The following is a 72089-nucleotide window of genomic DNA, read 5'->3' on the forward strand; positions in this document are numbered from 1 at the left end:
TGTGGCCAAAGTCTGGGCACCGGCCCTTCTGGTACTCTGACATTGACACCTCAAAGCTCCCTTAGACCCCGGAGAAGGAACTGAAGGTGGGCCTCAATCACCTTCCTGCAAGGGACACTTAGTGCTGAGAGCGGAGTGGGGTCCTTTCTGACCCCACTTTGGGTTCATTTGGGTCCGCAGCCGTCAGTCAACCTCCTCACACTGGCTCCTTGTAAGGCTTGGCAGCACTCGCCTTTTGCTGACTCTAGCCTACATCTCAGACTCAGGATCCCACCTCCCTTAGTCCCGATAAAACCAGTGAGGGGGATGCTCAACCTGACAGCCGTTCCCCGAGATTTCTTGCGCTGATATCAAAGGGTTAGGATGGATGCTTTCATGTCCCCTCTTTTCAGAGTTGGTTGGTCCCTTGCGTCCTCCCTCGGGTTCCTCAATGTGTGTCCTGCTAGAGAATTCCTCATAGGAAGAGGCAGCCTCCCTGAGTCAAAGTGTGAGAGAGTGAAGTTGACCTTATCTGAACAAACGTGGTCCCCGGGGCGTGGAGCTATTGCAAGCAGGTGGAGTCCCGAGGTAGGTGGTCCCACATAGGATCTCAACTCGAGATCTAAATTTGACTCATGATGGGTTCTAAGATTTCTCCCTCTACTGACCGGGGTCCACTCCCCTCTGAGCAATACCCTCCACTCCCTGTGACACTTCTGTGAGGACTGAAGGGCACTCCTGTCAGACATGTATCCTTCAGGCCGGCCAGCCCTGACAATAGGGAGAATCGTTTGTGGCCCCACTGATACGGTGTGCGACATCCCCCCAGTCTTCAACCCGGCAAAACACGAAATTCTGCTGCTGCTGACCTAAGGCTGCCGCCATTGACCTGGTCTCTCACCTACCTGCATCTCCTGGGAAGAAGTGAGTGCAACTCGTCACGTCAACATGCCTCAGTCTCCCAGGTATGCAAGCAGAACTGGCGCTTTACGTGGCCCCCTCCTATCTCCTATCTGCGTAGGAGGGGTCCCCATCCCCACTCACTGTCACGGCCCTGAATCCTATCAGGGAGTGTGTTCCTTTGGCTAAACTGGACTCACTCCATTAGACCAAGGCCCTTGACACACTGATACCACCTCCAGAAGAAATGAGGGCCACCTCAACCTGCCAACTCTTCCCGGGACTTTGTCTGCTCAGCTGGGGAGCCGGCACGTATAGCCCTCACCTCCTAAGTTCCCGCCAGAGGGGAAATTAGTTGCTTTTTAAGCCTATAGTGTGCCTGGTAAATCCTAGAGCTGAGCTCAGCGGCGCTGCACTAGGTGTCCCCCTTTCATGTGTAGACGTTTGCTCATAAAACCTCCCGGTCCCCATCTTGACTGCAGTTCAGACTGAAAGTCCTCTCTCTGTAGAAGGGGGGCTCCTCCCGAAGAGGAAGCCCTTCTCCCTCACACATTCCAGGCCGACATCTCGGCGGGGGCCTCTGAGCGCCGTGGGCAGGGGAGGGATGGGGGGGCCCCCTCCTTCGTTATGCGAGGGACATGGTTTCTTATGTTCCCACTCGGGCCCTCATCTGGATCGTGTTGGGACGGACACGTCCTGCGTGTGTAGAAGGGGGGCTCCTCCCGAAGAGGAAGCCCTTCGCCCTCACACATTCCAGGCCGAATGTAGGCCGACATCTTGGCTGGGGCCTCTGAGCGCCGTCCGCAGGGGAGGCTTATGGGGCCCACCTTACTAATGGGATTCCCGTGGTCTGTTAAATTCCCACTCAGGTCCCTCACCGTGACTCCAGAGCAGTCCCGCGAATCGTCCGTCAGTGGAACCAACGCTGCGCGCAGCAGAACAAGGCCCTCGGCTCTGGCTCCGCCTCGGCTCGGGCTCGGGCTCGGGCTTCCGCTGCGCCTCGGGCTCCGAAGCGGAAGTCCACGAGTCACGTCGGCGTGGCTGCCCCGGATGTCCGACGGCTGACAGCCAGGGCGGGGCTCCGTGGGACTCCATTGTTGTGGAGTGGGTCGTCCCTAGTCCTCGCTGAGGGTCCTCATTTGTGTGTCTTCACAGCCTGCGACCCTGCCTCTGGCGACCTGTGTCCTCCAGGCCCCCAGCAGAGCCCTCGTCCCCTGAGTCCAGTGGGCAAGTCAGGGCGCACTGCTCTGCGGTCTGCTCGGCCTCGCAGGCCTGCCAAGAGGGGTGGGACCCTGCGAGCCTCCGTCTTTTGGAGAGCCATCCTGTCGTGAGCACCCAGGGCCGTCACCTGGACTCCGGTTAAGGCCGAGACTCCACCCTTTGCACAACTGGGGATCCACCCTGTTAGATAGGGGTCCTGGCTCCCGGCGTGCACACAGGTGGAAGCTCTTCTGGGTGTCCCAGGGCGAAAACCAGCACAGGACTCCATTTCATCCTCCCTGCTTTGGAGGACCACAATTGTATTCTGTGTGGGTGCGTCCCACATTCCTCATTCGGGGTCCTCACCTCCATCAGTGTCAGAGACTGGGACCCCTCCCTGTACTGACCTCGGGTCGTTCTCCTAGGGAACGAGACCCAAGCCCTTGAGAACCCTGAAGGGTAAGTGACGGGGCGCTCAGGCTGAGATCTTCACAAGCCAGATCTCCCACTTCTTGGAAGTTTGGTCACTGACTAATACCTTCCGTCCCGGCGGCCGTCCCTTCTAAGTCACCATTATCTTTGTTTCCTTTACCACCAGTGAAAATCCAGGCCCTGGCTACACTTCTCCAAATTACACACACCATGAGCCAAATGAGTGCCTTTTTTAATGGAGCCGTCTATGAGTCGCCAACGCAGGGTGTACAGTGCCAGTCCAGTGCATTCTGGGCATCCCACTCCAAGGGAGTATCACCCTTATTGCTCAGAAACTCCCAGGTGATGATGAGCATACAACATCTAGTCCGTGTTCTGTGTTCACCTGCACTGGCGCAGGAGGACAAGGCACCTTACTTCCCTACCTTAGGTGTAGATTTTCTGTGTTTTACGTACAATCCCAAAGTGAGCGTTCCGGACAATGTTTCTTTGCAGGCTGTCTTTCATCTCTGAGGCCCTCTGTCTGAGTGGGGTTCTGGCCCCTGCTCACTACTCGGAGTGTCATCTAGCCCACCCCGCAAGCTCCCTTAAAATCAACTCCCACTGAAGCATTTGCAGTTTTCTCAGACCCCAAACTACCTTGCCTCATGACATTTCCACTTAATTGCTTTCAACTCAAACCTCCTCCCCTCTTCACCCTTCCTTTGTACTTGTTCCTTATGTCGTAGTGTATATCGCAACAATTGTTTCACATGAGAGCAGCTGCCAGAGTCTGAAATTCAATCGGCAGGGCCTATGTACTCCTTTGAGGTTTTCACAGGTTTTTTTCTTTTTTTGGAGTGTTTTGGTTTTTCTTGGAAACCATCCCCAGTACTAGCATGAATCCTTTTAGAGTGCCTAGTTTAAATTAATGGTTGGGAAATAAACAATCCCCTGAGCATGAGGTGAAATTCATTAGGATTTCATTTTTCTTACGTTCCTTTAGTCTGAGCAAACCCAGGTATATCTTCGAATTTTACTAGAAGAAACACTGGAAGGAATTAGGCAAACCAAGAATTGGCCAATTTTTCCTCATATATAGTCCTTCTCTTTTTTGGGTTGCATTAATTAAATATTTATAAAGTGCCTGTTGTATCCTAGGCAGTATGCTGAGACTACAACTCCAAAGGAGACAAAACACCTTCCCCTTTTCGTGAAAAAAAGAAAACAAAACACTTTCATTGATGTATGATTGACACACATGGAGCTGCACATTTAACATATGCGACTTGGTGTGTTTGGACACAAGTATGCACCCTTAGGCCATCAGGACACTGTGTGCCATAAACATATCTCTTTCCTTCAAAAGTTTCTATTCTCTTATTATTTATGTATGTATGTATGTATGTATGTATGTATGTATGTATATATGTATGTATGTATCTATTTATTAATATCCTCCTTCCTTCATTCACTGCAAAAATTTAAGCATCCAATATCATACTATTGACTATAGGTTCTGTGATACACAGTACCCTTCTAGGACTTATTTGCCTTATGCAGCTGAAACTTGTATCCTATGACCGCTACCTCCCCATTACACCTCCTCCCAGCTCCTGGCAACCACCATTCTATTCTGCTTCTATCTGTTTGAGTATTTTAGATTCGTCATATGAGTGGTATCACATATTTGTTTTTCTGTGTGTGGCTTATTTTCACTTACCATAATGTCTTCTAGGTTCCCCTGCGCTGTTGCAAATGGCAAGATTTTCTTCTTTCTGAGGCTGAACAATACTCCATGTGTGTAATACCATATTTTCTTTATTTGTTTATCCATCAGTGGACAGTGACTTTTTTACCGTTTCCTGCCTGTTGTGAATAATGGTGCACGGAACATGGTCATTGAGGTTTCTCTTCAAGATCCTGACTTCTGTTCATTGGACGGGTATGTAGAAGTGGGATAGGTGAATTGCATGCTCGTTCTATTTTAATTTTTTCGGGAACCTCCATATTGCTTCTCATGGTGGCTGCTGCATTTATAGTCCCACTAAGATGAAAGAGTTATCATTTCCAAATGGTTGCACTTAATCAGATTACTCTCTACTTGGGGAGAGAGAAAGACAGTTAACTCTGTTCTTTTTGTTGTGATGAGAATGCTTAACGAGAGAACCACTCTCCTAACAGATTTTCAAGTGCACACTACAGTATTGTTAAATATGGGCTCCGTGTTTTACATCACATCTTTGGAACTTATTCATCTTGCATAACTGAAACAACACCAGTTGAAGAGCAACTCCTAGTTTCCCCCTACCCCCAGGCCCTGGCCACCACCATTCTACTCTGTTTCTATGTGTCAGACTGTTCTCCATACCTCATATGAGTGGGATCCTGCAGTATTTTTCACTGTTTGACTGGCTTACTCACTTACAATAATGTCCCCCATGTTCATCCATGTAGTCCCATATGACAGGATCTTTTATTTTTCAGGGTAAAGAATATTCCATTGTACGTATATATCACCTGTTCTAAAATCCATTTGTGTGTTGATGGATCTGTGGGTTTTTTTGTTTTTTACATAATTGGCTATTGTGAATCATGGTGCAATGAACATAGTTGTGTGCAGCTATCTTTTTGAGATATGATTTCGTATACAAACCGAAGTGGGATTGTTGAATCATGTGGTAGTTCCAGTTTAATAATGTTCGGAGGACTTTCCCAACTGTTTTCCTTGATGGGTTTACCAATTTACTTTCCCTCCAACAGTGTAGAACGTTTCTTTCTCTCATCAACCTCACTCACACTTGTTAAGGCTTGTCTGTATGATGGTAGCTATCCTAACAGGTATGAGGGGATATCTGATTGTGGTCCTGATTTCCATATCCTTGATGATTCGTGGTGCCGGTCACGTTTTCATATACCTCTTGTCCATTTGTATGTCATCTTGAGAAAAATATTCAGAGCATTTGCTCACGTTTTAGTGGAGTGAGTTTTTAAATGATTAATTGGCTAATGAAATATATGGGCTCCCTACATAATTTGATAGTAACCCTTTATCAGCTGTATGGTTTGCAGCTTTTTCCTCCCATTGCATAGATTGCTGTGTCATTTTGTTAATTGTTCCCATTGCTGGACAGAGTTATTTAGTTTACAGTCTTTCTTTTTCTCTTTTGTACTTCCTGTATTGTTTGTGGTGTCATATATGAAAAAAAGAAACACATTTCCGAATGAAAGGTGAGCCAGTTGTTCGTCTTGTGTTTATTTTCTTGGAATTTTATGGTTTCAGGTTTCATTTTTAAGTGTTTAACCCATGTTTCACTAATTTTTGAGTAGGATGTATGATAAACCTGCACTTCAACTCTTTTGCATGTAGGTATTCAATTTTCCCAATACCATATGTTGCATTTACCAATACCATATATTGCTCAGGGACCAAATTCAAGTCCTAAATTTGACTTCAGGGCAGGCCTCTCATCTCTCCCTCCGTTGACATGGGACCGCAACCCTCAGACCAAAACCCTCACCTCCCTGTTACTGCTCTGTGGGAACAAATGAGCCTCTCTGGCTGACATCTCTGCCTTTGTCCTACTGGCGCTAGCAGTGGGGAAGATTCTGTGTGGCCACGGATGATATGGGTCGCGTGTCTCCCCACTCTTTACTGTCCGCACTCTGACTCCTGGCACAACCTTTACACTGAGGCCCTCAATTCCCTGTGAAACCCTAGAAGGAGGTGAGGTTTGCCTCATCTGGCCTCAGCAGCCTCTGGTCTGCCAAGGCTAGCACTAGTGGACGGAATCTGTGCTGAAACCCACTCTTAGGACGTGGGTGGGCCTTTCAGTAGTCAGAATCCTTACCTTGGTTCCTGGCGCAATCTGGAAAACTTCCTTCTGCTCACCTGTGTCTGTCCACTTTGATGATGTTCCTCCCGGCCTTGAGGTGTTGTGGGAGAAACTGAGTATGACTCATCGTGTCACCATGACTACGTGACACGGTCTCAGTTGTGACTACAGGGACGGGGCTGCATGTGGCCCACTTCTTTCTGGGAGGGATCCTCTTATCATTATGTAGTGTCACCATGTTGACTGCTGTTAGGAACCAGGTACCGTTCCTCTGCTGAATGGGGTATGATCCATCAGTGCAAGGAGTTTAAGTCCCTGAGACCAGCCCCTTTCAGGAATTGAGGCCGGAAGACCCTGCCTGTGACCTCTCAGGGACATCTGCAGAAGCGGGCATTAGATGGACATATGTCTTACGGAACAGTTGGTTGCCTCACTCCTCATACAGGATTGTTATCTTGACACGGTCATGCCTGGGCTTCCATTCTCTGCTGAAAAGCCAGCCTGTACACGGAGGATCTCATTCCCTTGAGACCCTGCACGCAGATTCTAAGGGGGAATTGAGCTTGTCAGCGCCTAGTTGAGCCTCCCAGGCATAACAGCGGAGGAGGGGTTAGGTGTAGCCCTGTCCAGTGTGGATTGAGTGGTCCCCACGATGGTTCTCCACTCTGACTATTCAACTTTCCCGCCTGGGACTCCACTCTCTGCGGATCTGAGGCAATAGCGTTCTGGCGAAATGCTCACCTCCCAGGGTCCTGAACTGAAAGTCAGTGTTAGCCACGAGCAACCAGGACTGTTCTGAACCTCACAGGGCTGACAACTGGGAAGGGACTTCATTGGGTCCTATTGTTCTGGCTGGGTCACTCCGTCTATCTCATTCCTGTTTCTCACGTCCATTTCTGTGAGAACCTGACACTCCTTCCTCTACTGACCTGAGAACTGTGCCTTTAGATCAAGGCCTTTATGCCCCTAGGAAGTCTGAAGAATGAGGGAGGCTTTGCTCAGCCATGCAGATTTGTCTGGTTCCCCGTGTGTCTGAGAGCGGATGGGACCTGTGTCCCTCAGAACCCCTATATTCTGGGGTGTTGGTCTCCACAGGCCCCTTACGTGGGGCCCTCACCTTGCTTGCTATGTCTTGGATGAAAGGCTTCCTGGCAAATTCCACGTCTCTGCAAAGTCTTGAACAGTTACTGCTCTGCAAACATTGGAGACAATGTGTCCCTCTCCAGGAGTAATGTGAGGTAGGGACACTGTAGCACGTGGACGGGGACGCAGGACAGCTTATGTTCTGTCTGGGAAAAACATACATTGATCTATTTCTTGTCTTTATCAGTCAGATGAAGGTTCTCATGTAATTTCTGTTCTGGCACAGTTACTTTCCACAAATTAGAGATTGTCCCGGATGATTTTCAGAGCTCCTGACCTTTTCAGGTTATCTAACATTGCAAATGTAGGTGATCATAATGTCACAGAATATTGGCTCTCTGTTCCTACCTCTCAATCATTGTGGCATTCTTACTGTCCTGGCTATGTTTTCAATCCAGTAGTTAGTACACAAGGCCGTTCTTTTCACCACTCGATGTTTTGAGGTAATGAGAGGAAACCTGAAATAAGAGGCACAGGTTGTGTCTCAGGGTGTGAGGAGAACATTGTGGGCTCACCGTGGGTCAGACTAGCTGTCTAATTCTTCCAGGCTTGCCATTTCCTAGAGCCCCTTGAATGCTTGCACATTACCAGACTCTAACTCTATGAGATTCAGGCTCTCCACTTTACAGAGAGTCTGATAAACCCTGTCTTGTAGGACTGCTGGAATACGTGTAATGGACGGAAAGCATGGCACCATGCCTGTCTTCTATGGAGACATTAGGGAATGGCAGTTATTACTGATTATCTTGACCTCACGTTACCATCCATCCAGCTGGAATTTTTTTTTTTTTTAATATCTAAGAGAAGTCAGAAAATATGCAGTGATTTAGAAAAATGGAAAACCCCTTAAGTGGCCAAAATTCTGTTTATCGATGAAAACTAAGTAATATGTTGTGTGCAACCCCCCTTACTGCCCTTTTGCCTCTTGCCTCATGAAGTAGTGTATCTCGCCCTGTTTTCTAACGATAGGTTCTCTAGAATCTATAATTACATGGGCACGCGCTGGGTCTGCTTTGACTAAACATCCCCAGTGCAAGCATGAAGTCTTCCAAAGCGATGATGCTCAATTAACGATTGTGTGAAATAAAAGGCACGACCAACGAGAGGTAAATTCACTGTGATTTATATTGTCAAACATGCTTGGAAAACATAAGCAAATCCAGGTACATATCTTTTAAACTTACATAAGGACTAAATGAGTAAGGCTAACCAAGGACTGACCAACTTTTACTTGATGTATCTCTGTATGTCTTTTTATCTTCTTTTCCCTACTATTTTGGTGTAGAATTCTTCACATTTCCAAGGACACTCCTAGCCAAAAGACATGTTATCTTGTTTTGGATCACAAAGTAATTTAAGGAATTTCAAATTGTATTTCAAAACACCAAAGTCTGACTCCTAAACCTGACAAACAGCAATGAACGTATGATCCACGTCATTTCACAAACTTACATTCTGAATCTAAATGAACTCTTTGTTGAAAAGACCACCACACAAAAATGCAAAAACTAGGTTAGACAACAAGATATTTGTGCATATTAGGAACACTGCTTAACAGGCCTCACAAACCAGACGGTGAAGTATCCACCTCAGATCTCACTCAGGGGAGTTTAGCGGCTGGATGTGGCCCTGGGGACCCCACTGGACTTGGAGGTAGTGCCAGCCATGGTGGCAGCAGTGGCCCGGGCTCTCTGTTCCTCATCTCTCAAAGCCTCTGCATAAAGACATGGAAAGTCACTGGGGGTGCTACCATTGATCTTGGACAAAAACTCCAGCACTTTCATCTTGGTGATCTCAGCATGGGCTCTGGAACCCCAGAGGAATTCAAAGGATGGAGGATCACTGTTGGGCACCTGCCGGCACTCCAGGTACTTTTCCTTCACCAAATCTTCGATGAGCTTCCTGGGCTCCCCGAAGATGATGTGCCTCTTTCCGTCATAGATTCCCCACATATTCAGGATTTCCCAGATGTCCTCCTCAGAGGCGCAGTTGTGATGCAAAAAGATCACACCCAGGAGAGGCATCAGAATCCCTCTTAGAGGAAATTGCCAGGCCCTGCTCAGACTCCCACCGCCGTTATCATCTGTGTTGCAGACCAGGGTATAGGAGTGACTGTTGGGCTTGACTTCCTTCATTTCTAAGCCAAAGATCAGATCCAAGCTCACAGAGGCTTTCCAGAGGATCTCAGGGAATTGCTCCCTGTACCTTTTGTGGATAATCTTCAGCATATCTGCCTTTCTCATGGGCTCATTCATTTTATACTTATACAGCAAGAACTGCACCAACATACACGCTTTCCTATCTAGAAGATCTTGGCGAGAGCTCTCAGTGGAAGTAGAGGCCCGGGAGGAATTCTTACTTTTCGGAACACGGCTCCTGCCACATCCATCAGACCTTTTGCAGGAAACACCTGCAGCAGCACTGGTGGTGTCTGGGACATTCGGAGGCGCCGGGACCGTACCACCCACAGCGGAGGTGGAGGGACCATCCCAACAAGCAAGAGAGGAGGATGAAACGGCCTCTTCTTTCACTGCAGGAGATGCCTGCGCATCCTTAATACCTTGGGTCTGAGCTCTGCTTTGGCGGCGTTTCTCACGAGCACGGAGCTTACTATTGTGACCACGAGGCATGACGGCTGTGATCTCGGAGACAGACAGGAGAGTGGGTCAGTGGACAGGTGATTTCGTACCTGGTGGATGGGAAATGAGATGATATGAGCACGAGCAACAGGTCAATTTCACCGTGGCTGCAGTGAAGGCAGCCTCTGAAAGTTTCCCTGAGGGCACTGATGGAGAACCCACTAGGACTCTGTTCTCCTGGTCAGTCTGTCCCGAAAGAATCCATAGAAAAGCCATGACACCCTAAGAGTGAGTCAGTCTTCCCCTGCCTCCTAGCAGCTCCGCCCTGGGTTTACTCAAAAGTCAGCAGGTGCTGGCAGGGGGATCCCTGTGTTCTGCCATGTGGAGTCCTTCTAGTTCCCATTCAAAATTATCATGTCAACTGTGGCCAAAGTCTGGGCACCGGCCCTTCTGGTACTCTGACATTGACACCTCAAAGCTCCCTTAGACCCCGGAGAAGGAACTGAAGGTGGGCCTCAATCACCTTCCTGCAAGGGACACTTAGTGCTGAGAGCGGAGTGGGGTCCTTTCTGACCCCACTTTGGGTTCATTTGGGTCCGCAGCCGTCAGTCAACCTCCTCACACTGGCTCCTTGTAAGGCTTGGCAGCACTCGCCTTTTGCTGACTCTAGCCTACATCTCAGACTCAGGATCCCACCTCCCTTAGTCCCGATAAAACCAGTGAGGGGGATGCTCAACCTGACAGCCGTTCCCCGAGATTTCTTGCGCTGATATCAAAGGGTTAGGATGGATGCTTTCATGTCCCCTCTTTTCAGAGTTGGTTGGTCCCTTGCGTCCTCCCTCGGGTTCCTCAATGTGTGTCCTGCTAGAGAATTCCTCATAGGAAGAGGCAGCCTCCCTGAGTCAAAGTGTGAGAGAGTGAAGTTGACCTTATCTGAACAAACGTGGTCCCCGGGGCGTGGAGCTATTGCAAGCAGGTGGAGTCCCGAGGTAGGTGGTCCCACATAGGATCTCAACTCGAGATCTAAATTTGACTCATGATGGGTTCTAAGATTTCTCCCTCTACTGACCGGGGTCCACTCCCCTCTGAGCAATACCCTCCACTCCCTGTGACACTTCTGTGAGGACTGAAGGGCACTCCTGTCAGACATGTATCCTTCAGGCCGGCCAGCCCTGACAATAGGGAGAATCGTTTGTGGCCCCACTGATACGGTGTGCGACATCCCCCCAGTCTTCAACCCGGCAAAACACGAAATTCTGCTGCTGCTGACCTAAGGCTGCCGCCATTGACCTGGTCTCTCACCTCCCTGCATCTCCTGGGAAGAAGTGAGTGCAACTCGTCACGTCAACATGCCTCAGTCTCGCAGGTGTGCAAGCAGAACTGGCGCTTTACGTGGCACCCTCCTATCTCCTATCTGCGTAGGAGGGGTCCCCATCCCCACTCAGTGTCACGGCCCTGAATCCTATCAGGGAGTGGGTTCCTTTGGGTAAACTGGACTCACTCCATTAGACCAAGGCCCTTGCCTCCCTGATACCACCTCCAGAAGAAATGAGGGCCACCTCAACCTGCCAACTCTTCCCGGGACTTCCTCTGCTCAGCTGGGGAGCTGGCACTTCTAGCCCTCACCTCCTAAGTTCCAGCCAGAGGGGAAATTAGTTGCGTTTTAAGCCTATAGTGTGCCTGGTAAATCCTAGAGCTGAGCTCAGCAGCGCCACACTGGGTGTCCCCCTTTCATGTGTAGACGTTGGCTCATAAAACCTCCTGGTCCCCATCGTGACTGCAGTTCAGACTGAAAGTCCTCTCTCTGTAGAAGGGGGGCTCCTCCCGAAGAGGAAGCCCTTCTCCCTCACACATTCCAGGCCGACATCTCGGCGGGGGCCTCTGAGCGCCGTGGGCAGGGGAGGGATGGGGGGGCCCCCTCCTTCGTTATGCGAGGGACGTGGTTTCTTATGTTCCCACTCGGGCCCTCATCTGGATCGTGTTGGGACGGACACGTCCTGCGTGTGTAGAAGGGGGGCTCCTCCCGAAGAGGAAGCCCTTCGCCCTCACACATTCCAGGCCGAATGTAGGCCGACATCTTGGCTGGGGCCTCTGAGCGCCGTCCGCAGGGGAGGCTTATGGGGCCCACCTTACTAATGGGATTCCCGTGGTCTGTTAAATTCCCACTCAGGTCCCTCACCGTGACTCCAGAGCAGTCCCGCGAATCCTCAGTCAGTGGAACCGACGCCGCGCGCAGCAGTACAACGCCCTCAGCTCTGGCTCCGCCTCGGCTTGGGCTCGGGCTCGGGCTTCCGCTGCGCCTCGGGCTCCGAAGCGGAAGTCCACGAGTCACGTCGGCGTGGCTGCCCCGGATGTCCGACGGCTGACAGCCAGGGCGGGGCTCCGTGGGACTCCATTGTTGTGGAGTGGGTCGTCCCTAGTCCTCGCTGAGGGTCCTCATTTGTGTGTCTTCACAGCCTGCGACTCCTGCCTCTGGCGACCTGGGTCCTCCAGGCCCCCAGCAGAGCCCTCGTCCCCTGAGTCCAGTGGGCAAGTCAGGGCGCACTGCTCTGCTGTCTGCTCGGCCTCGCAGGCCTGCCAAGAGGGGTGGGACCCTGCGAGCCTCCGTCTTTTGGGGAGCCATCCTGTCGTGAGCACCCAGGGCCGTCACCTGGACTCCGGTTAAGGGCGAGACTCCACCCTTTGCACAACTGGGGATCCACCCTGTTAGATAGGGGTCCTGGCTCCCGGCGTGCACACAGGTGGAAGCTCTTCTGGGTGTCCCAGGGCGAAAACCAGCACAGGACTCCATTTCATCCTCCCTGCTTTGGAGGACCACAATTGTATTCTGTGTGGGTGCGTCCCTCATTCCTCATTCGGGGTCCTCACCTCCATCAGTGTCAGAGACTGGGACCCCTCCCTGTACTGACCTCGGGTCGTTCTCCTAGGGAATGAGACCCAAGTCCTTGAGAACCCTGAAGGGTAAGTGATGGGGCGCTCATGCTGACAACTGTGCATGGCATGCTGCTCACTCTAGTCCCCCGTGTAAGTCACTCTTCATCTTGTCCTGTGTTTCTTGTTTAAAATCCTCCTTGGAAAGGCTACATTTTTTCAAACTCTAGACTGCTTTCCTATTGCTGTGTTGTCAGTGAATTGGTCACTGTCCCAGGAATGATGTGAGATAGGGACACTCTAACAACAGGCAGAGCTGCAGGATGAATTTGCTGTCAATGAGAAAAGAAAAAAATACGTTGATGTAGTCTTTCTTTGTCACCCCACCCCCTGACTTAGCTTCTTTCTTTGTACACCTCGTTGATTCGGTTTAACTTTCTATGTGGAAGATGCTGTTGGGAATGATTTTCTGAGCCTCTGTACTTTGAGGTTTGCTTTCTTTAGATATGTACATGATCACATTATCACCAATTACTATCTCTTTCTCTCCTTTATGCCGAAGCCTCAATTATCTTGATACGGTTATTACTCTGTTTATGTATTTCATTGGAGTGTTTGGGGTACAGAATCCTTTTTATCATCTGATACACATTTTGGAGAAATGAGAGGAAAGGTGAATTAAGGATCACAGAGTTGTCTGTAGGCTGGCAACAGAGGACAAGTGTAAGCTTCAGACATATTCGGGCCAGGGGTCTGGTTCCAATCCTGTCACTTAACAGCCATGTGAAATTAGGCACATTACCAAACTCTGTGAACCTCAGTCTTTTCATCTGTGGCATGGGTTTCATAAGATGTATCTTGTGTACTGGGAGAACGAGTATCATGCATGCAAACTGCCTGTTTAGAGTTTAAAGAATGCTGGTCCTACAGTACTATGATTAACTTGTCCCCTGGAGTTTCAATGCACTACTCTGAGATTTAATTTTTAATCCAGGTGATGTGAGAGAATATCAGTGCTCTAGGAAAAAGAAATCCCTATCAGGCAAAATGCTGCTCAGCAAGGAGAATTAAGTACTATGTCCCCCATTAGAGTATGTTCTTCAGTGTCGATGTGAGGTAGAATTCCTCAGTAGATGGAATAGAAAGCTCCTAAAATATAATTTGAGGATCCAAGACTTACTTCCTTCTCAGCTGACCTTCTTCCTAAGCCACTTCCAATTAAAAAAAAATTACGAATTGAATTACCATATGACCCAGCAATCCCTCTCCTGGGTATCTACCCAAAAAATCTGAAAACATTTATCCATAAAGACACGTGTGCTCCAATGTTCATTGAAGCTTTGTTTACGGTGGCCAAGACATGGAAACAATCAAAATGTCCTTCGATAGATGAATGGATAAAGAAGTTGTGGTATATATACACAATGGAATACTATTCGGTGGTAAGAAAAGATGATATAGGAACATTTGTGACAACATGGATAGATCTTGAGAGTATAATGCTAAGCAAAATAAGTCAGACAGAAAAAGCAGAGAACCATATGATTTCACTGATGTATGGTATATAAACCAAAAACAACAAAAGAACAAGACAAACAAATGAGAAAGAAAAACTCATAGACACAGACAATAGTTTACTGGTTACCAGAGGGTAAGGGGGGTGGGGGGAGGGAGATGAGGGTAAGGGGGATCACATATATGGTGATGGAAGGAGAACTGACTCTGGGTGGTGAACACACAATGGGATTTGTAGATGATGTAATACAGAATTGTACACCTGAAATTTATGTAATTTTGCTAACAAATGTCACCCCAATAAGTTAAAAAAGAATCAACCTTCCACAATTAAAATAAAAAAAGGGGCAGAAAACGTGAACAGAAACTTCTGTCAAGAAGACATACAGTCAACAGATATATGAAAAAATGCTCTATGTGTCTGTATGCTATTATAGCACTGTTTTGATTAATATAGCTTTGTAATGTAGTTGAGAGTCAGTAAGTGTGATACGTATATCTTTGTTCCTCTCTCTCAAAATTACTTTGGCTATTTGAGGCGTTGTGTGGTTTCATATGAATTTTTCATTTTTTTCTATTTCTGTGAAAAATTCCATTGAAATTTTTATAGGGATTGCATTGAACGTGTAGACTGCTTTTGGTAGTATGGATATTTTAACAATATTAATTTCTTCAGTCCATGAATATGTAATGCCTTTTCATTTGTGTCATCTTTAATTTCTTCCATCAGTGTCTTATTGTTTTCCGTGTATAGGTATTTCACCTCCTTAGCTGTATTTATTTCTAAGTATATTATTCTATTTTGACACTATTTTCAATGGAATTGTTTTCTTACTTTCTTTTTCAAAAAGTTGGTTGAATAGCATGTAGAAACACAACTGATTTTTGCATGTTTATTTTGTATCCTGCAACTCTACTGAATAATTTATTTTTTCTAACCGATTTTGGGACACATGAAACATACACCCAACTCTCTGTCGCCCCACACCTGGAGGAGTCACTGTCTCTCTTGGTGCTGAGCTGGGCTGATGCCTGTAAAGTCAAGTTGCTCTTCTATCTCTTCCAACTGATCTTGGTTTCATGCTCACTAGTGGTATTGCAACTTTTGATTAGATTATTGATCTCTCATAAAAGTATTTTGCTACTAATATCATTGTTAGATCTGTGTTTCTATGGGAAAACCGGGCTAGGAATTCCTTGTGTACCATCTTGCTGATGATGCCACTCAGTCAAGACCTTTTAAAATTTTTTGATCCCAACAATTTTACTGCAGGTTCATTTACATTTGCAAGAAATTCCCTACCCACATGACATGTTACTTTGCTGTGGACCATGGAAAGAGAGGCAAGGATTTTCAATTTGTTGTACAAAATCCCAGAACTTTCATAGTTATACTGAAAAACAGCTATAAACGTGTGATACAACACAAAAGCAGATAAATTTCCCAGTTCCTCAAGCAGAGCAAGATCAAAAAAAGGACATACAAGGTGTTCCCTCCAGCTCCACCCTGGTGCTCAACTAGATTATATGTTGGGCTGTCCTTTCAAACATAACTGAAGACTCTCCCTGAGACCTCAGTGGATGTGGGAGGTGCTGCCAGACTTGGCCCTGGCACATGGCTTGGCCATGGCAGTAGTATCAGGGCTGGCTGCAACTATATCTCTGGCTCTGTCTTTCTCATCCATCAAAGTCTCTTTATACTTCATCCTGTAATGGAATTCAGGATCTGCAAGGACTGCCAGCAGGGACTGGACTCTATAGGACCCCAGTGTCTTGGTGTGTGCTTCCTTTATTCTTTTAGGAAGAATGTCACATTCGTATCTGACACCTCCCTCTGCTGACCTGAGATTGCCCTCCTTAGACCAAAACTCTCATGTCTCTGACAACTATGAAGAAAAAGTGAGGAGGTGCGCAGCCTGACAGCTCTGCCTGGAGTCTTGCAGGTCTCAGAACATGCAGGGCTAGACTCCTCATAACACCCAGTAATCTGGGATGTTGCTTTCCCCAGTCCTAATTCATGGGTGTCCTCGTATAGGTTCTCGTCATTTCAATTAAAAGCGTCTTGGGAACTCACACATCTTTGAAAACTGAGCACTACCCCTACTCCTACCCTTGCAGAGAATGTGTCCCTGTCTGGGGAGTGATGTGATATGGGAAATGCATAGTACAAACCAGGGGCCCCAGGCTGTAAGAAAAATTAAACATGGTAATCTAGTCTTTTTCTTCTCCAGCCAGACATAAAGGTCTTATGTAACTGGAATCTTCTGTACTAGTAGATTTACTTTTTATAAAGAAGAAGCTGAATTGGTCAATTTTTTTAAGTCTCTGATCTTTAAGGTTATCTGATATCACATACGTACGTGATCGTGTTGTCAGCAAATGTTATCTCTTTTCCCCCTTTATTCATATCTCACGTTTATTTTGGTATTATTGTTTCTCTGGCTATGTATTCCTATCCAGTGGTTTGGCCACAGAGTTCTACTTTTTATTGCTTGGAATACATTTTGCAGTAATGAGAAAAAAAGTGAATTGAAGAACACAAGGTCGGCCTCAGGCTTGGAGGAGTGTTCAGACTAACTTCAATCTAGGGCCTGTTTCCACCCTGTCACTATCCAGCCATGTGAACTTTGGCACATTATTAAAACCTGAGTGAAGCTCAGGCTCCTCATCTGTGAATTCAGTTTGATAAGCCCTATCTTGTTGCATTGGTGGAATGTGTGTAGTAAATGTAAAGCACCTGTTGCAGTGTCTGGCATGTATCATGTCCCTGCCTTCTGAGGCCGGGTGGCCACACTTTCAAATGAAAGATTTTACCTCCTTTTGACCTGATATAAAGATGTGAAGTAGTAGGCATCATCTGATAGCCCTAACCTGAGCCTTCTACAGCTGATATAAAGGGTGGGACATGACTCTCATGTCTCCCATATTCAGACTTGTGTGGACCCCTCAATCTTCTCTCAGGCTCCTGGATTTGACTCCTGGCAGGGCCTGTAGCTCAGCTCCTCCTTTACTTGACACTAATCCCTCATAATAAGGTTCACACCTCCCTGTGATCCAGCAGGAGGGGGTAAGGGTGGCCTTATCTGGTCATACCTATCTATGGTCTCACGACATTGAAAGCTGTGCCAGGCAGGTTCAGGCTGTATGAGAGATAGTCCCACTCAGGGACCCAACTCAAGTCCTAAATTTGATCCTGGACTGGCCTAACATCCCTCCCTCTGTTGACATGGGACCGCCCCCCTCAGACCAAAACCCTGACTTGCCTGTTACTCCTCTGTGGGAACAAATGAGCCCCTCTGGCTGACATCTCTGCCTTTGTCCTACTGGCGCTAACAAAGGGGAAGATTCTGTGTGGCCACGGATGATATGGGTCGTGTGTCTCCTCACTCTTTACTGTCCGCACTCTGACTCCTGGCACAACCTTTATACCGAGGCTCTCAATTCCCTGTGAAACCCTAGGAGGAGGTGAGGTTTGCCTCATCTGGCCTCAGCAGCCTCTGTTCTGCCAAGGCTAGCACTACTGGAAAGAATCTGTGCTGAATCCGACTCTTAGGACGTGGGTGGGCCTTTCAGTATTCAGGATCCTTACCTTGGTTCCTGGCGCAATCTGGAAACCTTCCTTCTGCTAACCTGTGGCTGTCCACATTGATGATGTTCCTCCCAGCCTTGAGGTGTTGTGGGAGAAACTGAGTATGACTCTTTATGTCACCCTGATTATGTGACATGGTCTCAGTTGTGACTACAGGGATGGGGCTGTATGTGGCCCCTTTCTTTCTGGCAGAGATCCTCTTATCATTATGTAGTGTCACCATGTTGACTGCTGTTAGGAACCAGGTACCGTTCCTCTGCTTAATGGGGTATCACCCATCAGTGCAAGGAGTTTAAGTCCCTGAGACCAGCGCCTTTCAGGAAATGAGGCCGGAAGACCCTGCCTGTGACCTCTCAGGGACATCTGCAGAAGCGGGCATTAGATGGACATATGTCTTACGGAACAGTTGGTTGCCTCACTCCTCATACAGGATTGTTATCTTGACACGGTCATGCCTGGGCTTCCACTCTCTGCTGAAAAGCCAGCCTGTACACCGAATATCTCATTCCCTTGAGACCCTGCATGCAGAATCTAAGGGGGAATTGAGCTTGTCAGCGCCTAGTTGAGTCTCCCAGGGATAACAGCAGAGGAGGGGCTAGGTGTAGCCTTGTCAAGTGTGGGTTGAGTGGTCCCCATGCTGGGTCTCCACTCTGACTATTCAAGTTTCCCTCCTGGGACTCCACTCTCTCCTGTGGTGAGGCAATAGCGTTCTGGTGAAATCCTCACCTCCTAGGGACCTGAACTGAAAGTCAGTGTTAGCCACGAGCAACTAGGACTGTTCTGAACTTCACAGGGCTAACAATTGGGATGGGAGACTTCATTGGATCCTATTGTTCTGGCGGTCACTCCGTCTATCCCATTCCGGTTTCTCATGTCCTTTTCCATGTGAACCTGATACTCCTTCCTCTATTGACCTGAGAACTCTGCCCTTAGATCAAGGCTTTTATGCTCCTTAAAAGTCTGAAGAATGAGGGAAGGTTTGCTCAGCCATACAGATTTGTCTGGTTCCCTTTGTATCTGAGAGCAGACAGGACTGTTGTCCCTCAGAACCCCTGTACTCTTGGGTGTTGGTCTCCACTGTTTCCTTATGTTGGGCCCTCATCTTTCTTGCTATCTCTTAGATGAAAAGCTTCCTGTTACATAAACTGTAAAGGTTACCTAACATTGCAAATATACATGATCATAAAGTCACAGAATGTCTTTCATTTATTTGTTCATACCTCTCAATTATTTTGGCATTCTTAGTGTTCTGGCTATGTTTTCCAATCCAGTAGTTTGTCACAAGGCCATTCCTTTCACCACTTGTTATGTTTGAAGTAATGAGAGGAAATCTGAAATAAGAGGCACAGGTTGTGTCTAGGGTGTGAGAAGAACAGTATGGGCTCACCATGACTTAGACCAGCTGTTTACTTCCAGCCTTGCCTTTTACTAGCCCCGTGAATCCTTGCACATTACCAGACTCTAACTCTGTGAGATTCAGGCTCTCCACTGTACAGAGAGTCTGATAAATCCTGTCTGGTAGGACTGCTGGAATATGTGTAATGTATGGAAAGCATGGCACCATGCCTGTCTTCTATGGAGACATTAGGGAATGACAGCTATTACTGATTATCTTGACCTCACATGTTACCATCGATCCAACTGGAATTATTTTTTTTAAATCTAAGAGAGATGTTAGAAAATATGCAGTGTTCTAGAAAAAAGCAAACCCCTTAAGTGTCCAAAATTCTGCTTATCAATGAAAACTGAGTAATATGCTGTCAGCACCCCTCCTTTACTGCCCCTTGACTTGTTCCTCATGAAGCAGTGTATCTCATCATCTTTTGTTATGATAGCTTCTCCTGGAATCCATAATTGTGTAGGCACGTGCTGGGTCTTCTTTGACTAACATCCCCAGTGCAAGCATGAAGACTTCCAAAGTGGTGATGCTCAATTATCATTTCACTCGATTGTGTGAAATAAAACCCAAGAACAGTGAGATAGATTATGATTTACATTCTCGAACATTCTTGAAGATCATAAGCAATTTCAGGTACACATCTTTATAAAGTTACAAAAAGAAAGCCTAAATGGAGTAAGGCAAACCAAGAATTGACCAACTTTTACTTGATCTATCTTTACATATACCTTCTAATTTTCTGATCCTGGCTATTTTAGTGTAGAGTTCTTTATTTCCCAGGATATTCCTCTCCTAAGGCCATGTTATCTTGTTTTGGATCATAAAGTGATTTAAGAATTTTCAACGTGTATTTCAAAAAAACCAAAATCTTACTCCTAAATCTGACACACAGCAATGAAAGTATGACCCATGTCATTCATAAACTTACATTCTGAATCTAAATGGACTTTCTTTTGAAAACAAAGCACCTGAAAATGCAAAACAACAAAACAAGATAAGAAAAGAATATATTTGTGCATATTAGGAACACTGCTTAACAGGCCTTTCAAAGCAGATAGTGAAGTATCCACCTCACATCTCACTCAGGGTGAGAACTGCGGCTGGATGTGGACTTGGAATGCCCACTAGCCTTGGAAGTTTTGCTAGCCTTGGTTGCAGAAACAGCCCGGGCTCTCTCTTCTTCGTCCCTGAAAGCCTCCTCATAGTGGGATTGGAAGTCACTGGGGTTGGTACCATTGATCTTGGAAAAAAACTCCAGAATTTTCATTTTAGTGGTTTCAGCGTAGGCTCTTGAACCCCAGAGGAATTCAAAGGATGGAGGATCACTGTTGGGCACCTGCCGGCACTCCAGGTACTTTTCCTTTACCAAATCTTCGATGACCTTCCTGGGCTCCCCAAAGATGAAGTGCCTCTTTCCATCATAGATGCCCAAAAAATTCAGGAATTCCCACACTTCCTCCTTAGAGGCACGGTTGCCATTCAAGAAGATCACCCCCAGGAGAGGCATCAGAATCCCTTTTGTAGGAAATCGCCAAGCACTGCTCAGACTCCTTCCACCGTTATCATATGGGTTGCAGACCAGGGTATAGGAGTGACTATTGGGCTTGACTTCCTTCACTTGTAAGCCAAAGATCAGATCCAAGCTCTCAGAGGCTTTCCCAAGGATATCAGGGAATTGCTCCCTGTACCTTTTGTGGATAATCTTCAGCATATCTGCCTTTCTCATGGGCTCATTCATTTTATATTTATTCAGCAGGAACTGCACCAATATACTTGCTTTCTTATGTACAAGATCTTGGCGAGAGCTCTCAGTGCATGTAGAGGCCCGGGAGGAATTCTTACTTTTCTTAACGCGGTTCCTGGCACGTCCATCAGACCTTTTGCAGGAAACACCTGCAGCAGCACTGGTGGTGGCTGGGACATTGGGAGGCGCCGGGACGGTGCCACCCACAGCGGAGGTGGAGGGACCATCCCAACAAGCAAGAGAGGAGGATGAAACGGCCTCTTCTTTCACTGCAGGAGATGCCTGCGCATCCTTAAGACCTTGGGTCTGAGCTCTGCTTTGGCGGCGTTTCTCACGAGCACGGAGCTTACTATTGTGCCCGCGAGGCATGATGGCTGTGATCTGGGAGGTAGACAGGAGAGTGGGTCAGTGGACAGGTGATTTTGTACCTGGTGGATGGGGAATGAGATGATATGAGCACGTGCAACAGGTCAATTTCACCGTGGCTGCAGTGAAGTCAGTCTCTGAAAGTTTCCCTGAGGGCACTGATGGAGAACCCACTAGGACTCTGTTCTCCTGGTCAGTCTGTCCACTAAGAATGCCATAGAAAAACCATGACACCTTAAGAGTGAGTCTTTCCCTGCCTCCTAGCAGCTCCGCCCTGGGTTTACTCAAAAGTCAGCAGGTGCTGGCAGGGGGATCCCTGTGTTCTGCCATGTGGGTCCCCCTAATTCACATTTGTTATTATCATGTCAACTGTGGCCAAAGTCTGGGCACCGGCCCCTCTGCTACTCTGACATTGACACCTCAAAGCTCCCTTGGACCTGAACTTGGAACTGGACTTGGAACTGAAGGTGGGCCTCAATCACCTTCCTGCAGGGGACACTTAGTGCTGAGAGCGGAGTGGGGTCCTTTCTGTCTTGAGGTCATTCTGATCCTCAGACATCAGTCAAGTTCCTCACACTGGCTCCTTGTAAGGCTTGGCAGCACTCGCCTTTTGTTTACTGGTGTCTACACCTTCAGACTAAGGATCTCATGTCCCTTAGTCCTCATAAAACAAGTGGGATAGTAACCTGAAGGTTCTTCCCTGGGATTTCTCATGCTGATACCATTGGGTTAGGATGGATAATTTTATGTCCCTTTTATTCAGGGTTGGTTCGTCGCTTGAGTTTCCACCGAGATACCTCAATTTGGCTCCTAGTAGAGAATTTCTCATAGTAAGAGAAAACGTCCATGAGCCCAAGTGGGAGAAAATGAATTTGACCTTATGTGACCAAATGTAGTCCCCTAGGCGTGGAGCTATTGCAAGCAGGTGGAGTCCTGAGGTAGGTGGTCCCAAATAGGATCTCAACTCGAGATCTAAATTTGACTCATGATGGGTTCTAAGATTTCTCCCTCTACTGACCGGGGTCCACTCCCCTCTGAGCAATACCCTCCACTCCCTGTGACACTTCTGTGAGGACTGAAGGGCACTCCTGTCAGACATGTATCCTTCAGGCCGGCCAGCCCTGACAATAGGGAGAATCGTTTGTGGCCCCACTGATAGGTGTGCGACATCCCCCCAGTCTTCAACCCGGCAAAACACGAAATTCTGCTGCTGCTGACCTAAGGCTGCCGCCATTGACCTGGTCTCTCACCTCCCTGCATCTCCTGGGAAGAAGTGAGTGCAACTCGTCACGTCAACATGCCTCAGTCTCCCAGGTGTGTAAGCAGAACTGGCGCTTTACGAGGCCCCCTCCTATCTCCTATCTGCGTAGGAGGGGTCCCCATCCCCACTCAGTGTCACGGCCCTGAATCCTATCAGGGAGTGGGTTCCTTTGACTAAACTGGACTCACTCCATTAGACCAAGGCCCTTGCCTCCCTGATACCACCTCCAGAAGAAATGAGGGCCACCTCAACCTGCCAACTCTTCCAGGGACTTCCTCTGCTCAGCTGGGGAGCTGACACTTCTAGCCCTCACCTCCTAAGTTCCCGCCAGAGGGGAAATTAGTTGCTTTTTAAGCCTATAGTGTGCCTGGTAAATCCTAGAGCTGAGCTCAGCAGCGCCGCACTAGGTGTCCCCCTTTCATGTGTAGACGTTGGCTCATAAAACCTCCCGGACCCCATCTTGACTGCAGTTCAGACTGAAAGTCCTCTCTCTGTAGAAGGGGGGCTCCTCCCGAAGAGGAAGCCCTTCTCCTTCACACATTCCAGGCCGACATCTCGGCGGGGGCCTCTGAGCGCCTTGGGCAGGGGAGGGATGGGGGGGCCCCCTCCTTCGTTATGCGAGGGATGTGGTTTCTTATGTTCCCACTCGGGCCCTCGTCTGGATCGTGTTGTGACGGACACGTCCTGCATGTGTAGAAGGGGGGCTCCTCCTGAAGAGGAAGCCCTTCTCCCTCACACATTCCAGGCTGAATGTAGGCCGACATCTTGGCTTGGCCCGAAGTTTAGCAAAGGGAGGTTTGGGGGGTCAAGTAATCTATTATGGTAGGGGTGTGGTTTCTTACTTTCCCACTCAGGTTCCTCACCTTGACTCCAGATCAGTCCTGCGAATCCATTCTCAGCTGAACAAACGCCGTATCTCCGTTCTGTTTTCAACGTTCTGGGCGGATAAGAGGAAGTCAGTGAGCCACTTCCGGCCACCGGTGCTGAGGTCAGTGTGTGCATTCAGTAGGGCCGTGGCTCCGTCACACCCCATTGTTTAGTAGTCAGTGACCTCTAGCTCCTCACTGAGAGTCCTTGCCTGGTATTTATTAAAGCCTGGGACTGCTCCTTCTGGTGACAGGAGTCAGCCAGCCTCGAAACTATGTCTCACCTTCTTGAGTGTGTAGAGGGTATATCTGGTTATGCAACACATGGCTACTCCTTCCTGGGCCTCATAAGGTTGACAGCAGCGAGATGTGTCTGTGAGGCCCCCTTTTTAGTGAGAGGTTTTGTGTTTAGCAGTCAGAGTCCTCATCTTAACTCCATTAAGGCCAAGACTCCTCTTTCTGCAGAACTCAGTCTGTCTCCTTCGTACTGAGGACCTTCCCACCCTGACACCACACAAGTGTGATCAGTCATAGCTCTTCTCCATCTTTCCAGGGCTAAGAATAGGATGGGGCTCTGTTTGACTCCCTTGGCTGGTGGGGGACCATCATTAACACTTGGGGTCTTTACCATGATACTTGTTGAGGCCTAGATTTTCTGTCTGCATATCTGGGACTGTCCCCATTAGTCCAAGATCCTCACCTCCATGAGATACTCCAGGGAATATAAAGGGGTTCCACTGCCTCACAAGTCTCTCCTGAACATCCCAATGCCAACAGCATAAGGGGAATTTGTAGGGCTACTCTGTTTTGTGGTGGTTGCTTCCTTCATTCTTATTTAGAGTCCTCACCTTGACCTCTGACCAGTCTTGGGAGTGTGCTCTCTGTGAGCCTGAGGCTGCTCCCATCAAATCAAGGTACTCACCTTCTGGGGACCACCAAATTGGAAGTCAGGATGTGCCACATCCTGTCAGGACTCTTCCAGACCTCCAAGGGTTGATAGCGTGAGTCAGACTTTATGGAACTGCACTGTTTTTTTCTGGATCCTTCCATAACTCCTCATTCAGAATCCTCACCTTCATATCTGTCACAGACTGGGATTCTTCCTTCTACTTACCTGACTGAAGTTGTCCTTCTTAGGCCAGGGCTCTTAAATCCTTGAAAGTTCTGAAGAGTAAATGAGGGCATGCTCAGCATGACAGCTCTGTCTGGGGTCTGAATCTGAGAGCAGGTGGAAGCCTGGCTGAGTGTGACACCCTATATTCTGGGGTGTTGTTTTCTCCAGCCCTCTAACATTGGGGCCCTCCTTTTGGCTCCTGTACCTTGGATTAAATGCTTCCTGGGAAATGCTACATCCCTGCAAACCCCCTGAACAATTTTCTATATGCAAACCGTGGTCCCTGTTCTAGGAGTGGTGTACGATGTGGAAACTGAAGCACAAGGCAGGAATCCCAGCACAAGTGAAGGACTGATGGGGGAAAATGTAGGCTGATATTTTCCTTCTCTTCATCAGGCAGACTTAGATTCTCAAGTAAAGTCTGTTCTGATAGATTTACATGCTGCAGGGAAGGGGATGTTTGGGATGATTTTGTAAGACCCTGATCTTTTGAGGTTATCTGACATTGCATGTGTAGATGTAATGATGAGCGGGGAAAAGAAAGAAGAGCACACGCTAGAGAGGGGCTAACTAATTTGTTCAGCAATATCTAATAAACTTATTTAGCAATATACAATAGCAAAAGACAAAGGCAATTAAAAGAATATGCAGTGACAGAGGTAAAGGCAATTAAGACTAAACTATATACACTGATAACAATGTCATGTCACAGGAGTATACATACACATAAGTTTAAGAGATCCCAACATATGTTTACTATTGATCAAAAATCACTGGCTAAATATACAAATAACATCAATAAGGAGTATCCAAATGCAGTAATAAACTCTATAAGATATTAACTAATAACAGTACTGTGTTTCCCTGAAAATAAGACCTACCCCGAAAATAAGCCCCAGTTAAGATCGTCAGCCAGACAGACACATTTAGTACATTATGACAATGTTCCAGAAGAAGATGACATGACTGTATTTGAATAAATGCAGATTGTTGTATCTGAAAAAATAAGACGTCCCTTGAAAATAAGCCCTAATGCATCTTTTGGAGCAAAAATTAATATAAGACCCAGTCTTATTTTCAGGGAAACATTGTATATGCCAAAAGCTCACCAAACTGTGGGGAAACAACATTGGAGAGGTTGGAAAACTGATCAGATCTCACTAGATCCACACCTGGAGATTACGTCCCCTGATGTTGCAAACTGTGAACAAACTGTAGGGAACAACACTGGAGAGGCTGTGAACCAGCCAGATCTCACCAGGTCTGTGGCTGGAAGCTAGGGTATTTCCTGATGCTGCAAGCGGCATGCTGTATATAAGTTCTTAAAATGTTAACAAATTCCCAAGAATGCTGCTGCTGTTGTCGTTGTTGCTGTTGTTGTAAGTTCCAAGTTTTAAATTTTAAGTCACCAATCATCAAAGAACAAAAGCATCCTGTACTGCCAATTGAGTTCTGTCTTATATATCTCTTTAAATGTATTTTACAACCACCCTTCATGTTCCTGCCTCCCCCTCAGGGAATGGCCAGTTCCGGGAGGGTTCAGCAGTTACTGTGATAAAAATATTGCTTATCGGGCTGAAGGGCCAGTTTATTTGGATAAACAATACTTACTGTTTTCACCTGGGACCATCGGCCCAAGGCCTTCCAAAGCCTGGCAACGTGTCTGTCAAGTCATTTTGATATAACTTAGTTACTTCTTCACCTCATCTGCTGATGTGGGTGAAACAGACAGAAAGCAACATCATCCCATATCTCTCCTGGTGATGAGACGAGGGGGAATTTTTTTTTTTTTAAGATTTCATTGGGGAAGGGGAACAGGACTTTATTGGGGAACAGTGTGTATTTCCAGGACATTTTTAAAATTGGGGAACAGTAGTATGTTTTTCCCAGGACTCATCAGTTCCATCCAAGTCAAGTTGTCCTTTCAATCTTAGTTGTGGAGGGTGCAGCTCAGCTCCAGGTCCAGTCACTATTGTTAGTTGCAGGGGCGCAGCCCACCATCCCTTGTGGGAGTTGAACCGGTAACCTTGTGGTTGAGAGGCGGCGCTCCAACCAACTGAGCCACCTAAGAGCTCAGCAGCAGCTCATTGACTTCATTCTAGTTACGGTGGGCACAGCTCTCTGGCCCATGTGGGAATTGAACTGGCAGCCCTGTTGCCCAGAGTTCGCAGTTCTAACCAACTGAGCCACCTGTCTGCTCCAAGAATTTTTTTAACCCTAAGCTAACCATCACCTCACATTCAGTCTCTCATGCGAGGGAACAAAAAACTAACAGACAAAAGCTAACCATCTCCTCACATGCAGTCTCTCATGTGAGGGAACAAAACAAAAGAAAAAAAAAACGAACATCAGCCAATGAAAGTGAATTTTCTTAACATCTTCCCTACAGTCAATAATCATACTGTCACCATGTATTAGCTTTCTTTTTTTATTCATGCCTCTCATTTAATTTGGTATTCGTATTACTCTGGAAATGTAGTCCAACCCAGTAGTATGATCATAGATTCTTTTTATTGCCTGAGATACATTTTTAAGAAGAAAGAGGAAAATTGAGTTACTAAGAAGCACAAGGTGGGTCGTGGGCTAGGAGAATTGGAGCAGTGTCAGCTCTAGACTAATCCAGACCAGCGGGCTAGTTTCAACCCTGTCCCTTAACAGCCATGTGAATTGGGCACATTACTAAACTTAGTGAGCATCAGGCTCTGCACTTGTGAAGTGGGTTCGATTAGCTCTGTCTTGTAGGGCTTGTGGAATGTGGTTCTTGAATAAGCGAAGCAAATCCAAGTATATATCTTTGAATTTTACAAAAATAAGGACTAAAAGGTATAAGGTGAACCAAGAATTGACCACCTCTTACCTTTTTGTTTTTTCTTTTTTGCATGATCCTAACTATTTTAATGTAGAGTTCTTTTACATGTCTAAGAAAATATCTATTCCAATGCTATGTTATCTTGTGTGGATCACAGAAAAAAATAATTTAATGATTTTTAACTTGCTTTACTAAATACCAAAACTCTTCTTAAAATTAGTAAACAGAAATAAATGTGGAACCCATGTCATTCAAAAACTTAGATTCTGAAGCTAAATACATCCTCCGTTTAAGTGAACATTTGATAAATACCAAATCAATCAATCAATCTTCAAGTTGCCCATATACAGCAGGAACACAGAAGTGACATACTCTTCCTACCCTTTATTTCTACCCTGACCCTCTGCTACTCAGAACATTGACTACCAACTTGCAACACAAGTGAAGAATCTGCATTAGGCCTCACTAGGGGGTGGGAGGAACTGTTGGACATGATCCTCACTGTGCACTGGACTTGGAAGTAGTGCCAGCCATGGTGGCAGCAGTGGCCTGTGTTCTCTCTTCCTCATCTCTCAAAGCCTCTTCATAATGACATGGAAAGTCACTGGGGGTGGTACCATTGATCTTGGACAAAAACTCCAGCACTTTCATCTTGGTGGTTGCAGCATGGGCTCTTGGACCCCAGAAGAATTCACAGTGTGGAGGATCACTGCCGGGTACCTGCCAGTACTCCTGGTACTTTAGCTGCACCAAATTGCTGATAATGAGCTTCATGGGATCTACAAGAATGAAGTGCCTCTTCCCATAATTTACATTAATTACATTCTGCTCTTTCCAGACTATCTCCTCAGTGATGCAGCTGCCCTTTATGAATATTGGGCCCTGGACAGTCATCAAGGGACTGGTCTTATGCATGCCTTTTTCATAACTCAGCCTCTCATCTTATGTGAGATCCAGTTTTTTGACAAGGGCACAGGAATAGTCCTTCCCGTCAACTCCAAGACCAGCTCCATGTGCTCAGAGGCTCTCCTGAGCATTTCAGGAAGTGTTCCTTATCCTCTTTTATGACATTCTTCACCATGTCTGACTTTGTGATGTACTCTTTCACTTGATAACTGAGCACAGGTAAGTTCACCAACAAAGCCTGTTTCTAGTCCAGAGGCTATCTGGTAAAGCTGCAGGATTCTGGAGCTTTCTGCCTTTGTAACCACTGGAATCCTCATCCAATATACTTGATGATGTGACTGTGGACACTCCTGGCTTTGAGTCTCCCTGTGGACCTGCAACTGTTGCTCATGTGTGCAACACTAATGCTTCTGATACTGAGGTGTGATGAGTCTTGGTGGTATCAGCAGGCAGGAGTGTGAGTAGGAGGCATGGTGATAGGGCACCAAAGGCTAAAGAAGAGAAGGAGGATGTGAGTGGCCTCTCCTGGTAAACTCAACTTTGTTGGCTCTCATGAAAGCCAACTCCACCAGACTTTTCCTAAGGGCAGTGCTCTAGGTCCTCACAGGTCTCCTGTCCTGCTTATCCCAGAAGTACTTGAAGGAAGAACTGAGAAGGTGTTTCTCAATACAGCCAGCCATCTCAGTTGGAGACTTCCCAGAGCTCACAGTAGGGCAGACAGCACTGGGCTCTGGGGTTCTCTGTTTAAGATGGGTGGTCCCCTCAGTTCTCACTCAGGGTCCTTACCATAAATCCTGGCAGTTCATAAGACACTCACTTTGCTGACTTGAGGCCATCTCCCTTTAGACCAAGGCCGTCGCCTATCTGTGATTTCTATGAGGAAGTGAAAGGACATCTTATATGGCTACCTGTGTGACAGAAGAAACTTGACTCTGGGGGGCACCTTCTCTTCTGGGGTGGGTGGTCTCCACACCCCTCATTCTGATTCTTCACTTTAACTCCTGGCAGAGAATGGAATTTTTTTCTCTGTTGAAATGGTATCATCCCCTTCAGACTAAGGACCTGACCTCTTTTAGTCACCTGAGGAGAAAATATAACAGGACGAAAACTACAGGAGATAGATATATATATATATATATATATATATATATATATATATATATATATATATATATATATATATACACAGGATGCCTGGCAAACGTATCTGAGAGGAAATTAAGAGGCCTCAGCTTGAAATTCTGCCTGATTTCCAGGTCTCACAGACAGGGTGGAGCAAGACTCTGAGGTACCTGTCTTCTAGAGTTATACTATTCTTAATGGGGGATGCTCAGAGAAATCATGGTACTTAGAGAAAAGCAAGATATATATATACCAAGAGAGAGAGAGAGAGAGAGTAATTTTTTGCGTGTGGATTTTTTACATTATTGTTATATTTATGGTGGAACAAAAATAGTTTAAATTCAACAATAAAATAAATACAACCAAAAACTATTCTAAAACTGTTGTGCAGCTTTGGTTAGAGACAAAACCTGTGCTCAACCTATTTTTTAAAAAAACTTTTTAAATTTATTTTTCAATTTTTGTCGATGGAGTAATAGACATATTGGAGAGAAGCAAGTTTGAGGACCTGTAAGGGTTCTTCTATTGGGGAGTGACAGCATTGAAGAGTGGAACAGCAGACTACACCTGCATATCTTACTGAGACATTTTGTTACAGGGAATTGAATATACTGCCTAATCAGTGCTGGAATGCTGTTTACATCAGCATTTCCAAAAATAAGGCCTATGAGATAATATTAGGTGCTACTAAAAAATTTAAATCATTTTAGAGTAAGGTGGTTTAAACAAAGTCAAATAGGTTTTAGTTTCTAGTTTTGTTTTCACTTCAAGATTCCCAAAGCCTTTGCTATGCCAATAGGTACTGAGAAACTCTAAAAGGGGTAATATAATGAGTTTTTTAAAAAACATTTTGACCACAGAAAACATGCCCTCCTGTCATTTTCACATTGAATCTCAGCTTATGTTTTTCTGAATGTTTTTGGTGAAAGTGTGGTGGCCCTTAGAGGGGACAACAATATAGGCCAGGGACATTTTCAAAAACAAAATGTTGGCGTTAGTGCCTATAGATAATATCTAAATTGCAAGGATGTCTCTTTAAGAAGTGACATGAAATATTGGTTTTTCAGGCACTTTTCCATAATTTCAGTTTAGAGTAACAGTACTCAACCACATCCAAAACTTGCTTGAGATGCCTGATCATTTACAGACACAGTATAAGAGTCATGCTAAGTATAGAACACCCTAAACTTCCCAAAGAACGATACTGTCTTAGGGCTACTGAAAGGAAAGTAGATGCATATTTTCTCAGCCCCCAAACCTCCAAGGGGGAATAACAGGCTAGAGTCAGCCAGCCATAGGGACCTAATTAGAAAAGTATTAGTGCAGGGATGGTGCTCAGCCTCAGTGGCGAATGAGGATGTTTGGAAACTTGTGGGGACAAAACCCCAAAAAACAGTTTCCAGGCTCTCGGCCTCACAATAGAAAGGTGCTGGCTCGGGTAGTAAATGGCCATCAACTGTGATCAGATGCCAGCAGCTGTGGCTAGTTGGCCGTCAGCTGTAACCCGTAAGCCATTGGCCACTAATATAACGGCTGTGGCTACGCTAGCAGAGAAAAGGAATGGGGGCTAGCAAGAAGATGGTGGCTGGCAAGCGCGGACTGCTGTTAGGCAGATTATGTAGATCCTGCTTCCTGTGTCTCCAGCCTAGCCGCCAGCGAGAATATATTGGTTTGACTCCCCTATCTATGGCTCCGTGGGTGTTCCTGTTTGGCCTTACCGTGTCCTGCGTTCTTGGGCGGGGAGTGGGAGCTGAGACCCTGCACGACAAAACTACAGGGGAGAAATTCTGTCTTATGAACTGCCCTTCCATAGTGGAAGTGAAGAGGGAATGTGGTAATGTGGAAGCTACACAGTACGTGCAGTTCCTCCAAATGGTACAAGATACTGCAGTTTTTAAAGGACCTAATCTAGGCTCCTTTGGATGTTGGGACTGAGGTCATTTATATTCTTTCTGTTATTCTTATCATACGTTAAGAGACTGGAGCAAGCCATGTTCCTGCTGAGGACACACATAGTAGACCTAACTGGGAAAGACAAAGGCCGGGAATGGAGATGAGGACTCAGAACCCGGAGATGTCTGTAGAAGTCCAGAGAGGTACAGCTGAAAATACACACCCATTTGCCTCTTTACAGTTCAAATAAAATCGTAAACTAAAGCAATTTCCTAGGCAAAGCTAAAACACAAACCCAGCCTTTATCTTGTGATTTAGATTTAAAGGTATACAGGAAATCAGAAGTGTGTTGATTTGATGAAGTTACTTTCCCAAATGCTATATTTCAAAGCATTTTCAAATAAAAGAGAAATGAGATGGTAGCTCGAGACAGCTGACATTAATAAAAGAATCATGTAGGGCCGGCACAGTGGCTCAGGCGGTTAGAGCTCCGTTCTCCTAACTCTGAAGGCTACCGGTTCGATTCCCACATGGGCCAGTGGGCTCTCAACCACAAGGTTGCTGGTTCAACTCCTCAAGTCCCTCTAGGGATGGTGGGCTACGCCCCCTGCAACTAAGATTGAACCTGGCACCTTAAGCTGAGCTGCCTCCTGGATGGTCAGTTGGTTGGAGCAAGCGCTTTCAACCACAAGGTTGCCAGTTCGATTCCTCGACTCCTACAAGGGATGGTGGGCTACAACTAGCAATGGCAACTGGACCTGGAGCTGAGCTGCGCCCTCCACAACTAAAACTGAAAGGACAACAACTTCACTTGGAAAAAAGGCCTGGAAGTACACACTGTTCCCCAATAAAGTCCTGTTCCCCTTCCCCAATAAAATCTTTAAAAATAAAAATCATATAAGTAATATATTTAGAGTCATATTTATTGCTTCTCCTGGGTAATATTAATATTTATCAGTGTCTTCATCTCCCAATGGAACAAAACTCATGAATGTTAATAATATATTGTTTTAGTCATGTACTAGCTAATTAATAAAGGTATTAAATATAATCATTTCCGAAACCTGTGACTCTGGCACATATTTTAGTAATACCTCTTCAATGGGATTTTAGTGTTTTAATATTTCCTTCTGTGATAATTGGATATGTATATGATTTAAAAATATTATACAATTATTCATCAGGGAATTGGAGCAGGACTTTGTGACTTTACTAAAAATCTGTTCAGTTGAAAACACATCTTTAGAGTAGCCATTGATATTGAGAGACAACTTCAAGTTTTATAATGATGTGCTACCACATACCATTCTTTCATTGTACAGCAAGAAAACCACAGCAAAATAAAAATGTCTCGGTCAATGTTGAAGTAGATAATCATCATTTCAAAGTGCCGGTTTTGTTTTAGAGAATCATTACGTTTCTTCTAACTGATTGTTCCATTTCATTATAAAAGCTTATACAAAAATGTTAATGTTTAAAATGATCATGGTAGAGAGGTAGGAAAATAGAAAAATCACAAAGAACATCAATAACTATAAATCTCTGCTACTCAGAAACATCTGCTGTTATCAAACTATTTTTTTATTTGTCATTAGGCAATTTTGGAAGACTGAAAAAGTAATCTCAGCTTGCATACACAAACCACCTAGAGAACAATGGCAGAATTCTACCACCTGGTTTGTTCTTTTCGGTTTGCAGATGGGTGAAGAAACTCAGCCCCAAGGAAAGAATGCTGCTTTTTAAATTATTCCTCCCTACTTTTCTTTATCCAACGACTATATGCTGCTTTGATTACTACAGGTCCTTGCTTAAGCTGTTGACAATAATTTTTCTTTTAAAAAAGAACCCTAGGGAGAAAATCACTTCAAAATTGCATAGGATGTTCAGAGAGCAAGAATAAAAGGAAACAAAAATCCATCATCAGGATTTGAACTTCAGGCTTTGTCGGTGATTGACAGAGAACACCTAATGTAGAATGTAATTTTTCTCCAGACTTTAACATCTATTAAATACATAATGACCAACTGGCCTACATTTGTTAGATATTTATTTAATGAGCTGGATTTGATATAACATTTGTGACTGAAAGCTACAGGTCTATATCAAGTGTTTGTGATCTAGAGAGATGGGGTTTTAATTTTTGGATTATATCAAATGTATATCCAAGTCCAAATTGATAGAACTAAGATGTCCCTGGCTTTTAGTTCGTGAGTGAAGATGAAGACATAGGTAAGCTATTGGAGAATAAAATAGAGACAACACTAAAAGTGAGGAAAACAATCTTTCTTTAATGACAAAAAACACCAAGTATTTGAAATCCAGAACAATATCAAACAATCAACAAAAAGTACAAGAGATATTACAATATAAATTAATAAATAGGTGTTATTGAAAGTAAAGGAGGTATTTGTTAAATTCAGAGTCCATTTACATGTCTGGAGTACACAATCATGTGGCAGAGAGTTCCACAAATGTAGGGTAAAAGGGAATTTGTGTGTGTTGGAGGGCATGGGATGGGAAATAGGAACATTAGAAATGAGCAAAATGACAGGGCACTGGGGAAATGGTAGGTTGTTTCCAGTCTCTCAGCATTAGCTGAGGGGAAGCAATGGACAGCAGGACTTGTGAGTTCTTAAAAAGCAGTTGGTTCCATTCTCCCATGGTAATCAAAATCACTTGGGGAGTTTATGGAGAATACTGATTTTCAGGCCCACTGCCACCCCTGAATCAAAAGGGTATTGTAATCTAGATTTTAAAAGAGAAGTCTCAAGTGATTCTAAGAAGCCAAATTTGGAGCCACACTGTTACCACACTAATGTCTTGTTAGCATTCCATTAAGAAGTGTTAAACTACTGGAAATTAAGGTTTTCCCAGAAGATAAAAAAAATGTTTTCCAATTAAGCTCAGACATACTAATTGGAAGTTCATAGATATTCTGGAACTTCTATGAAAATTTTTGGTTATCATTTTCAACTGCTGAGTTTTTCTTCAGTAAGGAACATTTTTTAAGCTAGCTATGGACATTTATTAAAACGTAGGCCTCAAACTGTCCAACTTGTGTCAGGATGACTAAAATAAAAATGGCTCAAAATGTTACTTGAAATCTTGCTAAGGCACTATCAATATTTAGAAATTTTTGGTAGGTAAAAACAGGTTTTAGGTCACATATAATATTCTTTTTTCATTCCTTTTTAAGATTTCTCCATATATTTATTGACCTCTTTTCACTTTTACGCTTATAATTTTCTTCACAGCTTTATATTTACCGTTAAAAGTGGTGTCTACAGTATGTGTCTAGGTTACATTTCAGTTGTTACTTAATTGTTCAATACCCCCTATTTTCCTTCAAATGAATTTCCAAGAGGAGGAGCAAAGATTTTACTTCTTTATTATCCAGAATATTCAAAGTTAGTATTTGAAATGTAGTAGCATCTCAATAATGACTTACTCAATGGATTTTTTCAATTGAGAAAACGATATATATCTGCAGTGTTCAATAGTCATGAGCCACATGTGGCAATTTAAATTTAAATGAGTCAAAATTAAATAAAAAATAAAATTCAGTTTTTTAGCAGCACTACCCACATTTCAAGTGTTCAATAGTCGTATGTGGCTCCCATATTGGACAGCACAGGTGTAGAACATTTCTATCAATGTAGAAAATTCTATTGAACAGTGATGACCTATACAAAGCCTTTCTTCTTCCCCTATTCAGATTAAATTTTTCTCTTTGGGTGAGTTTTGGTAGATTGGGTCTTCCAAAGAATTGGCTCATTTCATCTAAGTTATCAAATTTATGGGCATAGAGTTTTTCAGAATATTATTTTATTATCCTTTTAATGTCCATGAGACCCGTAGTGATCGTCCCGCTTTCATTTCTGGTATTAGTACTTTTTATTTTCTCATCTTTCTCTCTTTTTTTTACTTGGTTAGCCTGACTAGATGTTTTGATCTTTTCGAAGTACCAGCTTTTGTTTTTATTGATTTTTCTCTATTCTTGTTTTCAATTTTAATGATTTCTGCTCTGATTTTTATTATTTATTTTATTCTGCTTACTTTGGATTTATTTAATTTGCTCTTCTTTTTCTAGTTTCCAAAGGTGGAAGCTTACATTATTGATTTTAGATCATTTTTCATTCCTAGTATATGCATTCAATGTTATAAAATTTCCTCTAGGCACTGGTTGTGCTGCATCACACTAATTTTGATAGGTTTTATTTGCATTTTCATTTAGTTAAAATATTTTAAAATTTCTCTTGAGAGTTATTCTTTGATCTATGTGTTATTTAGAATTGTACTATTTAATTTCCAAATATATTGGGATTTCCCAGCTATCTTTCTATTATTGATTTCTATTTTAATTCCACTGTACTCTGAGACCATCTTTTTTATGATGTTTATTCTTTTAAATTTGTTAAGGTATATATTATGCCCCAGAATGTGGTCTATTTGGCAAATGTTCTGTGAGCTTGAGAAGAATGTGTATTCTGCTATTGTCAGATCAAATGAATTAGATCCAATTGATCGATGGTGCTTTTCAGTTCAACTGTGCTCTTACCGATTTTCTGCCTGCTGGATATGTCAATTACTCATAGAAGGCTGTTGAAGTCTCCAATTATAATAGTGGATTTATTTATTTTTCCTTGCATTCTATTAGTTTTCGCCTCATGTATTTTGATGCTCTGTTGTTAGATATAATACACATTAAGGAATGTTATGTTTTATTGGAAAAATCAACACTTTTGTCATGATGTAATGCACCTCTTTATCAACAATAATGTTTCTTGCTAAGAAGGCTGCTTTGCCAAAAATTAATATAGCTTTCCAGCTTTCTTTTCATAAGTGTTTGCCTGTTATATCTTTCTCCATCTCTTTACATTAAATCCATCTGTCTTTATATTTAGAGTGGTTTTCTTGTAGACAACATTTAGTTTGGTCTTTCTTTTTTATTTCCTCTCACAGTCTCTGTCTTTCAGTTAGTGTTTTTGTTTGTTTGTTTGTTTGTTTTTTGGTATTCCACTCTTTTTCTGTCTTCTCTAGTTTTATTTGAGCATTTTATATGATTTCATTTTCTCTCCTGTCTTAGCATGTCAATTATAGTTTTAGAAAACGTATGAGTTGCCGTAGGGTTTGCAATATACATTTATAATGAATCCACATTCACTGTCAAATAATACTATACTTCTTCACAAGTAGTGCATGTACCTTATAACAGAGTATTCCAAATTTCTCCTTCCATCCCTTATTACATGGCTGTCATTCATTTTACTTATACATAAGCTACAATCACTGAACTCATTGTTGCTATTATTATTATTTTGGACAAATTGTTATCTATTAGATCAATTAAGAATAACAAGTATAAAAGACTTTATTTTACTTTAATTTATTCCTTCTTTGACACTCTTTCCTTCTTTATGTAAATCTAAGTTTCTGACCTGTATCATTTCCTTCCCTCTGAAGAACTTATAACATTCATTCAGGTCAACTGGTGACAAATTTCCTCAATTTTTGTTTGTCTGGGAGAGTCTTTATTTCTCCTTCAATTTTGTAGGAGTTTTGCTATATATTGAATTCTAGATTAGTGATTTGTTCTTTCAGTACTTTAAATATTTCACTCTACTCTCTTATTTTTTTATTAAAGTTTATTGGGGTGACAATGGTTAGTAAAGCTACATAGGTTTCAAGTGTACAATTCTGTAATATATCATCTATATATCACATTATGTGTTTAGCACCCAGAGTCAGTTCTCCTTCCATCACCATATATTTGATCCCTTTTACCATCATCTACCATCCCTCCCCACTTACCCTCTGGTAACCACTAAACTATTGTCTGTGTCTATGAGTTTTTGTTCCACTCTCTTCTTGCTTGCATAGTTTCTGAAAAGAAGTGTGATTTAATTCTTATCCGTATCCCTCTGTAGGTATGGCAATTTATCTCTGTTGCGTCCCGCGCAACAAGGACAGTGAGGAGGCGAGAAGGGGTGGTTTGGGTTAAGTTTTTAAGCAAGAAATAACCAGAGACTTAATGCAGTTAAATCTCTCCAAAGGCCAGGGGTCTCTCAGTCTCAGAGGGCTGGAGCCCAGAATAAAGCTGGCTGGAGGTTTTTATTGAGAGGTCTACAACTACAAGAAAGCAACATTGTTTCTTACACAGTCTGTGAGGCTCAGACTTCCAATTACCCTTTGTCTGTTAACAGCAGAAGCACAAGGTCCCAGGATGTTTTTACCTAAAGTATGTACCTTTTCAGGATCAAGTCTTTCACATTTTAACAACTCTGTTGAGAGAAGTGGAACCAGGTGCAAGGGGAAAGCCAGAGCCAGCAATAGACTTTCCCAAGCCTGGGGAAGGGGAGGCAAAGCCCCTTCCCATACCTGTCCAAGGCAACTCATTTGGGGTCCCCACTCGGTTCCGCCTGGCTTAGGTTGTATCTCCCGTGAGATATCTTACCCGTCTTTGGCTGCAAACCATCTTTTGGGGACCAGACAGAGTGACATAAGGTGTAAACAAAGGATGGAACAGAGTCCCAGAAAGGCACAATTTCACAAACTCTTCTTTCCTTAAGGAAAGACACGAAGGGACATTTGGCTAGGCTGTTGTGCGACAACATTTCTCTGGTTTCTTCCAAGGTTTTCTCTTGGTCTTTGGTTTTCTGTAGTTTGAATGTGATATGCCTAGATGTTAGACTTTTTAGTATTTATCTAGCTTATTGTGCTCTGAGCTTCCTGGATCTGTGGTTTGGTGTCTGCTTTTATTTTTGGAAAATTCTCAGCTATTAAAATTAAAACTTCAAATATTTCTTCTGTTCCTTTCTCTCTTTCCTTCTGGTGGTGACATTATAGGTATGTTACACCTTTTGTAATTGTCTCACAGTTCATGGATATTCTGTTTAATCTTTTTCATTCTTTTTGTTCTTTTGTATTTCAGTTTTGTAAGTTTCTATTGATATAGCGTCACACTCACTGATTCTTTTTTTAAAAACATTTTTATTAAAATATAGCTAATGTTGTGCAGGGGACCCTGCTCTCTGTGCCATTTGTCAGGGGTCTCAGCTCCCGCTCCCCACATAAGAACGCAGGACATGGTGAGGCCAAAAAGGAACACCCACGGAGCCATAAGTAGGGGAGTCATATCACTATATTCTCACCGGCGGCATCCGCCTCTCGGCAATCCGCTCTTGCTAGCCCCCATTCCTTCTGCTAGCGTAGCCACAGCCGTTATATTAGTGGCCAATGGCCTACAGGTTACAGCTGATGGCCCACTAGCCACAGCTGCTGGCCATCTGATCACAGTTGATGGCCATGTACTACCTGAGCCAGCACCTTTCTATGTGAGGCCGAGAGCCTGGAAACTGCTTTTGGGGGCTTTGTCCCCACAGCTAACATGAAATATTATATTAGTTTCAGGGGTACACCATAGTTATTCAACATTTATATACCTAAAGAAGTGATCACCATGATAAGTCCAGCAACCACCTGACACCATACTATGCAATCACAATATTATTGACTATATTCCCTATGCTGTATATTACATCCCCATGACTTATTTGTTTTATATATGGAAATTTGGAACTCTTTTTTTATTTTTATTTTTTTATTTATTAGTTTCAGGTGTATAAGACAAGGTAATACTTAGACATTCATCATTTATCTGATTCTTTTCTTTGCTGTGTATTGTCAATGAATGAATCCATCAAAGACATTCTTCATTTCTGTTACAGTGTTTTGTATTTCTAGCATTGTGTTTTGATTCTTTCTTACAGTTTCCATCTCTTTGCTTACATTACCTATCTTTTCTTGCATGTTGTCCACATTTCCCCATTAGATCCCTTAGCATATTAATAGTAGTTATGTAAAATTCTCAGCGTGTTAATCCCAAAATTTCTGCCATATCTGAGTGAGGTTCTGATACTTGCTTTGTCCATTCAGACTGTGTTTTTTGTGTTTTAGTATGCCTTGCAATTTTTTTTGTTGAAAGCCAAACATGATGTATGGGGTAGTTAAGCCTTTAGTGTGAAGTTTATCTGGCTAAGAGTTAGGCTATGTTTACGTTTGTTGTATTGTGGTGTCAGAGGCTAAAATTTCCTCTAGTGTCCTTGTTTTTTCTCCCCTATTGTCTTTGGGGTTTCCTAGTAACTCCTATTTAGAGTCAGAGGCATCCAGTTCTTTTAGCTGTAATTTCCCATTATTCTACATGCGCCCTACTGATGTGGTGGTGAGGTTGATTGTGGGTGGGATTCTATAGTTCCATGATTATTTCCCAATTTTAGTGAGCCTGAGTTGGGTATTTCCTTTCCACCATATGCAAGGCTAGGGAGGGCTGGGTTGGGCATGTCCCTTCCCCCACCCTGGTTCAGCTTTGGTAAAACCCCAGTTGATTAAGCTCTAATAAAATAGTTTCCCTTGAGGGCAGGCCTTCTTAAGAACAGAAAACTCTGAGGGTATTCCAAAAGTGTTACTTTTCCCCTCCCTCTCCCTAAAGAATGAGGGGATTTTTCTCTGAACTTTATAGTGAGAACCTGGTAAGGCTCCTAAAGGTGAAACTCAGGAAAGGGGTGAGGATGGGCCACTTAGGAGTTTTTAACTATCTAGTTAGTCTACATTGAGCCTCTAGCAATTCGTCAATTGCAATGTAAAGCTTTCCTACCATTCTGGCTTCGGCTGTGGGCTTTTGCTTCCAGTAAGCTGTGATTCTTTGTATCTCCCTGTCTCTCCAGTTTTGGGGGCATGAGTTTGCCCTACTACCTCAATTTTCTGATGAATCTAAGAATTGTTGATTTTTAATTTGAGAACAGCTTTTTTCTTGTTTTGAGGTCAGAATGAGTACTTCCAAGCTCTTCACATGTCAGACCTGAAACTGGAAGTCAGAACTATTTTTTAAAGAGCAGACTCTCTATTCTAACGTAAGTAAGTTTCAGATACAACTTTTCTTTTTACATGGCCTTAACCGAAAATAAGACCTAGAAGGACAATCAGCCCTAATGTGTCTTTTGGAGTAAAAAGTAATATAAGACCCGGTCTGTAGGGACAGAGTCCCAGAGAGCAGTTTCTGGGCTTTTTCTTTGGCCTCACGTGGAAAGGTGCTGGCTCGGTTATTAGATGGCCATCAGCTGTAATCAGATGGCCATCTACTGTGGCTGGGTGGCCATCAGCTGTTACCGGTTAGCCATTAGCCACTAATATAACTGCAGTGGCTACGCAGGGAGTTGGTTGGTTGGTTGGCAGAGAAGCAGATGGTGGATTGCAGGTCATGTAGATCCTACTTCCTGTGTCTCACCTGGCTGCCAGTGAGACTGTGGTGCAGGAAGACCCCTCATTGGGGTACTGGCGGATGTTTGCTTTTGTGTCTCGACCAGTCGCCATCAAGAATATAGTGGCATGACCCCTTCTCCATAGCTCTGTTGGTGTTGCTTTTCGGCCTCACCATATCCTGCGGTCTTGTGTGGGGAGCGGGAGCTGAGACCCTGCATGACGTGGTCTTGTGTTAGATAAGACCTGGTCTTATATTATAGTAAAATGAGACCGGGTCTTATATTAACTTTTGCTCCAAAAGATGCGTTAGAGCTGATTTTCTGGCTAGGTCTTATTTTTGGGGAAACAGGGTATCTGGATTCTCAAATGCACTGCTGATTAACTTTAGGCCTCCTACTTTTGAGTTCTAGATTGCTAGTTTGTGGTATATCTCAGCTTTTAATAAATACATTTTGAGTTTCATGCCATGTTGAAATATTTTGAATGCATCCCCTTCCCCCAACCCCAAGAATTGGCAGCATCAACTACCTCTGAAATTAGGGATTAAGGGTGGAGGCTCTGAGTTTCCAATAAGCTTTTTAGGTCCTTTTGTCTTAATCATGACCAAACAACCAAAATTTAATGAAGGCCTGAAAGTTCTTGTTTCCCTTTGATATTGCAATGACCTGACCTAGGCATGGGATGGAAAATCATTTTCTAGCCTGATTTTCCCTATCCTATTGTGTCTCTAAACAACTTGGCCACATGATAGGAAGTACTTGCTATGGACTGAATTGCATCCCCCTAAAATTAATACATTAAAGCCCTAACCCCCATGTGACTGTGTTGGAGATAATGCCTTTAAGGCGCTGATTAAAGTCAAGTGAGGTTATAAAGGTGGAGTTCTGATCTGATAGAACTAGTGTCATTAAAAAAAAAGAAGAAACACCAGAGATCTCTGTCTCTGCCATGTGAGGACACGGTGAGAAGGCGGCCATCTGCAAGTCAGGAAGAAAACTCTCACCAGAAACTGAACCCTGCCAGAACCTTGCTTGGACTTTCCAGCCTTTAAAACTATGAGAAAATAAATTTCTGATTAACCCACCTGGTCTATGGTATTTTGTTATGGCAGCTTGAGAAGACTAAGACAGTTCTTTGTTGACTAATGTAACTGGATTTGTTGAGAAGTTTTAGCTTGGTAGAATCGAAAGATAAAATGGCTGCAGTGTTTCCAATTATTGGGTTGTCTCAGGCCTGTTGGATCTCTCTTTCCAGTACAGCAGTATGATCTTATGAAGATCCAATCGCTTTGTGGCCATTTTGGTTATTAAAATTTAGTTCAAATCAAAGCATTAATTTCAAAGTTGTTTTAAATCTCATCTTCTTTCCTTATCCTCAGGTCAGGCTTGAGTGGCAGTCCTGACTATTTGGTTTGAGCTGGGAGGTGTGGGCATGGGCTGGCTCTTAGATACCTCTTTCCTCTCTCTCTTTAAAACTTACCACTTCTGTGGCTATTCCTGCTTCTCTGACTAATGTTGAAAAGCTGAAGATGCCCTCTTTGTGGCAGTGCCCAAATACTTACCTGTTCATTGGACACACTTGTACATTGGACACACATAAGTTCTTCATGAATCTCTACGTGACCTCTCTATTATGCTGTTCCCAGACAGGAGAGGCACCCATGGAGCAGGACATCCTATAGCCTCTTATGGCTGAGGTGCCTCACCTGGTAGCAAGCCTCCTTGACTAGGCTACTAGCAAAATTTCTGTAGCCAGGTAATCTTGGCAATGACCACGGGAAGCTCACAGATTTTCCCTCATGCCAATAGGAGGGAATTCAGACTGCTCTACTGCCTCCCTCTCTCTCCAGTTATCCATGTGTGTTTAATCCTATTCTTCCCACACACAGGTGAAATCCTAAATGGTATTTAAGATCTTGATTTATGTCAAAAGGGATCTTTAGGAATAAAGAAGACTTCATTAAACAAGGACCAACTAATGGCCTTGTGAACTCATTTTTGTAAATGTTATCTTATTCTCTAATTTTAAAACTGTTATTCAACTTCCGTAGGATGAACCTTTTCATTCATTCATTCAACAAATACTTACTGAGCACCCAAGGTGCACAAGACACATACATAAAAATATCCAGAATTGTCCTTGTCCTCAGGGTATCTAAAGAGAACTAAAATAGGTATATAAATATTTTAATATCAGGGTAAAAGATGATGCATGACATAAGAGTGCTATGAGAATTCAAAGAAGAAATAACTCTATTTTCACTTACCCAGGGAATACTTCATAGAGAACAGGACATTTGAGCTAGGTAGGATTAGCATAGTCAGAGAAAGAAAGGATATTTTATATTATGAAACAAAAACATATAAACAAAAGCATAGAAATGAAGAAAAACACTAGAAATTGTTGGGGGAAAGATATATATTTTAGGATAATCCCATATTTATTTCTTTCTAATTGACCAACTATTCACTATACATGTCTAGCCACCATGAGAAATACAAAGAATTATAATAGTACATAATCGCACCCTACAAGGAACTTAAATTTTATCTTTTCCTTTCCCTGATTGTTTTGTTTTTACCCAGACAGCAAAATAATGGACACCAATGAGCCTAATTTGATTATATTTTATTTTATTATACAACCCCTTCCACTGTTACTGTTCTCCCCACTCTTGTCATTAAGAAAATGTAAGAATAACTTCTGGCATAATATTAACCTGAGTTGTTACTACTAGAAGGGACCTTTCGAAAAGTTTCATTCTGTCTTTTATCACTGAGAGCCAAAAATGACTTTTTGAATTCCTAATTGGAACATTCTTCCTCTGTGATTTCCATCAATTTGCAGTGACTAGTTTTATCCAGTATACATGTATGCCTTACACAGCTTTTTTCAGAATGAGCTGCCAACCAAACTGCTATTCCCATTTCAAAAATGAAAATAAATGAGGTCTAAGAAACTAGGCAAAACGAAGCCCCATTTATGACGTGGATTTTAATTTTAGCAAGATCTCTAACATCAGCTGTCAGTTTAATTGGTTAAACCTTTTCTGTTGGTTACCGTGGACAAGTACATTTAAAGGAACAAACATAAGGCAGAGAGAGGCTTATTAGAACAGTCCATTCCTCAGCAGAGGGTAACCATGTCCTATTTAACATGCTACCTGTAGATGTCACTATACCCTTATAATTCTTCTCAGTGACCTTCTCAGCCTCCCCACCCCCCCATCAGAGTTACAGGAATGAATATTTGAAAGGATGTTGAATTTCTGTTTTCTAAACAGAGAATTGAAAGGCAACAGTTCCTAAAATATAAAATTGCAAATCAGGCAATAACACACACACACACACACACACACACACACACCCCAGAAGTAAGGCTATCAGAGCTAGATAATTTGTCTCCTTCGTTTAATTACTCAATTCGATAACCTTTCAGATTAGAAACAAGATCCAACTAAGAAACTAAGAATGTGGCTATTGCCTCTCTTTTCTTCGTTATTTATAAATGATCTGTAAAACATTAGCCTAAAAATAAACAAAATATGTTTTAACAATTATTTTCTTATAAGGTCTTAGAGGAGTTGAATAAAATGGATTTTGTGTTTTAAAAAATGTGAAAACTATGCTTTTGTGGAGTAATTCATATAATTATAAACATAAACAAATATGTTTTAAGGATAGGTTTTCGCTTTGGCAACATTTTGCCTGAGAATTGGAAATTGACAAAAGCTCAAAATCTAGGCATGAGTAATTTATTTTCTCTTCACTGAATTATGTGACGTAGCAGTTAACACACATGATGGAATGTTGTATAAAACATTCATGATAGCAGTATAGGAGTATCAGGGGAGCCGAGAGCTCAATTACAATACCTGAAGTAGAATATGGATGTTGAAAGAGCAGGAAATCAATGGGCATAAGTGCTAAGGTTTTGGCAGTTTTCCTTCTTGCACTTGGCTACCAAACACATGGCCCAGTTTTTGGTTTATTGGGCAGTCATTCCCCTTTTCATTAATTTGGGCCTAGGAATCACTTTACCACAGCTTGCAGTATACCAACGTGTTCCAGGTGAGAACAGAAGGATACTCAGAAATGACCTAGGTGTATTATAAAGCCTAAAAGGTCATCCTTAGCCTAACTGCAAAAGACAGACCTCCCCCAATAAGAGAAACAGAGCCAGAGCTGAAACAGTACATAATGTCAGCTTTTCAAAGACAAATAATTAGAGAAAGGGAGCTCCAGTTAATTAAAATCAGCTTTTCAGGCAAGAAAGAGCATGTCGCGGTTTTCCTCTGATTGATGCTGAGTGCCAAAGTTCTAGGCTCAAAAAAGCCAAAACCAAAATCAAACAAACAACTCCACTTGATCAACAGGAGGATTATGAAGTTATATCCTTCTACACATACGACTTCAAATAAGTCGCATAGTTGAAAGGACCATGCGTGGAAAAGTAAGAAAATAAATATAAAAATAAAGTAAGCTACATAGAAAAAAATCACGGATGAATGTTTTAATGAATGATAATCATCATGATCATGATCATCATCATCATCATCAATAGGAAAGTCTGAAGTAAATCCTATAGATGGATAAGAATTTGGGCAAAAGTTAACATCAAGGCATAATTGAGGCATAACAAGCCAGGGATAGCCACTGCCAGTGCCACTAAGGACTTGCATTGTAGCTATTTGAGAATATGCTTCATACTCTTTGTTAGCCAGTAATTAGAGGGCCAAAACACAATCTCATGCATCTTGGTTCCCCCTCTAGCACCTAATAATCATCTGGCACCTAGTCGATTCTCAAAATTTTTTTTATTTATTAAGTAAATGAATGAAAGCAGAAGATAAACAGTGGGAAAACAAATAGAATGTGAATAGTTCTCGGATTCTTTCAACAAAAAAGAATACGATGTCAAAAAGTAGTTTTAATATCTTAATTTGGAGATTGTTAAAAAGTTGGTGCTACGTCAGACACTTGGAGTGTAGAAGGGAGATTTAATTTGTAACAAGAGATTCATTTCCTTTGAGGATATGTGTAAATGGTCCATATTTGATGATGGAATATATAATAAACTAGGCTTAAATATAAGTGGTTGGAAATAGGAAAGAGGCTGGAGAGGCAGATTTGAGATTCCTTGGTGGAGAGAACACATTTAAATCTTCACAATGGATGAACCCCCTGAGGGGGTATGTATAACATATTACAACTATAAAAAAGGTTAAGAACTAAAGATTTGGGGGTGTCTGGAGTCAACAGATGGGAGAAGAAAAGAGGAATCAAACTAACTGAAGAGAGAATAGTGTTATATTAGCTGAGAAAAGAAAATTATGAAAAAGGCAACCATGCTACAAGAATGAACAACATATAATAAAGGAATTTAGAAGGATGAATAAAAAATAGCAAACAACAAACCCCTTTACTAATGTTTTCCCAAGAGGTCTTTAGTTGCCTATGAGAGCTGCGTTACTATGATATAGTACACTTATAAATTAGATTTTTTAACAGTTCCCCCAGGAAGGAGTTGGGGAGTGGTAAGTGGAATAAATGGTGATAAAATGGAAACTACATATATAGTCAGAATATGTAGGACGAAGATCTCTTTAACAGATTGATTATGTATGGTCAAGGTATGTGGAATCTTTTTTGTTTGTTTGTTTTCACTCCACGGTTCTTTGCCTTCTCTATGGATGACTGGACTAGAACTGAAGCTAGATTAACTTCATATGTGGATAGCTCAGGGAAGTAAGGGAGATATAGTATTAAAACATTTATCCATGATTTTTATATTAAGATAAAACAAACATTTATTTAGCTTAAAAGTTTTTATACCTTGTTTTCTTTCAGACAGACGGAGTGTGGTCTATTCTGTCTTTTGAAAGCTATGCTCCCCTCCAGGGGAAAATACACATTCACACTGAAATTTACCTGAAATTATAGAAGAACTACACATCCTTTCCAAAGATCCCAGTGTAAGAACCCCTAAATTAGCAAACAACATGCAAATTCATTGACTTGACTCTTCAAGTGAGAAGACCGTGATAAGAATCAAAAGCCTGAGTCCTTGCTCCACTTTTCCCAGTCCAGCTGTGTTATGAAAAGATACTATGATCTTTTTTAGAGGACAATTTCCTTCTTTACAAAATGAGGTTATGAATCTGAATTATCTTTTAGTTCCCTTTTAATAAAACATATTACATGCTAAGTTTCTACTTCAAAAGCCAATAAAGCATATTGTCACCAAATTAATTCTTCTCTATTTGTATGATTAGATTTCATCTCACAAAAAGCACCCGACCATTTTACAGATTATGAGATAGACATTTCAATTTACGCTAACCAGATATTTAGAAGGCAGGTGCTAATTGCATTTTAAATCTGCACATGAACACCTACTGCTCCCAAATAACTCTTAGTCTCAGTACAAGTTTTGGATCTTTCCTTATTTTCCTACCACATTTGAACCCTCTTTTATAGGAGATACCCTAGCAGCTTGGTATAAGCTCACAGCAGGTCACTTTCACCAGGGCAACGATCAAATTTAACTTCTTAGGATAGTTAGACCATTGCTTCCTTTAAGCATTTTGAAGTTCTTCTGCAAAACAAGAATTGAAAGAAGTCAAAACGGCCTTCTTCACAGAAAGGAAGAGCTTAGTAACAGGAAGAGTGGCAGGGTCAAATGCAGATGCTCAAGATTACAGAGAAAGAAAGGGATGAACGCTCAGAAGTGAAAGGAGAATGAAGAGAGGACAAGCTAGCCGAATTTCTGCTCTGTTTGATATTGTACCACGAGTATATCAACAGTGGCTTCTTAAGAATGAATACAAGGCAGGTTTGTCTCCACTTGAGGTTATTGAACCTCCAGACTTTTGGAATTCACTTTCTGGTTATTTTGGAGGAAAAGGAAAGAAGTCTTATCTGGTTGTTCTTGACCTAAATTTCCCCTTTAGAGTCATTAAGCAAAAATTTCAGGAAGGCATCTGTCTTCCAAACTAACGCTTTTCGAGAACCTTGTAAAGAGGCATTTGGGGCAAATACAGCTTATGGAACTTAGCAGGACAGGATGATTATCTGTATAGCTAATTTCTATGATGGGAGTACTTAAGTCATTAGACTTAATTCTAGTATGCAGCCAGAAGTTTTAGACTGTATTTTAAAAAAGGAGAAAATATTCAAATCCCTGACAGTCAACAGCAGAATAATTTTCTTCCTAAATACTCTTTAGAAAGCCCATCAAGAGCCACATAGCAATGGATTCAAAAATACTAAGGCATGAGGTCAAACTTTATTAGAGAACCAGGAGAACTGCATCCCTGCACTGTCACTTGATTTTAAAACTCACCGTAATTGCTTGCAAAGGCTGAGTCAGCCAGCAGTCATCAATGGCACTGAAGGGACAGCAATTAATAACCTACATTATTTTTTAAAACCAAACATTGCCAGAATTGGATCCAACAAAGTGTTCAAAAGCCCATGTTCTTTTTTTAAAGGTTCTTTATGTTTTACTTTTGCAATGTCATTCCTTACAAAAGCAATAGAAACATAACTTTCTTTTTTTTTAATTAAAGTTTATTGGGGTGACAATTGTTGGTAAAGTTACATAGATTTCAGGTGTACAATTCTGTAATACATCATCTATAAATCCCATTGTGTGTTCACCACCCAGAGTCAGTTCTCCTTCCATCACCATGTATTTAATCCCCCTTACCCTCATCTACAACCCCCCTCCCCGCTTACCCTCTGATAACCACTAAACTATTGTCTGTGTCTATGAGCTTTTGAAAACATAACAGTCTTAACAAGAAGTTTCAATTGAATATTTGAACAAAATCTGCATACATTGTCATTTACAGCAATTTTACATGGTAAGTTAACTGTGTAAAAAAATGTTCTTTCTAAATCCCTCTGCTTCCTTAACTCTTGGAGTATTCTTGGTAGATGGCCTACCTAGCACTGTTTCCAAGTAACTTAACACCATATAACTCATATAAAATCTATCAATTTAATAGCTCAGTTTAATATCTTTGACTATTTACTGCTCTGTATGAGGGAAAAAGCCACCTTGACATATCGACAAAAGGCTAAAACTTAAGTTTCCATGAAGATGTTAAAGGTATTTGATTCTGAGAATATTTAGTCAGATATCAGGAAAGAAAGGTGATACTAGAAATTGGTCCCGTGAACATACATTTGAACCCAAACCAGCCATCTGACCACTTCAATTTACTGTCTAAAATACTTGTGGGAAATCAGTTAAAGTATACTTATCAAGATAACTTGGAGGATGGTAGGGATTAAGCAATTAAATTTGTTCCAAGATTGCTTCAAGTTCAATTTTCATCAGATTTATTTCCATTTATAATTTAAAATATGCAAAATATACTCACTATACATAACATTGCTTCTGAAGAAAATAAGGCAAAAATAACAATTCACCATGAGATAAGCTATTAACAGAAACCACCCAGTTGTAAATGCAGAGGCATGATTGGCTGTCCCTCTACTTAGCCATATAGAGGCAACTTGCTCTCAGGGGCCTCCACATGGCATCAGTTAGCTCATGGCTGAGAAGTCTTTCAAGGGTTCGGTTACACAGGTTTCCAAGTCAAACTCATCCTCCACTCAGCAGTCCACGTGTCTAACTTTAGTGGATGTGCCAGACTACATATTGAAACTATACTGAGAAGCTTGTCTAGGACTTGGAGCTGCTTTCTGTGGATTTGGTCTCCATTTCCCCGAGGTCTATGGGATGTATCTCTTGAAAAATCACATCCTTCTTCAACTGGAGGATGCCAGAAATGCAGAGCCAGAGTTTGATCTGCTGGTCCCACCATCGTCAACTATACTTCTTCAATTTGTTGGGGGTCTTGGGATGAATGCCAGGTTGTCAAAAGTGTCTTGGAACTTCTTTAATATAGCGATCATAGGCGATGCTGTTCTTTCCATAGTTGATGTGCTTCTGTCTTCTCATCAGTACACTTTTATCTTGTCTCTAAGTCAGTGGACATTGCAGACATAGAGTCCTTCGAATCAGAATATCCCATTGATGATTTTCTCACTTTTCCAAAGTTATTTATGAAGAGTTTTCTTTTATATCTCACAATTTCTTTGTTAACTCTGATTCTCATTTCATCTTCTTCAACTGCATTTGCCCAGTCTGTATGTCTAGAACTGGGCTTTGGGCCTTCTGGAGCGGTAAAGCTGTCAGGTCTCTGGTCGCCTGTGGCCTTCGCTGGGCCCTCCCGTGCTTGGCAGTCCTGCACCTGCCATTGCCTCTGACCTTGCACCCCAGGCTCCACCTCGTGGGGGTGGGGGTGGGGGTGGTGGCCTGGCATCCAGATTATAGAGGCCCCGGTACCTGGAGGGCTTGGTGCGTGGCAGGCTATGTCCAGTGTGGCAGCACCCCCAGTGTCCTCTCCTGCAGCACTGACAGACCCTAAAAGACCATGTTCTTGACATAGGAAATAATTAGTTCTTTCCAGTATATCTTACATACTGCTCTGGAAGATGCAGCTACTTTCTTTCCCTAAGGAGCTTAAGCATGGTGGATGCTGACAAGTATGTCAAATTTGTGATATCTGGAGCTTAGGACAAGAAAACAAAATTCGGGTCAGCCTGTGACATTAGGTGATACTCTCAATCTCACTTTGAGTGTCAGAATTTTAGCTGGACAATATTTGATCCTTAGTTTTATATATATAGAGAGTGATATAGTGCCAAAAACATGTATACAAGTGGACACTTTGGTCAACGTTGCTCAAACAGTAGTTCGCCATCATCAGAAGTGTCTGGACGCTGATGGTAACCACTTTGAGTACCTCCTGTAATTGCAGAAATCAAACGTGACTTGTATTCATCTATTGTTATTAGTATATATTGAGTATTACAATTTTAATACAGTTTTTCTTTCTTAATATGTGTATACATTTTTTTGGCATCATATATACATATGTATGTATATATACACATAATTGTGTTTCTTAAAAAGTATATATATACACATATATATGTATACACATATACATATATACATATGTATGTGTATATATATACTTTAAAGAAAGTATATATATACATATATACACATATGTGTGTGTGTGTGTGTGTGTGTGTACTTTTTAAGAAACACAAATACACCACAGCTTTTAAGAGTATTTGCCTCACTGCGGTCAGTTGTTTAGGTGCCTGCCTCTTCCTAGAATGTATGGTCCTTGAGACAGGGACCACATTTTACTTATAGTATATACTTAGTGCTTCATATAAAACCTGACACATACTAGGGACACACAGATTTTTGTTGAATGATGAATAAACAAACAAATGAACAAATGTATGAATAGGAAAAGATGATTAACAGCATCAGACAATACATTGTAAGTTCTAACTATTTGGTCAGATATCAAGGTAATAAGCAGGAAGAATCTCTGGGTATTTCCAAAAGCAAATACTTAACATACCTTGTATAGCCTAATCCCTTTAGGATGAGGTTAATATATTTAAGCCTATCAAAATTTTGTCATGTATGTAGAACTTCCAAATTTACAAATTGTGTTTATAGGGGTTATTTTATTTGATGACTTATTTAGTTAAATATGACTGAGTCACCATTTTTCTGGACATACATGACAACAAAAATATTCTTTAAAATTACCTTCAATTAAATCACAAAATTAAAAATAAATGTGGACTTACTGGTTAAATACCAATTTTTATTCAGTTTATTTTCATTTATATACATCATATTTCAGAATCCACTGGCACAGACGTAATGAAAGAAAAATATTGCCAACCTATCTCCATGTGCATTTCTATTTATCATAACCTCTTTTAGCATTAATTCAATCCCAGGTCCCCCTTTTCAGCTATGTTTTGGCCTGTTTTAAGCTCCAAAGCATCACTAGCATGATCATTCCATAATTTTCAGTCTCCAGAGTCATTGTCATCTGTAGCCTATACCCACCTGTAATCACATCATTTATAGCCTATGGCAGGACAGAACCCCAACTCTATGTAGAACTGCATCCTTCATAGAGAGGATCCCTCATAGACAGGCTTTAAGAATACGCATCCTTGTTGTGATCCTTATGGCATCTTGCCTTGATGATATTAATGGTAAGATGCACATCATGTCCCATTAGTAGTCCCCAGGATATAAGTAACCTTTCGCTTTTGCTATAGGCTATTGACTTCTTATAAAATAATAAAAATTAACCACAGCAAAACACTTGATCCTTAACTTTTGTTAATATCTTAAGCTATGTGAAAACTTTGACAGATTTGATACTCATATGTGAAAAATGTTATTTTACTATGAACAGACCAACTGTAGCCTTGGCAACCATGGAATTACTATTTTTATTTCTCTAAAAGCCTGTTTTTGCATTTTTAATTTGACAAATCTGTCCTTCGTTCCCCTGGACACTTCTAAACAATTCTTTGCAGGTATACTTCTTGCCTAAAAGTTTTGTTTCTGTGTCTTCAGTCAACAAAGGGGAACTAAAATTTGAAGAGTGACAAGTATGTAATGCACATAGGTTATGAGGCAATCATTCTTATTCTCATTTAGAGGTGAGACGATTTAGGATCAGAAATGTTAAGTATCTTCTTAAGAGTTAACAGCTAATAAATTTCAAAGCCAGGATTTTAACCAGTTAAAAATGGCAAAGCTTTTATTCCCTCTCTTATGGTATGATGCTTCCCAATCTACCATTACTGTACCATAGTTTCAGGATTTAGGGTAAATTTTTGAGAAGCATAACAGTTCATTTCCAGGTCACTTGCATTATCCTTAGGTACAGTCATTATTCATCCTTTTTTTTATTGAAGTACAGTTGACATACGATATTACATAAGTTTCAGGTGTACAACATAATTATTCAACATTTATATACCTTACAAATTGATCACTATGATAACTGCCGCACACAAACTGTTCAACCTGCTCCCCAATAATTATGGAATCAATTCCCTTTATGAAATCCCATGTATATCTATATTTATATAGATACCTATATCTATATATATATCTCTATCTCTATCTAGATATACCTGTCTCAATTTCTGCCCCCATCCCAGTGGTTCTTCACTTATGGAACACTGATAGAAACACAGACATATGTACTGAGTACTATAAGAAGAAACAGGAGCAAATGAGTAATTTTGAACTGGACTGAAAGGATGAATGGAAATTTGTTAAGAATGGGGAGAAATTCATTCCACCAGACAGGAAACACCGTGGGTAAAGACATGGGTTTGGGAATCACACAGCTTATTAGGAAAATGGTGAGATGATTATACGTGAATGTGGGGAGCTGGGAGGCAGGGAGAGAGATGTAGTATCAGAAAGAGGAAGGATGAGCAGGAAAAAGAAAGGGAACCTAAATTGTGAAGGACTATTTAGTCAAGATAGAGGGGAGATGTTAACAAAGTTCACTGAGAAAATGACATAATCAGACCATCTATGTATAAGCTATTTAGCGAAATACACTAAACTTCTTGAAGAACATATAATTCTGTTTACCTCACTCATCACCCTTTATATTCAATAAAGTCTTAATAAATATTTTATGATGAGTTATGAAATAATTCCTTACATTTTCTTATTCAAATGCCATCATGATCCAACCTCCTTCTCAATGAAAACACTCCTAAACATAGAAAGTGATATTTAGATCCAAACAGCAATCTGTTCATAATGGATACCTATTTGAATTAACTTCAAATACAGTAGTACCTCGGTTTTCAAACATCTCCGTTGACGAACATTTCGGTTTACAAACGCCGTAAACCCGGAAGTAAATGGCTTGGTTTTAGAACACGCCTCGGAAGTCGAACATGTCACATGGCTTCCACTGAGTGCAAGATCCTGAGCCTTGCTGTCAGCTGTTTTCGATCGTATCAGAACTTGAATGGTCTTCTTGAATGGATTATATTCGAAAACCGAGGTACCACTGTACATAGGAAACGGTATAGCGTTGTGGTTTTCAAACTGTGTGCCAAGGTGTCCCACAGTGACACATAAACTCATAGGAGTACCACAGTATAGCTTACATTTTCAAAGTAAACTGAGAGACCCCTGTGGAATACTGTGTGACTTACATTCATGTTGATGATGTCATACCTATCTTTGCAAAACTGGCATTCTGGTAGTTGTGATAAAGAGCAGCTGTGCAACAGTCAATGTGAAACAGGAAACGAGGGTGGTAGTGTCCAGTCTGATTCCAAGGTTTAAGAAGTTGTTAGGATGCAAATACTTATTAAGTTGTTTGGACCTAACCACTTAATAAACAGAACTGTTAAGTGTTTCTTTTGGCCTAGGGACCCATAAAAAAATTACTGAAAAACGAATGTTGCCATGTACCAAGAAAATTTGGGAACCTCTGTTAGAGAGGCCACAAAACTGCAAAATATGTGTGGTATAAAACAAAGTTGGGGCAAACATTTCAAACTGATCCTTGCAGGATTCAACATTTGGCCTAAAATTGCTATTATAATCTATATTGCAGCATCCTATAGGAGCATGAATATTTCTCTGCTTGCCTAGGTTTTGATAGTAACTCTAGCTGTGAGCCCCTTATGCCACATTTTCCTCGGAGCAGAAGCCATGTGGAGAAAGAATATACAGGATTTCAACAATTCAGTGAACCAAACTTCTACATTGGAAAAGCGAAGTGTATTATTGAAAATCTCCAAGTAACCAAAGCAGCTGCTTGACTTTCCACCTGATGCAAGTGGACACGTTTAAGGTAGTTTGTCCTCTTTTGCATGGTCACTTCCTACATTAACAAACCATTGTTACATTTATAGTCCTTTCCCTTCTTGTAAGTATGAAACTAGTTTCCTTCATGATTGAAATTCCAGATGTCTGTTCTTTTCAATAATATTGTTGGCTTCTAGATGAACAAGGATACTTATTTGCATTTGTTTTGACTCTGTTTGCATTTCGTGATTGTGTCCACTTGAAGAGGTGGGAGGGAAGCTTTTAATTTTAAATGTATCCTGCTATAATAAAAGTGAGTGACTACTTGCTTACTAAGTGCCAGGCACTTTTCTAAGCATTTTACAAACATGTGCATTTAATCTTTCTTGCAATACTGTGGTGTAGGTATTATTTTTATCTCTGTTTCGTAGATGAGGAAACTGAGGCACAAAAAGATTATGTAATTTTACCAAGGTGACTTATCTAGTAGATGATAGAATCAGAGTTGGATCCTACAGTTGACTGGTGTCCAGGGACACCACCATCTTAACCATTGTGTTAAATTGATTTCTTGCTGTGCTAGAATTTGGTAATCATTTTAGGAAACTCATACTGTTTAAATCTCACAATATTCCAGAGATTCAGAGATGCAAAGTAATGTCTGAAAAGCTCCAGGCATAGCCAAATGTTCAATCAAAGTTCTACCTCCCAATTCTATGCTCTTGACTGTCAGCGTTCCCTGAAATGGAATGAATTAAGTCAAACCATATGAAATTACCAATACTTGAACATCTTTACTTCAAAAGCCACAATTTATATGGTTCAACTTTCAACAATATGATCCTCTGAGAGTAGTAGATAATATTAGAAAATCTATTAATGTTTATTTTTAACTTAAAATGAAGAATAAATTAAACTTTATGAAGTTTATATGTTTTCACTGATAATAGTGCCCTCCCCACATATCAGATTGTCTTGCCCACACAATAGGTAAGGTCCTTGAGAGACAGTTGTGGTTCTACATTTCAGAGGAATGGAGAGTGGCATCTACATTACTTTGTTTGCTTTTCACTTATTGTGCCTTTTAATGATGTAGTCAACTGTTTATGTTATTGGATATCACCAATATGATTAGTTATATAAACTATGACCTTTCAATAATAAAATGTTCATAATACTGTATAGTTAAATGGAGAATGACCATGAAAATTACTAATCATTTGCCTGAAATATGGAGAAACTAGGTTATTCAGACCATCCTCCCACTGAAAACAAACTAAAGATATCAAAGTGCTGTGAAGAGAATACAAAATTACTAGACAAGAACTTAAGGGGACATGGGAATCCAGAGAGAACAAGCATAGCACTGAATTTCCTTTTGTTCTAGGGATTTATCAGAACAAGCTAAGTTGAACTTTCCTTGCCTCAATAGGGAAAAGGGTATAAAACCCACAAAATTTGGTATCCTCATTAGTTGGGAACTGTAGTAGACATTCTTTCGATATAGAACGGGGACCCTCTTATTCAGCGTAAGGGGAAGCCTGTTTCCCTCATGCCAACCTCACATTGGTTGACTTTTTTTCTTTCTTTTCCTTCGGTATTTTAAGGACATTTCTCCACTAACTTCTGGATTGCAGTGTTTTATGAGCAGTCACCTGTCATTCGTATCTTTGTTCATCTGTACGTTTTTCTCTGACTGCTTTCAAGATTTTAATTTCCATTTCTGGTTTTGAACAACTTGATTGTGAGGTGCCTTGGTGTTTTAATATTTCTAGTCCCTGGGATTTATCGAGATTCTTGGATCTGTGGTTTATAGCTTTTGTTTTTAAAAATCAAATTTGGAAACATTTTGGACATTACTTGATTTGTATTCTATGGATTTTGTTGTTTAGATTTAGTTTTTCCTTGTTTAGATTTAGTTTTTTATTGTATAGGTTTAGTTTTTTTTCTTTTTTTTGCTATTACTTTTTACAATATTTCTCCCACCCACTTTCTTCTCCTTTAGGAACTCTAATTACACATGTATTTGTCCACTTGAAATTGTCCAAAGCTCACTGGTACTCTATTTTGTTTCCCATTTTTTCTCTCTGTGTTTAATTTTGGATAGTTTTTATTGTTATGTCTCTAAGAACACTAAGATTATCTTTGGCACTGAGTGCCTAATCTGCTGTTAATTCCATCTAATGTATTTTTCATCTCAGAAATTGTTTTTTTTTATTTCTTTATGTTCAATTTTGATCTTTTAAAATATAATATATTCCGTGTCTCTCCTTAACATGCTAATGCTTTGCTCTACCTTCTTAAATATATGGAATATAGTTATCATAATTATTTTATTTTAATGTCTTTCCCTACTCATTCCATCATCTGTGTCATTTATGCTTCTGTTTCTATTGATTGTTTTTTTTCACATCATTATGCATCATACTTTTCTCATTCTTTGCATGACGAATAATTTTTTTATGGGATACAGACATTGTGATTTCACATTCTTGGGAACTGAATGTATATATGTATATAATATAAATATATAATATAAATGTGTAATATAAATAATATAATGTAAATAATGTTTTAAATATATAATATATAAATATATTATATATCAATATAATAAATGATATGCTATAATAATATAAATATATCATATAAATAATATTTATATTTCTTATAATTATTATTGAGGTTTGTTTTTTCTGGAGCACAGTTGAATTATTTCAAAAGAGTTTGATTCTTTTAAGGCTTATTTTTAAGCTTTCTGAAGCAGAACCAGACAAATATCTAGTTTGGGGTTTTTTTTTCCTCCATTACTTAGGTACTAAGGTAGCTTGAATACTCTACCTGATGCCCTGGGAATAATGAGGTTTTCCACTCTTCTGGTGGTTACATAAATTATTCCAGGCCCTGAATTTTCTTTCCCTGGCCTTGGATAGTTCCTCACATACATGTGCTCATTGGTTTTCATATGAAAACTGGAGGGGAACCCTCAGTAGACTTCTGGAGCTCTCTCTTTAGCAGTTATCTCCTCTCTGTTTGTCCACCCTGCACATTCTAGCCACCTTGACCTCCCTGGATTTTTAACTTTGTTTCCTAAACTAAGAGAGAACAGAAGGTCTGTTTGGGTTTTCTCTACCTGCATTGTGGCATTGAATTTCTCTCCAGGCAGTGAGTTTGGACTACCGCATTTATTTTTCTTCTCTCAAATATCATATTGCTGTGCTGCCTGTAGTACAATGTCTATAAACTGTTGTTGCATATATTTTGTTCAGTAATTTAGTGTTTAAGTTGGGAGGGTAAATTGGCCATAAACTATGCTTATTATATTTTTTAAACCTCATAATTTAAAAATATCAACAAAGAATAGATGTTTAAAAAAACGCTTAGTGGATTAAAAAATAATCAAGTAAAACTTCTAGAAAATAAAAATAATATGACCAACTTTAAGAAATTCAAACACAAGTTTACCAGCAGATATGATTGAGGAGAAAATTAGTACTTTGTAGATAATTCAAAAGAAATTATATAGATGCAGGATATATTTGCAGGATAGGTTTTCTATTTAGGTATAAAATATGAAGGAAATGTTGAAGGACGTAAAAGGTTGTGTGTAAAGGTTTAACATACATATAACCACAATGCCAAGGAGAGAGAAGGAAGAGAATGTGGCAGGGACAATATTTGAAGATTTAAAAACTGAAAAAATTCCAAATACTAGATTCCACAATTAGACACATCAGTGTAGAAATGCAGAACACTAAATACAATGGGAGAATAGTAAGAACAATATATAAAAAAGGCCATCAAAAACATAACAGTTAGAATAACTTTTATAGAAAAAAACAGAAGACAGAGGAATGATATTTTTAGGTGTTAAAAGAAAATAACTGGTAAACTAGGAATGTATCCAGGGAAAATAATTTTTAAGAATGAAGTTAAAATTCCTTTTCAAAACAAAACAACAAAGCAAATAAACAAACATGAGAGAGTTTACCAATCACAGATCCTGATTTCCTAGATTAAGTCTAAGAAAGTTACTCAGAGAGGTAATGTAATCTCAGACAGAAGTTTGAGATACAAAAATGATGAAAACTGCAAAGAGTGGTGAATGTGAGGGTACACCTAAATTAATGTTGACTAAATAAAGTCTAGATAATTATGTCAGTGTCTCATGCAATTACAAATTAAAATTATAGTTAAATAATAATGTGTTAGGAAGGGTATTAGTAGAATTAAATTGTTTTAGACTACTCAAAATTTTTAGGAGGAAGGTAAAAGTATTGATCAATATTATAATTTGATACAGTTGGTATATTATTGTCATTTCTAGGGTAACAAATAATAGAAGAGAAACAAACTGTATAATTTACAAGTAGGTTAATGGAAAAACAAGGAAAGATAAAAATATGAATACACACCCCAAAAAGAAGATAAATGAGAAAAATGAAAATGAAAAATAGGTAGGAAAGTTATAAGGACAAAAAGTATTGGTATAACTGATCCCATCTATCAAAAATTACATTAAATTAGATATACTAAATGCTCCAATTAATAGGCAAGGATTGTCAGACTGAAAAATAATTAAACCCAACTATATGCTTTCTTTAATGAATTCATATAAAATACAAGGATACAAAAAAATTGAAAATAAAATAATAAAATTTAATTAGCATGCAAATAGGAAATTCAAGAAAGCCTATGTACCTGTATTTTAAAAATATTTATTTGTTTATTTGGTTTTTATTAAAATATAGGTAACATGCAATATTACATTAGTTTCAGGTGTACATCATTATTCAACATTTATATACTTAAAGAAGTGATCACCATGATAAGTCCAGCAACCATGTGACACTGTACTATGCTATTACAATATTATTGACTATATTCCCTATGCTGTACATTTCATACTCATGACTTGTTTTATACCTGGAAATCTGAATCTTTTATTCCCCTTCACCTTTTCCCTCTTTTTAATTTTTTAAAATTGCAGTAGACAGTCAATAGTATTTTATATTAATTTCAGGTGTATATCATAGTGGTTAGACCTTTACATAATTTAAGAAGTGACTCCCCTGACTAGTCTAGTACACACCTAGCACTATACATAGTTATTACCATGTTACTGACTATATTCCCTATGCTTTACTTTACATCACCATGACTACTTTGTAACAACCAATTTGTACTTCTTATTCTCTTTCGCTTTTTCACTTACCCCCCACCTCCCCTCCTATCTGACAATCCTCAAAATGTTCTCTGTATCTATGAGTTTGTTTCTGTTTTGTTTGTTTGTTCATTTTGTTCTTTAGAGTCCACATATAAGCAAAATCACATTACATCTCTCTTTCTCTGTCTGACATACTCCACTCAGCACAATTCCCTCCAGGTCCATCCATGTCACTGCAGATGGCAAGAACCCATTCCCTCCCATGTCCGAGCAACATTTCAATATATATATGTACCACGTCCTCTTTTTGTATTCATCCATCGATGGACACTCAGGCTGCCTCCAAAACTTGGCCATTGTAAGCAGTGCTGCAATGAACATCTGGATGCATACATCCCCTCAAAGAAGTGTTTTGGGTTTCTTCAGATAAATACCCAAAATGGGATTAATAGGTCCTTCTTTGTTTGGTGTTTTAGCCCTTGTTTTAAAGTCTATTTTGTCTGGTATAAGTATTGCCACCCCAGATTTTTGTTTGTTTGTTTCCATTTCCATGAAATATCTTTTTTCATCTCTTTACTTTCAGTCTGTGTGTGTCTTTCAATCTGAAGTGAGTCTCTTGTATACAACATACGAGGTCTGACAATTAAGTTCTCCAGCTCATTCTAGAAAAAGTGCTATATACTTCATTGCTGAATATCACTATGGTCACCTTTGAAGTACTCCCCTTGGGAAGCTATGCACAGAGGCAAGTGCCTAGTCAACCCTTCAAAGCAATTTTGGAACGTTTTCTGGAATGACCATTAGAGCTGTTGTCGTACTATGCTTGATGTCCTCAATATCATCAAAATGTCTTCCTTTCAGTATTTCCTTTATCTTCGGGTAAAGTAAGAAGTCATTGGGGGCCAGATCAGGTGAGTAGGTAGGGTGTTCCAATACAGTTATTTGTTGACTGGCGAAAAACTCCCTCACAGACAGTGTCGTATGAGCTGGTGCATTGCCGTGATGCAACAGCCATGAATTGTTGGCAAAAAGTCCAGATTGTCTACCTTTTTCACTCAGCCTTTTAAGCACTTCCAAATAGTAAACTTGGTTAATTGTTTGTACAGTTGGTACAAATTCATAACGAATAATTCCTCTGACATAAAAAAAGCTTAGCAACATTGTTTTGACTCTTGATTTGGACTGACAGAATCTTTTGGTCATGAAGAATTGCCTGACTTCCATTGTGCACTTTGACATTTTGTTTCAGGGTCATATTGGTACACCCATGTTTCATCACCAGTGATAACACGGCCCAAAACATCATCTTGCCTCTCCAAAAGCTCTTGGCAAACTTCTACTCTCCTTTGCTTTTGTTCATCAATGAGCTCCTTTGGGGCCATTTTGCACACACCTTTCCCATGCCAAGATTTTCAGTTAAGATTTTCCTGACTGTTTCTCTACCAATGTTTGCTTCATCTGCTATACTTCTCACAGTCAGCCAACAATTTTGATGCACAATTCAATTAATTTTTGTAATGTTTTCATCAGTTTGGCTTGTTTTTGGCTGCCCTGACCTCTTTTCATGAGTGACGCGTTCTTTCCCCTCAGAAAAACATTTAATCGGAGGGGGAAAAATGGCGGCGTGAGGTGAGCCTCTGTAACGCTCCCCTGGAATTTACAACGAATCGGACAACAATAACCCCACAAAGGACTCCCTGCACAGCAGACAGGCAAGACAAAGAGGCCTACTACTGAATTCACTTCCAGGTGGGTGAATCGCACGAGCGGGGGAGGAGGGAGAGGAGAAGTGCGGAGACGGAGCCGCGCGGGCGCAGGACACAGACCTAGCTCAGTGCTCCGTGCTCACTGCATCCGGGAATTACCGCAGCTGCAGGAGAGGGAAGGACTCGGACTGCTAGGGCTCCGCTTATGGCCCACAGGGCTGAGGGGGCAGCATATAACACGGCTGAACCCAACGCTCACGGCAGCAAAGACTGAGGGAAGAGGGCTGAAATCAGTGGTTTAAGCCCTCACTGCCGAGCGGAGAATGGAAGCCTTAGGCATGGAGACTAGCCGCCCCCTCCCTACCTTCCCAGAGCTCGCCCCGCCCACACCTGCCCGGTACTAGAAGCGATAAAGTAGCAGTGTCAGATCAAAGGACAGAATATTTGCTGCTCTGAGAACTGTGGACCGCAGATATAGATTCGCTGCTCAACTAGTTCCGGCAAAGGGGAGGGAGCTGGGGAAGCAGGACTGGCTGTGGTGGTGGTCGCCACCATTGCTCTGGGCCACCTCTCACAACTCACCCTGTCCCTGGCCCCACCTATCTGGGCAGATCCCTGTAGGAGTAAACAGAACTGCTGAAACATACGGGCTCTGAATCTGGTGCAGAAAGAGCTTTGGAACTTCAAAAGCTCTTCGCATACCTATCAACCTGTTGCAGAAGCCACTCCTGTAGATGTCTAGGAAGAGAAATAGTAAATCAGTGATTGCCATGAATAACCAAGGCAACAAGATAGTTCAGAAAGAAAGTGAAAAGTCTCCAGAAAAGGAACTTAGAGATATGTAAATATGTGATTTAAATGACAGAGAATTCAAGATTGCAATTCTGAAAAAACTGAACGAGATGCAAGAAAACACAGAAAGGCAGTTTAATGAACTCAGAAACACAATCAAAAAACACCATGAGCATTTTACAAAAGAGATTGAAATCTTGAAAAAGAACCAAATAGAATTTCTGGAGATTAAGAACTCAATAGAAGAAATTAACAATAAAATATCCAGCTTAGGTAGTAGAGTTGACCAGATGGAGGAAAGAATCAGTGACATCGAAGATAGGAACCTGGAATTTACACAGATGGAAGACGAAAGAGACTTGAGACTTAAAAGAAATGAAAGAACTCTACAAGAAATTAATGACTCCATCAGAAAGAGCAATATAAGAATAATGGGCATACCAGAAGGAGAAGAAAGAGAGAAGGGAACAGAGAATATATTCAAACAAATCGTCGATGAGAACTTCCCAAACTTGTGGACAGAACTGGATCCTCGAATCCAAGAAGCAAATAGAACACCTAATTACCTCAATCCGAACAGGCCTTCACCAAGGCACATTGTATTGAAGCTGTCTAAAATCAATGACAAAGAAAGAATCCTCAAGGCAGCCAGGGAAAAGAAGACGGTAACTTACAAAGGAAAGCCCATTAGATTATCATCAGATTTTTCAGCAGAAACTCTACAAGCTAGGAGGGAATGGAACCAAATATTCAAACTATTGAAAGAGAGAAATTATGAGCCAAGAATAATATGTCCAGCAAAGATATCCTTTATATATGAAGGAGGAATAAAGACCTTTCCAGACATACAGAAGCTGAGGGAATTTTCTAATAAACAATCTGCACTACAAGAAATACTAAAGGAGGCTATTCAACCACCATCAACAGGGACAATTTGTGGCAACCAAAACCTAAAAAGGGGGAGAGTAAAGGCCTGAACTGCAATATGGGAACGGAGAAAGTAAGCGTGCTGAAGAAACTGGAATACTCTAAATATCAAACTTTCTTTTACATAAACTTAAGGGTAACCACTCGAAAAACATCCAGAACTGAAATATATACTGTAATAAAACAAGAAACAGAGGGAAACATCATAGAATACCACCACACAGAAATAATAGACAACAACAAAAAGGCAAAGAAACAATGGAGACACAGCCTTACCAGAAAACTAAAAATAGAATGACAGGAAATCCTCACATATCAATAATCACCCTAAATGTAAATGGACTGAACACCAATAAAGAGACACAGAGTAGCAGAATGGATCAAAAAACTAAACCCAACCATATGCTGTCTACAAGAGACACATCTCAGCTACAAGGACAAGCATAGACTCAAAGTGAAAGGGTGGAAATTGACACTCCAAGCAAATGGTACCCAGAGAAAATCAGGTGTAGCCATAATGATTTCTGATGAAACAGACTTCAGGGTGAAAAAGATAACAAGAGACAAAGATGGATATTTCATAATGGTAAAGGGGACTATACAACAAGAAGACATAACAGTCATCAATATTTATGCCCCCAATCAGGGAGCACCGAAATATACCAAGCAACTACTAACAGAACTAAAGGGAGAAATTGACCAAAAGCTGTCTAAAATCAATGACAAAGAAAGAATTCTCAAGGCAGCCACAATTATACTAGGGGACTTAAATACATCATTGACAGCTATGGATAGATCATCCAAACAGAAGATAAATAATGAAATAGCAGCCCTAAATGACACATTAGATGAAATGGACATAATTGACATATATAGAGCACTTCATCCTAAAACATCAGACTATACATTCTTTTCTAGTGTACATGGAACATTCTCAAGGATAGACCATATATTGGGACATAAAATCAGCCTCAGCAAATTTAAAAAGATTGAAGTCATACCAAGCATATTCTCTGATCACAAAGCTTTGAAATTGGATATCAACTACAAAAAGAAAGCAGGAAAAAACAAAAATACATGGAGATTATACAACATACTTTTGAAGAATGACTGGGTCAAAGAAGAAATTAGAGGAGAGCTCAAAAGATACATAGAAACAAATGACAATGAAAATACATACTACCAAAATTTTTGGGATGCCGCGAAAGCAGTTTTAAGAGGGAAATTTATATCATTACAGGCCTATCTCAAGAAACAAGAAAAATCCCAAATAAATAACCTCATGTTACACCTTAAAAAACTAGAAAAAGAAGAACAAGCGAAACCCAAGGTCAGCAGAAGAAAGGAAATAACAAAAATCAGAGCAGAACTAAATGAAATAGAGAACAAAAAGACAATAGAAAAAATTAATGTGACAAAAAGCTGGTTCTTTGAAAAGATTAACAAAATCGACAAACCCTTGGCTAGACTCACTAAGATAAAAAGAGAGAAGACACTAATTAACAAAATCAGAAATGAAAAAGGGGAAGTTATCACGGATACAACAGAAATACAAAGGATTATCCAAGAATACTATGAAGGACTATATGCCACCAAATTTAATAACTTAGAAGAAATGGACAAGTTCCTAGAAACATATAGCCTTCCAAGGCTGAATCATGAAGAACTGGAAAATCTTAACAGGCCGATCACCAGTAATGAAATTGAATCAGTCATCAAAAACCTTCCCAAAATCAAAAGTCCTGGACCAGATGGCTTCACCAGTGAATTCTACCAAACCTTCAAAGAGGATCTAATACCAATCCTGCTCAAACTCTTCCAAAAAATTGAAGAAGAGTCAGTACTCCCTAACTCATTTTATGAGGCCAACATTACCCTGATACCAAAACCTGGTAAGGACAACACAAAAAAAGAAAACTACAGACCTATATCTCTGATGAATACAGATGCTAAAATCCTAAACAACATTCTAGCAAATCGAATACAACAATGCATTAAAAAGATTATTCATCACGACCAAGTGGGGTTCATCCCCGGGGCACAAGGATGGTTCAACATTCGCAAATCCATCAATGTGATACATCACATAAACAAAATAAAGGACAAAAATCATATGATTCTATCAATTGATGCAGAAAAAGCATTTGATAAGATACAACATCCATTTATGATTAAAACACTTACTAAAATTGGTATAGAAGGAAAATACCTCAACATAATAAAGGCCATATACGACAAGCCCTCAGCTAACCTCATAATTAATGGTGAAAAGCTGAAGCCCTTTGCTCTACGTTCAGGAACACGACAAGGTTGTCCCCTATCACCTCTGCTTTTCAACATAGTGTTGGAAGTCCTCGCCAGAGCTATCAGGCAAGAGAAAGAAATAAAAGGCATCCAAATTGGGAATGAAGAAGTTAAATTGTCACTCTTTGCAGATGACATGATGCTATACATAGAAAACCCTAAAGACTCCACCAAAAAGCTATTAGAAACAATCAATGAATATAGTAAAGTTGCTGGCTACAAAATCAACGTACAAAAGTCCATTGCTTTCCTATATACCAACAATGAAATCTCAGAAAAAGAGATAGAAAAAACAATTCCTTTTGCAATTGCAGCAAAAAGAATAAAATACCTAGGAATAAACTTAACCAAGGATGTGAAGGATTTATATGCTGAAAACTATAAGACATTTTTGAAAGAAATTGAAGAAGACACAAAGAAATGGAAAGACATTCCGTGCTCATGGATTGGAAGAATCAACATAGTTAAAATGGCCATATTACCCAAAGCCATATACAGATTTAATGCAATCCCCATTAAAATCCCAATGGCATTTTTTAAAGAAATAGAACAAAAAATCATCAGATTTGTTTGGAACCACAAAAGACCCCGAATAGCCAAAGCAATACTAAAAAAAAAGAACAGTACTGGAGGTATCACACTCCCTGATTTTTCCTTGTACTATAGGGCTACAATAATCAAAACAGCTTGGTATTGGCGGAAAAACAGACACATAGACCAATGGAATAGAATTGAGAACCCAGAAATAAAACCATATAAATATGGACAGATAATTTTTGACAAAGAAGCTAAAAACATACAATGGAGGAAAGACAGCCTCTTCAATAAATGGTGCTGGCAGAATTGGATAGCTACATGCAAAAGAATGAAACTGGACTGCTATCTGTCACCATGTACCAAAATTAATTCAAAATGGATCAAAGACTTAAGCATAAGACCTGACACAATAAACTGCATTGAAGAAAACATAGGTACTAAACTTATGGACCTTGGGTTCAAAGAGCATTTTATGAATTTGACTCCAAAGGCAATGGAAGTAAAAACTAAAATAAACAAATGGGATTATATGAAACTGAAAAGCTTCTGCACAGCAAAAGAAACTATTGACAAAATAATGAGGCAACCAACTGAATGGGAGAAGATTTTCGCAAACAGTTCCTCTGATAAGGGGCTAATATCCAAAATATACAAGGAACTCATGAAACTCAACAACAAAAAAACAAACAACCCAATTGAAAAATGGACAGAGGACCTGAAGAGACATTTCTCCAAAGAGGATATACAAATGGCAAATAGACATATGAAAAAATGCTCAACATCGCTAATCATCAGAGAAATGCAAATGAAAACCACAATGAGATATCACCTCACCCCAGTCAGAATGGCTTTCATCAACAAAACAAATAGTAACAAGTGTTGGAGAGGCTGTGGAGAAAAAGGACCTCTCATACACTGTTGGTGGGAATGCAGACTGGTGCAGCCACTATGGAAGGCAGTGTGGAGGTTCCTCAAGAAATTACGAATAGAATTACCATATGACCCAGCAATCGCTCTCCTGGGTATCTACCCCAAAAATATAAAAGCATTTCTCTATAGAGACACGTGTACGCCAATGTTCATTGCAGCTTTGTTTACGGTGGCCAAGACATGGAAACAACCAAAATGTCCTTCGATAGATGAATGGATAAAGAAGTTGTGGTACATATACACAATGGAATACTATTCGGCGTTAAGGAAAGATGATATAGGTACATTTGTGACAACATGGATGGATCTCGAGAGAATAATGCTAAGTGAAACAAGTCAGACAGAAAAAGCAGAGAACCCTATGATTTCACTGATATGTGGTATATAAACCAAAAAGAACAAGACAAACAAATGAGAAACAAAAACTCATAGACACAGACAATAATTTAGTGGTTACCAGAGGGTAAGGGGGTGGGGGGTGGGTGATGAGGGTAAAGGGGATCAAATATATGGTGATGGAAGGAGAACTGACTCTGGGTGGTGAACACACAATGGGATTTATAGACGATGTAATACAGAATTGTACACCTGAAATCTATGTAAATTTACTAACAATTGTCACCCCAATAAAATTAATTAAAAAAAAAAAAAAAAGAAAAATCCCAAATAAATAACCTCATGATACACCTTAAAGAACTAGAAAAAGAAGAAAAAGCGAAACCCAAGGTCAGCAGAAGAAAGGAGATAACAAAAATCAGAGCAGAACTAAATGAAATAGAGAACAAAAAGACAATAGAAAAAATTAATGTGACAAAGAGCTGGTTCTTTGAAAAGATCAACAAAATTGACAAACCCTTGGCTAGACTCACTAAGATAAAAAGAGAGAAGACACTAATTAACAAAATCAGAAATGAAAAAGGAGAAGTTATCACGGACACCACAGAAATACAAAGGATTATCCAAGAATAATATGAAGGACTATATGCCACCAAATTCAATAATTTAGAAGAAATGGAAAAGTTCTTAGAAACATATAGCCTTCCAAGGCTGAATCATGAAGAACTGGAAAATCTAAACAGGCCGATCACCAGTAACAAAATTGAATCAGTCATCAAAACCTTCCCAAAATCAAAAGTCCTGGACCAGATGGCTTCACTAGTGAATTCTACCAAACCTTCAAAGAGGATCTAATACCAATCCTGCTCAAACTCTTCCAAAAAATTGAAGAAGAGTCAGTATTCCCTAACTCATTTTATGAGGCCAACATTATCCTGATACCAAAACCTGGTAAGGACAACACAAAAAAAGAAAACTACAGACCAATATCTCTGATGAATACAGATGCTAAAATCCTAAACAACATTCTAGCAAATCGAATACAACAATGCATTAAAAAGATGATTCATCACGACCAAGTGGGGTTCATCCCCGGGGCACAAGGATGGTTCAACATTCGCAAATCCATCAATGCGATACATCACATAAACAAAACAAAGGACAAAAATCATATGATTCTATCAATTGATGCAGAAAAAGCATTTGATAAGATACAACTTCCATTTATGATTAAAACACTTAATAAAATTGGTATACAAGAAAAATACGCCCACATAATAAAGGCCATATACGACAAGCCCTCAGCTAATCTCATAATTAATGGTGAAAAGCTGAAGCCCTTTGTTCTACGTTCAGGAACATGACAAGGTTGTCCCCTATCACCCCTGCTTTTCAATATAGTGTTGGAAGTCCTTGCCAGAGCAATCAGGCAAGAGAAAGAAATAAAAGGCATCCAAATTGGGAATGAAGAAGTTAAATTGTCACTCTTTGCAGATGACATGATGCTATATCTAGAAAACTGTAAAGACTCCACCAAAAAGATATTAGAAACAATCAATGAATACAGTAAAGTTGCTGGCTACAAAATCAACGTACAAAAGTCCATTGCTTTCCTATATACCAACAATGAAATCTCAGAAAAAGAGATAGAAAAAACAATTCCTTTTGCAATTGCAGCAAAAAGAATAAAATACCTAGGAATAAACTTAACCAAGGATGTGAAGGATTTATATGCTGAAAACTATAAGACATTTTTGAAAGAAATTGAAGAAGACACAAAGAAATGGAAAGACATTCCGTGCTCATGGATTGGAAGAATCAACATAGTTAAAATGGCCATATTACCCAAAGCCATATACAGATTTAATGCAATCCCCATTAAAATCCCAATGGCATTTTTTAAAGAAATAGAACAAAAAATCATCAGATTTGTTTGGAACCACAAAAGACCCCCGATAACCAAAGCAATCTTAAGAAAAAAGAACAATACTGGAGGTATCACACTCCCTGATTTTTGCTTGTACTACAGGGCTACAATAATCAAAACAGCTTTGTATTGGCGGAAAAACAGACACATAGACCAATGGAATAGAATTGAGAACCCAGAAATAAAACCACATAAATATGGACAGATAATTTTTGACAAAGAAGCTAAAAACATACAATGGAGGAAAGAGAGCCTCTTCAATAAATTGTGCTGGCAGAATTGGATAGCTACATGCAAAAGAATGAAACTGGACTGCTATCTGTCACCATGTACCAAAATTAATTCAAAATGGATCAAAGACTTAAGCATAAGACCTGACACAATAAACTGCATTGAAGAAAACATAGGTACTAAACTTATGGACCTTGGGTTCAAAGAGCATTTTATAAATTTGACTCCAAAGGCAATGGAAGTAAAACCTAAAATAAACAAATGGGATTATATGAAACTGAAAACCTTCTGCACAGCAAAAGAAACCATCTACAAAATAAAGAGTCAACGAACTGAATGGGAGAAGATTTTTGCAAACAGTGCCTCCAATAAGGGGCTAATATCCAAAATATACAAGGAACTCATGCAACTCAACAACCAAAAAACAAACAACTCAACTGAAAAATGGGCAGAGGACCTGAAGAGACATTTCTCGAAAGAGGAATGTCTTTTGTATGCAAAAGACAAATAAACATGTGAAAAAATGCTCAACATCACTAATCATCAGATAAATGCAAATGAAAACCACAATGAGATATCACCTCACCCCAGTCAGAATGGCTATGGTCAACAAGACAAATAGTAACAAGTGTTGGAGAGGCTGTGGAGAAAAAGGAACCCTCATACACTGTTGGTGGGAATGCAGACTGGTGCAGCCGCTATGGAAGGCAGTGTGGAGGTTCCTCAAATGTTACAAATAGAATTACCATTTTACCCAGCAATACCTCTCCTCGGTATCTACCCAAAAAATCTGAAAACATTTATCCATAAAGACAAGTGTGCTCCAATGTTCATTGCAGCTTTGTTTACGGTGGCCAAGACATGGAAACAACCAAAATGTCCTTCGATACATGAATGGATAAAGAAGTTGTGGTATATATACACCATGGAATACTATTCGGCAGTAAGAAAAGATGATATAAGAACATTTGTGATAACATGGATGGATCTTGAGAGTATAATGCTAAGCGAAATAAGTCAGACAGAAAAAGCAGAGAACCATATGATTTCACTGATGTATGGTATATAAACCAGAAACAACAAAAGAACAAGACAAACAAATGAGAAAGAAAAACTCATAGACACAGACAATAGTTTACTGGTTACCAGAGGTTAAGGGGGTTGGGGGGTGGGAGATGAGGGTAAGGGGGATCAAATATATGTTGATGGAAGGAGAGCTGACTCTGGGTGGTGAACACACAATGGGATTTATAGATGATGTAATACAGAATTGTACACCTGAAATCTATGTAATTTTACTAACAATTGTCACCATGATAAATTAAAAAAAAAATTATTCCCAGGTATTTTATAGTCTTTGAAACAATTGTAAATGGAATTGTTTTTTTAAGTTCTCCTCCTGATGTTTTATTATGGGTATATACAAATGCAACTTATTTCTGAATATTAATTTTGTATCCTGCTACTTTACTAAACTCATCTATCAACTGTAATAGTTTCTTGCTGGTGTCTTTAGGGTTATCTCTATATAGTATCATATCATCTGCATATAGTGATAATTTTACTTCCTCCTTACCAATTTGGATGGCTTTTATTTATTTTTCTTGTCTGATTGCTTTGGCTAGAACTTCCAGCACTATGTTGAATAGAAGTGGAGAAAGTAGGCAACCTTGTCTTGTTCCTGATTTTAGGGGGAATGGTTTTAGATTTTCTTCATTGAGTATGATGTTAGCTGTGGGTTTATCATATATGGCCTTTATTATGTTGAGATATGATCCCTCTATTCCCACTTTCTTCAGGGTTTTTATCATGAATGGCTGCTGGATTTTATGAAATGCTTTTCTGCATCTATCGATATGATCATGTGATTTTTAGTTTTCATTCTGTTAATGTGGTGTATCACATTAATTGATTTGTAGATATTGAACCACCCTTGCATACCAGGGATGAATCCCACTTGATCATGGTGTATGATCTTGTTAATGTATTGCTGAATTCTGTTCGCTAATATTTTGTTGAGGATTTTGTATCTATGTTCATTAGAGATATCGGCCTGTAGTTTTCTTTTTTTGTGATGTCTTTGTATGATTTTTGGATCAGGGTGATAGCGGCTTCATAAAACGTGTTTGGGAGTCTTCCCTCCTTCTGGATTTTTTGGAAGAGCTTGAGGAGAATAGGTGATAATTCTTTTTTGAACGTTTTGAAAAATTCACCTGTAAAGCCATCTGGTCCAGGGCTTTTGTTTGTTGGAAGACTGTTGATTACTGATTCAATTTCCGTGGTGGTAATCAGTCTATTCAGGTTTTCTGTTTCTTCTTGAGTTAGCCTTGGAAGGTTACACCTCTAGAAAATTGTCCATTTTTTCCAGATTGTCAAATTTGTTGGCATATAGTTGCTCATAATAATTTCTTAAAATTTTTTGTATTTCTGTGGTATCTGTTGTCACTTGTCCTCTTTCATTTTTGATTTTATTAAATTGGGTCCTCTCTCTCCTTTTTAAAATGAATCTGGCTAAAGGTTTGTCAATTTTGTTTATCTTCTCTAAGAACCAGCTCTTGGATTCATTGATCTTTTGCATTGTTTTTCTGGTTTCTATTTCATTTATTTCTGCTCTGATCTTTATTATCTCCTTCCTTATGCTCCCTTTGTCTTATTTTGCTGTTCTTTTTCCAGATCCCTTAAGTTTGAAGATAAACTGTGTATTAGTGATTTTTCTTGTTTCTTTAGGTAGGCCTGCAATGCTATGAATTTCCTTCTTAGGACTGCTTTC

The 72089-nt window shown here is 40.8% G+C and overlaps 2 protein-coding genes and 1 pseudogene across 3 annotated transcripts; all 3 read right to left on the minus strand.

The window, feature by feature from the left end:
- Positions 1-9079: 9079 nt before the first annotated feature.
- LOC308495136 (melanoma-associated antigen B4-like) lies at positions 9080-10099 on the minus strand (the record flags this gene model as incomplete). The annotated part of the gene is made up of 1 exon (XM_081043065.1): positions 9080-10099. One exon carries the CDS (start codon positions 10097-10099, stop codon positions 9080-9082), a length of 1020 nt encoding a protein of 339 aa, XP_080899191.1.
- Positions 10100-20500: 10401 nt separating this feature from the next.
- LOC308495137 (melanoma-associated antigen B4-like) lies at positions 20501-21535 on the minus strand (the record flags this gene model as incomplete). The annotated part of the gene is made up of 1 exon (XM_081043066.1): positions 20501-21535. One exon carries the CDS (start codon positions 21533-21535, stop codon positions 20501-20503), a length of 1035 nt encoding a protein of 344 aa, XP_080899192.1.
- Positions 21536-49316: 27781 nt separating this feature from the next.
- LOC308495138 (histone RNA hairpin-binding protein-like) lies at positions 49317-50222 on the minus strand (annotated as a pseudogene). The gene has a single exon. The product of its transcript is annotated as a histone RNA hairpin-binding protein-like (transcript).
- Positions 50223-72089: the final 21867 nt, after the last annotated feature.

The sequence above is a fragment of the Rhinolophus hipposideros genome (genome assembly GCF_964194185.1).
Source record: "Rhinolophus hipposideros genome assembly, chromosome: X".
Classification (NCBI taxonomy): domain Eukaryota; kingdom Metazoa; phylum Chordata; class Mammalia; order Chiroptera; family Rhinolophidae; genus Rhinolophus; species Rhinolophus hipposideros.